This window comes from Arachis stenosperma, chromosome 9, assembly GCF_014773155.1.
Source record: "Arachis stenosperma cultivar V10309 chromosome 9, arast.V10309.gnm1.PFL2, whole genome shotgun sequence".
NCBI classification, from domain to species: Eukaryota; Viridiplantae; Streptophyta; class Magnoliopsida; order Fabales; family Fabaceae; genus Arachis; species Arachis stenosperma.
The window spans coordinates 132,575,278-132,647,366 of NC_080385.1; the positions used below are offsets into that span (position 1 = coordinate 132,575,278).

General features: G+C 35.9%; 2 protein-coding genes and 1 non-coding gene across 11 annotated transcripts; 1 reads left to right on the plus strand and 2 right to left on the minus strand.

The window, feature by feature from the left end:
* Positions 1-12,874: 12,874 nt before the first annotated feature.
* On the minus strand, positions 12,875-13,681 carry LOC130949936 (uncharacterized). The gene is made up of 2 exons (XM_057878529.1): positions 13,388-13,681; positions 12,875-13,300 (listed from the first exon to the last, which is right to left on the minus strand). The coding sequence occupies exons 1-2, from the start codon at positions 13,679-13,681 to the stop codon at positions 12,875-12,877; spliced, it is 720 nt and encodes a 239-aa protein (XP_057734512.1).
* A 3,810-nt stretch (positions 13,682-17,491) lies between these two features.
* On the minus strand, positions 17,492-22,075 carry LOC130951967 (protein NDL2-like). 9 transcript variants are annotated; one of them, XR_009074170.1, is made up of 10 exons: positions 21,724-22,075; positions 21,453-21,515; positions 19,925-20,024; positions 19,716-19,776; positions 19,524-19,610; positions 19,363-19,402; positions 19,226-19,282; positions 18,932-19,018; positions 18,395-18,487; positions 17,492-17,850 (listed from the first exon to the last, which is right to left on the minus strand). XR_009074170.1 is itself a non-coding variant. In XM_057880729.1 (9 exons), the coding sequence occupies exons 2-8, from the start codon at positions 21,510-21,512 to the stop codon at positions 18,971-18,973; spliced, it is 480 nt and encodes a 159-aa protein (XP_057736712.1). In that variant the 5' UTR covers positions 21,513-21,515; positions 21,724-22,075; the 3' UTR covers positions 17,492-17,850; positions 18,395-18,970. The 9 variants fall into 9 exon arrangements, 3 of the variants coding, with proteins under 3 accessions (XP_057736712.1, XP_057736713.1, XP_057736711.1); XR_009074165.1 differs by having other exon boundaries at positions 18,395-19,018; XR_009074169.1 differs by having other exon boundaries at positions 18,395-19,018; positions 19,925-20,013; positions 21,448-21,515.
* An 11,935-nt stretch (positions 22,076-34,010) lies between these two features.
* Positions 34,011-34,118, plus strand: LOC130953902 (small nucleolar RNA R71). Its single transcript, XR_009076063.1, has one exon. It is a non-coding gene; the product is annotated as a small nucleolar RNA R71 (small nucleolar RNA).
* Positions 34,119-72,089: the final 37,971 nt, after the last annotated feature.

The window sequence follows — 72,089 nt, forward strand, 5'->3', positions numbered from 1 at the left end:
AACCAGCAAGTGTACTGGGTCGTCCAAGTAATAAACCTTACGTGAGTAAGGGTCGATCCCACAGAGATTGTTGGTATGAAGCAAGCTATGGTCACCTTGTAAATCTCAGTCAGGCAGATAAAATTATGGAATTTAGAAAATCAAATAATAAAAAGAAAAGAAATAATAAAAGGGATACTTATGCAGCCTCATTGGTGGGAATTTCAGATAAGCGCATGGAGATGCTGTATGGCTCAAGGACGCCTGCTCTCCTATTGCTTCAACTCAATCCTTCTTACTCCTTTCCATGGCAAGCTTGTGTATAGGGGTTCACCATCAGCGGTGGCTACTTTCAATCCTCTCGGGAAAATGGTCCTCTGCGGCTGTCACTCGCATGGCTAATCGTCTGGAGGCATCACCCATGGTTGATGGTTACATCCCATCCTCGCAGTGAAAACTACGCTCACGCACTCTGTCACAGCACGGCTAATCACTGGTTGGTTCCTGCGCCTACTGGAATAGAATCCCTTGATTCTTTTGCGTTTGTCATCACGCCCAGCACTTGCAAGTCTTAAGCACGTCACAGTCATTCATTACCGGAATCCTACTCGGAATACCACAGACAAGGTGAGACTTTCCGGATTCCCAGGATCCTACTCGGAATACCACAGACAAGGTGAGACTTTCCGGATCCTCATAAATGCCGCCATCTATCTAGCTTATACCACAAAGATTCTGTTGGGGAATCTAAGAGATACACATTCAAGCTCTGTTGCATGTAGAACGGAAGTGGTTGTCAATCACGTGCGTTCATAAGTGGGAATGATAATGAGGGTTATTTAATCATCACATTCATCATATTCTTGGGTGCGAATGAATATCTTGGAATAAGAATAAGAGAGAATTGAATAAAAGAAAATAGAACTGCATTAATACTTGAGGTACAGCAGAGCTCCACACCCTTAATCTATGGTGTGCAGAAACTCCACCGTTGAAAATACATAAGCAAAAGGTTCAGGCATGGCCGAATGGCCAGCCCCCTAAAACGTGATCAATAGCCTCTTAGGATGAAGAATAAAACAAAACTGAGACCAAAGATGTCTAATACATTAGTAAATCATCCTATTTATAATAAACTAGCTCCTAGGGTTTACATGAGTAAGTAATTGATGCATAAATCCACTTTCGGGGCCCACTTGGTGTATGCTTGGGCTGAGCTTGATCAATCCACGAGTTGAGGCTTCTCTTGGAGTTGAACTCCGAGTTATGACGTGTTTTGGGCGTTCAACTCCGGATCATGACGTTTTTCTGGCGTTTAACTCCAGACAGCAGCATGTACTTGGCGTTCAACGCCAAGTTACGTCATCAATTTCCGAATAAAGTATGGACTATTATATATTGCTGGAAAGCCCTGGATGTGTAATTTCCAAAGCCGTTGAGAGCGCCCCAATTGGAGTTCTGTAGCTCCAGAAAATCCATTTCGAGTGCAGGGAGGTCAGATTCCAACAGCATCAGCAGTCCTTTTGTCAGCCTTTTTCAGAGTTTTGCTCAAATCCCTCAATTTCAGTCAGAATTTACCTGAAATCACAGAAAAACACACAAACTCATAGTAAAGTCCAGAAATGTGAATTTAACATAAAAACTAATGAAAACATCCCTAAAAGTAGCTTGAACTTGCTAAAAACTGCCTAAAAACAATGCCAAAAAGCGTATAAATTATCCGCTCATCAGGCATCTGACTAAAGATTCTTCAGTCTAACTAATACTTCCCTTTCCAATTCCTTCAAACCTCCCAACCACCAGCAGGAGTATATTATAGCAAACACAGTTATATCAGACAAAGAATATACAAATAGGAGCAGTTAAGACATTTAGACAATTAGCAAGTAATATGCAGTCAAATAGGCAATCTCAAACAATTCACATAGTATGCATATGATGAATGCATGTCCCTAGTGGTGGATGATATCATCTTGTCGGTTATAGAGCCAACCCGACAAGTCCTGGTCGCTAACCATTGGACTGTCCCTCTGTCGCGCATCCCCAACTCGAGTTATACTCGTATAAACTTGATCATAAACATGATCCATATCCATCACCCTCACTGGTGAATATTTCGGGGGCGAGCTCATCCGGGTCTTTCACAGTGCCCAGCCACACTTACGACATAGGGTCAACAGAGTCTCGAGCCTCCACCTGGAGCACGTGGTGGCTAGCCACTGCTACTACCCAGGGAAACTCGTATCTCTGATAGTGGAAGTGTAATTCACAATTATCAATAATTCAGCATCAACATGCATGAATGCTCATCCATGGATCAACATCCATATCAGCCATCCGGCTCACGATTCAGTCCAGAACTAGCCAATATTCATAGCATACACAGCTATTCCGGCTCACAGTTAAATCCATAACCAGCCAATATTCATAGCATACACAGCTATTCCGGCTCACGGCTAAATCCATAACCAGCCATTTCATTAACAATTACAGCCTTTCGGCCCATGGCATAACAAGCACTTCCACCACCATCCTCCGCATCTCACATAATCATCTTGATCCTCATTGATCATTCATTTTTCCCTGGCTTCACTCGCAAGTTACCTCATTCACTAGCCCCTTTCTAACAGCTAGGCATGTCATAATGATTTAAGACATAAATGGTGAGATCGGAGGCTTAGAAGTATGAGATTTGGCTTTTAAAACTCAAAAATCAACTTTGGGATGAAAACAGGGCCACGCGTACGCGCACTCCACGCGCACGCGTGGATGGCCTCAAAAACTCATCGACGCGCAAGCGTCATGCACGCTGACGCGTGGATTACAAATTTGCCAATCGACGTGCACGCGTCAACCACGCGTACGCGCGGGTGTTCTCGTGCCCCAGGCACAACACTGGCACAGTTCTGGCATAACTCTCTGGAAAATGGCTGGGCATTGGGTGCAGCACAATCGGCGCGCCCGCGCACATCACGCGCACGCGTGGATGGCGCTTTCTAGAAGATCGGCGCGTACGCGCCAGGTGCGCCCACGCGCAAGGGGTCATTCTGCTAAAAATTTTCTAAGTTAAAAGCTGCAGAATTTCACAAATTTGAACCCCAATCTTCCAACGGACATAACTTCCTCATTTTAAATCGTTTTTCACCCGTTCTTCGAACGGCATGGACATCCCGGATCCAATTTCATTTCTAAACAGATTTGGTACAAAACGGAGATCCGTAGTCCAAGTTATGTCCCGTCAAAGTATGCCCAAAAACCATATTTTTATACAAAACCACAATATGCCATTTTCAAAACAAGCCATTTCCAACTCTTTTCAAAACCAATCAAAACATGCCAATTTCATCCCTTTTCTTTGAAATCAATCAAATGTATCAAATTCAACATCAAGCCTCCTCAACTCACACATTGACACATTACCACAATTTACCAAAATCACTATCTCATCATTTTACCCCACTTCACCCAAGTGGCTCAAACTCAAACATATTGACATATCATATACTATTCCTCATGCCAATTTTCAACAACACCAATTCCAATTAATCATCATTATACATAATCAATATCATATTCACCATCAACATGGTTCAACCCACAATTCAACCATAACCAATCATCAAGCATATATCACAACATGCATACTTCTCATACATCATACCATTAAGGCATCAATAATCATTCTCAATCATTTAACAACATCAACCATTCAATGCCTATCTTAGGGCCTCTAGCCTAAGTATTTCCTACCACATTACATATTAGATACGGGAAACCGAAACCATACCTTAGCCGATTTTCCCAAGCTCCCCCGGAGCACTTCCAAACCACTTATCCACAAGCTCTCAAGGCCTCAACACCTCCAAGAACAGATTTTTCACCACCAAACCCTTTCCAAGCTTTTCAAAGTCACCAATCAAGCTCCAATATTCACATATACACAATCTAAGCCACAACCATCATACCCATACACAACATCTCAAAACCCAAACATCATAAAACAACAAAATACACTAGGATTGAGAATCTTACCACACCCAAGGTCCAAAGAGACAAGATTAACCTTCTCCTTCAAGAGAGTTGGGTCCTATAACATCAAAGAACCCAAAATCTCAACATTTCACCCATGAAACTCGAAAATAAGGGCTGGAATTTCGAACAGAAACTTGTGGCTTACCTCAAGATTGATTATATGGGTTTTATAGAGCTCTCCGCGGTGAACGCGTGGCCGCAAACGGAGCGGTAATCGGAGCTCTAGATCAAAAGTTATGGTAGTTTGAAGATCAAGTGAGAGAAAGAACTTGAGAGAGAGTGTTCTTCCTCCCCTCTCTTCAATTCAGTGTGTTTGAGTGTTGTGTGAGGAGAGAGAGTGCTGAAAACTAGGGTTTTGGTTTAGTTTAGTTGGGCCAAGGGCCCACTTTAGGTCCGGTTGGCCCGGTTTGGTCCAATCTTGGTCCGAATTCTATAAAATTGGTACCGAAATTCTCGTCTCAGTCTCCTTTATCACATTTAGCCATAAAAATCACATTTTAGGCTTTCTAGAATAAATTCTCATTTATGGGTTAATTAGCCGTTAATTAAACGGGTTTTACAGGTATGGTTTTGGTTTGAGCATTTTAAAATTTAGAGGACTTTGCAAATTTGGTAAAAACCCTATTTTTGACGAACTTCAATGAGTCATAACTTGGTATCCAAATCCCCAAATTTTGTGAAATTTATTTTGAATGAAAATTGGGTCTGTGTAGTTTATGTTGTTTGAAAAATGGATAAAAGATAATTTTTAACGGAAAAGTTATGCGCATTCGAAGTTTGGTATAAAAATCTGAATTCTGCAACAAAACAACTTTTTCTGAAAATTTGAAGGCATGCGTACGTGGATCAGGCGTGCGTACGCGAGAATGGGCCTCTGCTCAGTGCTCATGCGTACGTGACACTGACATGCGTATGCGAGAATGCCTAATTTACACTCATGCGTACGCAGGAACCCTTTTTTGATTTGAGTGCTCGCGTACGCAGAAATGGGCATGCATACGCATGACCCCCTGTTTTGTTGAAAATGTGATTTTTGAGTTTTAAAGTGTTCCTCTAGTTTTCTAAACATCTGTAACTACTGCTTAGGATTCCCTAGCTAGAATTTAGGCTTTAGAACAAGGGAGAGTATGATGAGTAGACTTAGTTGAATAGTTTTTTGCTATAAGATTAGAGACGGTGACTTAAGCTTGGAAAGTTTTGTGGTTAGAATAATTAGAGTAATTTGGCAGAGAGTTGCATTGATACTGAGTTGACAAGAATGAAAGATTAAGGTTGTTGAAATTGATAAGAATGAGAGGTGATCATTGACCTGGAAAGGACGGTGGTTAATCCCACTTACATTGAGATGTGGGGTCTGAGACAGACTTCTGCCCGCATCCTTTCTGGTCACAAAAGTGTGCTCGGGCACTATATCCTATAAGAGAGTGCTAGGGTACTATATCCAGGGCACAATTTATACTTGTGACAAAAAGGCAACATCCTGAGGGGATGTGTCGAGTTGGCAGTTGAACCGACAAGTGCTATCACGGCCAATAGGATATGGATTCTTATGTGTTTGTTTGCTTTGTTTACTTGTATTGTGCCAACTTGTACAACATGTTTACTTTCTAATTAGATTACTTGCGGTATATGCTATTTACTTGTGTTTTACTGGCTTGTATTATTTGTGTTTTTTTGCTGGGATTGAGGAGAGTCAGTAGGCGGTGGCGATGGGGTTGCATGGAAGTTCGGTTGGCGAAGGCTGTGGGATAGCAGTGTTCTATAGAATAGAAAATCCTTAAGTTAGATAACTCTTTATGGTTTAAGATTTTATTCTAAGTTGAATTTTTATATCGATTTGAAGTTCTAGGATTGCCTTTGACTTTTCGAAACCTTATATCTTATCTATTGGGCATTGTTACCATACTGAGAACCCCCGCTTCTCATACCATATGTTGTTGTTTTTCAAATGCAGGTCGCAACCCACCTTATTGAGTTGACGAATGGTGACAGAGCAGGGGATGGCTCAGCTTTATCTTTTGTTTTATTTTGTTATAGTCCCTCTCACTTTTGATTACTGTACTTTGATGCCTTAGAGGCTTAAAATTTGAGAGATAGGATATGAGCTGTTTTATTTTCAGAAACTCTGTTGTATCTTATTTATCTAGTCGGCCTAAACTTGGCGGACTGCGGCTAGTTATCTTGATCTTGATTGATATATATATATATATATATATATATATATATATATATATATATATATATATCACTATTTTTATCTTATACTAACTACTTTGTGTATCTCGGAGCTGTTTACATGGTTTATATATTATGTTTTGTTCTTTTTGTGTCAACGTGCATTTAGTTAATTTGTATGAACGCTTCGTGCTTTATATATTATGTTTTGTTCTTAATATTTCTTGATTATATACTATTGTATGGAGTTTTAGAACTGTAGTGACGCTTTGTCATCCTTTTCCTTACGGCTAGAGGTAAGACTTAGGGTGATTGGGTGTTACAATTGCTAACTAAGAAATTTATAAGTTTTATTGTATCCTGTGAGAGTATTGTCATCAACCATATAGCAATTAAGTGTGGGGACAAATGTCTCTCTAAAAAAAGCGATCTAATCGTGCCTTGAAACTACAACACAATTAATTTTTTGTCATCTTCTTAATCATAATTCCCAACAGAATATTACACATAAAAAGTTCAAAATAAATTTATCCATGTTACGGCGATTATTCTAATAATTACTAAAAATCATAGTGAAATTACGTACACTACAAGAAAAATGTTGAATATTTTTTCAGATTTACCGTTAGATTGAGCATCGGATGTCAGCGGCGGGTTTACCAGCAGATTCGGTAATAAATTCATCGGGTAAAAAGATTACCATCAGATTAGATTTTTCGAAGGTAAATCCGCCGGTAATATTTAGAGGGAAAAAAAATAAGAATTGGTGCGAGCATTACTGTCGGAATTATCTGTGAATTTATCCGCCGATAGAGCTCAATTAATAGAACGCTATGTTTTGGTCATATGCAATGCATTACATCGGATTTATTTCCTAGTAAATCTGACGGCAAACCTGATCTAAATTCAAAATGTGCGACCTTCTCCCCTCACTTTTGAGAACACCATTCTCTCTCCCCCATTCTCCCCTCACTTCTCTCTCCCTTACAACCACCTCTGGCAGCCCCTCCAGCCACCTTCTAACAACACTGCCCACCTCCATTCTCCTACAATGTCTGCGTCAAGTCGCCTATATCGTGTTTTGTTGTCTCAAACAGAGTTTCTCCCTCTGTCTCCACCACCGTTGGAAGAGCCACCACTGTCGCACCCTCTATAGCCGAAGTTGTGTCTCTCCTCTATCGTCCAGGTAGGTTTCCCTCATCCCTCTCCTTATTCCATCCTATTTTCATTTTTTTAAAGAAAACACTCTAGCCCCCTTTTTGCCCTAACCTTGTTCTGAACCACCGTTCAGGTTCACCTCTGCCTCTGGTTCCTCTGCCCGTGGTTGCTTCAATTGTGGCCTGCATCCCCTTCTATTTTTTTCCTGCTCGGCTCCTCTGCCCGTGCTTTTGCCAAAGACATGTTCCTCAGGGTGACGGGACCCGTGAGGATGCCCACTAAAGTTCTTCACATCACTACCAAAAATTCTCCTTGTGGTAAAGGTAAATTCTTCACTGTTCTTTCCACAATTTTTATTATCATCCAACTGTTTTGTAATTTGTTTTTTTTAAATTGAATCTCTCTCATATTTGGTTATTATTTATTATAGAATATTAAAGGATTTTGGATTGGAAAGGTTATCTACTTCAATGCTCGGGTATTTAGATAATAATTATACAAATGATGGTACTATTACCGTTGCTTGAGTATTTGATGCAAGTTATTTGTTAAAATTTTAAGTTTTAGTGGCCTTAATGTTAGTTTTATGGTGTGGTTAGTTCACACTATACGTGTGGTTTATTGTGTTGTTTTTTTATTACACTCTCTTTGACTGTTGCAGATTTCTACAAAACAACTTAAGAGGTCAAGTTCCATTAAACTTAATTGAAGAACCAGGGCTGAATCTTGGATAACTAAGAAAACCTATTTATTTTTTAACTTTTAGAATTGTCTCAGATGATTAATATTAATGATAGCTGACAATAGAAATTTTATTGATTATAAATTGGTGTTTGATTTGGCTATTGTATTGGCTTAATTTATGACAATGTATGGTTTATGTTGTGGACGATAAATTAGTTACTTATTAGTATCATAAATAGTTTGGTATGGTTGATTCTTTATGTAATGTAGCAGTATTAGTATAGCATAATCTCTAATGCACATCAGTATTGATCTTTCGATTTCTGATTTAACTTTGTTCAATTTTCGTAATTGAGGGTTTGGTGCATTTCAAATATGATTTTCTTGGTTAATTGAATTCTTTTTTTTTGTTTTAATAATAAACTTTGATATTTAAACTTGTTTGTGAACTTTTAACTAAAAATTATGACAAATTATTATAAGAATTTATAAAACTTTAAATTTTGTTAGTTCAGAAATTATTAAATTTAAATATTTAAAATTATATATTGAATTTTCAAACAAATTTTTTTAAAAAATAAAATTTAAGTTTACCGTCGAATTTATCGTTGGTTAAATCTGCCGGTAACTATTAATTTAATTAATAATAAATAATATATTATCGACGGATTTACTGGAAAAAAACCCTAACGGTAACAAGATCTAAAATTTCGCAATTAAAAGTTTATATTCGCTGCTAAATCTGCCAGCAATTAGCGGCAGGTGAAAAAATTCGCCGATAAATAATTACTAGCGAGGTTGATACCATCAGATTTATTCTGCCGCTAAATTTGATGGTATCTAACGACTTTCTTATAGTGTTATAGTTTCTAAATACATTATTGAGTAGTAATTGATCAAGTGCCACAGAAACGCTTTGTGATGGTTGAAAATTGTAGCTAAACCATTTAGTAGGATATCATAGGGAAACAGTTGGTCAAATGCCGTGAAAAAGTATTAATAACAGAGTATTAATAACAGAATTTAAATCACCGCTAAACTTAAAAAAAAAGCCATCCAAATTGTCATTTTTTTTGGTAATATACTAATATTCCAGGAACATGTTGTAACACCCTACCACACAGAGCCTTACGCTTAAGTCGTAAAGCAGAGGTAGCGAGGTATTACGACTTCTAAAAAAAAATAAAATACATACTTATGGTAGTAGAAAGAAGATAATAGACTAGAAGCCTTGAAAAATGGGTAAAACAAAATTGCAAAATGAAAAGCGCCACGCTCCGGAAGCGGAATAACTTGCGTGTGAGTCAAACTATAACTATCAAACGTAAGATAATAAAAGTATGAATAGAAAGCCAAAGGTACAAAATAACAAGCTCCTCACTCAGTCCGCGAAGTCAAGGCTGGCTGGAGAATATTTACACACACACACACACACACACACACACACACACACACACACACACACACACACACACACACACACACACACACACACACACACACATATATATATATATATATATATATATATATATATATACATATCCAAAACCCAAAATGTACATAAACAAAACCCTGCCTCTCCATAAACCTCTAGGAGGATCAAAAAGAATAAGTTATGCGGAGAGAAAGCTAAGTACATGTATATACATCACTACACACCAAAATAACCCAGTAACCACTTCGCTTTAGGTGTCCAGACGCCTAATGAGATACCTTTCGACCTGCATCTGAAAAATAACAATATAGTATGGAATGAGAACCGGAGGTTCTCAGTATGGGAAAGGTGCCCGCATAGTTAATATAAAAGGTCTCGGGAAAGCCAGAGGCATTCCTAGAACTTCGACACTCAGATTTCAGCTTAAGAATTCAACTAAACCAGAAATTAGGTAAGTTGTCTAAGGTATTCTAATTCTGAATCTAACTTTAACCTAATAATTCATGTTCTGTCTCCTCTAATCCTCCGAATCATTGGTGGAACAATCCTCTCTCCTCATACCTTCGCCAAGAAGGATTTCTCAGAAAACATACACATATAGTTCAAGCAAGAAAAGCACAAGTAGAGAAGCATTTACAACAAGTAGAACAAGTAGCGGATAAGCAGAATTAAACAGTTAAGCAAACCAAAATAATGCACACTCAAGCAAACAAACAAATGCATATGATGTATGCATGTCCTATGGCTGATGAGTCTCATCTGTCGGTTATACAGCCAACCCGACAAGTCCTGGTAGTTAACCATTGGACAGTCCCTCTGTGCGCGCATCCCCAAGCTCAATAATATTCCATGGAGTCAAACTCTAAGCTCAAATATAATATTCCATGGAGTCACACTCCAAGCTCAATAGTATATTATTCCATGGAGTTAAACTCCAAGCTCAATAATATTCAATATTCATATTTATATGCATGCCCATGGGGGAATCCGGGGAGTTAAAGTGCCCGGTCACATCTTGCGACAGAGGGTCAACAAATAGTCTCAAATACACAAGCCACATAATAATCTCTTTCCCTTTTAAAATATTACCTCAAATCAAACTCCAACTCTTAAAGAAATTTTGGCAATATCTCCTCAAAGACTCAAATTTCTGCCACCCTTCAAGGGTCCCAACTATCAAACCAAACACCTTTCAGTCACTAAAATCATTTCCAGTAACAAATTATTTCATAATCAAACAAATAGCAATATTAAATCTTTTTCCAAACCGACCAACTTCAACAGCAAATTATTGACAACAGCTAAACCTCACATGTTATACCATATACACAATCCATCAATTATTCACTCAGTTCATTCCTATCTTAAGGTCTTCTAGCCTAAGTTTTCACGTGACATTAAACATTAACTACGAGAAACCAAAACCATACCTTCGTACGGAATCAAAATATTCAAAGCTCTGGAGAAGCTTTCTAACCGAGCTATCGAAGAAGAAAACGTCCAGAATCGTCTGTGCCTCCTAAATCTTTCGTTGGCCAAACTCAAGGAGTAGAGGAGCTACGTCACTGTCAACTTCCACTAATAAAAAAAATGGTGCTAACGTATAGAAGAGGAGGTTACGAATACTCTTACCGGATTAGATTTTTTTATTGAAATTACGAATTTCAAGAAATCGAAGCCGGAAGTTCAGAAAAATTTACGTTTTCTCTCTTTCTCTCTTCGTTATGCTCTTCCCTCTCTCTTACGTTATTCACGTACATATATATATATATATATATATATATATATATATATATATATATATATATATATATATATGACCGCCTTGACTTTCTTTATTATTATGTATAAACCGCCTTGGATTTTCTATTATATATATGCCATATATATCTACGTAACCTAATGCATAATGATAATAATAATAATATATATGTAACCTAATGTAAAGTATAAACCACCTTTTATTTTCTATGCTTTATAATTAATAATAGTAATAATAATACTAGCAATAATAATGATGGTCATTTAATAATAATAATAAACGTAATAATAGTAATAATAATAGTAATGCAATGAATATAATATATATCAACTTATAATGCAATTTAATACTTATGGCAACTATATACAATGTTTATAATAATAATAATAAAAGTCACCAAATAATAATAATAATAATAATAATAATAATAATAATAATAATAATAATATGGATTTGATTAAATTTAAATTATTATAAAATTAGTTCAATTACTGATAATAAAAATAATTTTTTTAAAAATAAGAAATTCTAATTTTATAAAATAACTTATTTATATTTATATTTTTAAAACTGAGGGTCGCTATATTCTACCCACCTTATAAAAATTTTCGCCCTCTAAAATTGATATAAAATGGAAAAAATTCATACTAACGTAACTTTCTTTCTTGAACATGTCAAAGAAAAACAGAAAGATTTGACATGCTTTGTTTGTAAATCCAGAATATTCTTATGGCTTAAAAGTCTACGTGAAACGAAAGGTACAAGATAAACTCGATGCAGAAAGGTTATAAGGCAGGTTGGTATTAGAAAGATGGGTTTATCTCTTCTAATACTCGCTTCATCTAGCTCTCAAGTTCTGCTGATTCTAATAGTGTCATTATACGTAATACTATCGAATCTGGTTCAGCCTCTGACACTAAATCTATCACAACTTACTCTTTCTCTTGACACCTAACAGATTATCAATTATGGGTTCAATCTATGTCATGTCTCTTCCTCATAACTTACCATCTTTGGGTTTCAAGTAATTGTCCCGCACAGCTCTCAACATTTCCGGTCCCATATGTATAACTTAAGTTGTATACTCATAATAGTTCGACGCACTACTGCTGCGCCACTCTTATTATTATCCTCCAAGAATTTAGTCACTTTTCTAGGCTGACCACTATCGTTTTGTCTCACCATTCGGAGGTCTTTAGTCGATCGCTCAGTTGAAAATCACAAGGCTCACAACTCGGTAATGTACTACAATGAATGCTATGTGTTATTTACTATGCAAGGCAGTCGGAAATTTCGATTATCAGTTCGTGATTACCTCTAATCGGAGTATCTGCGCTTCCAGCACCATCCGCTGTCATAGTGAATACACGTCCCTGATGTTGTGCCTTTCCAGCTTCTTGATTCTTCTTCTTTTCTAGACAATTCCAAGACAAATGCCCAGCTTCACCACAGTAATAGCATACACCTAAACCAGCCCTGCACGGAGTATTCGGGTGGTACTTTCCACACCTCCTACAAGTTAAATCATTTGGTGGGGTCTGAGCTTGCTTTCCTTTGCCTCTTCCCTGGCTGTTATTATTGTTGAATCTCTGGAAGTTATTCTGACCCAAATGTGGTTGTGGGGTGTAACCGCCTCGCTTAAAATCTTATCCTCTAAGGGCGAAGTTCCTTCCCTGATCTCTCCTAACAAAATTTCGCTGATCACTCTTATCTGATGTCGCCTTTCTCAGACAATCCTCAGCAACTCTACTTTTATTTACCAGTTCCGAAAATACTCTGATCTCCATTGGTGCAACGAAGCTTAGAATATCACTTCGAAGACCTCCCTCATACTTAATACATTTCCACTCAGCAAAATCTTCAGGCGCACCTTGACAGATGCGAGAAAAGCGACATAACTCCTCAAACCTGCTAGTATACTCAGTAACAGTCAACTGTCCCTCCTTTAACTGCATCAGTTCAAGTTTCTTGGCATTTCTGGCTGAATTAGGAAAGTATTTCTTATAGAACTCTGTTCGGAAAAGCTCCCAAGGAATCACAATGCCATCTGGCTGCAAGATACGTCGTGTCCCCTGCCACCAATACTGAGCCTCACCCTACAACTGATAAGTTCCAAACTCAACCAATTGCTCCTCAGGAACCTGCTGAGTCTACAGTGCCCGTTCCATAGCCTGAATCCAATTGTCTGCATCAGTGGGATTTGAGGTTCCCTTGAAGGTCGGAGGGTGAACTTTCAGAAATGTAGCAAGTGTCATGGGACCGTCCTCATCATTATTGTTTCTGTAATTACCCTGGTTTATCTGATTACCCAATGCCTCGGCTGTCGCCTGCATAGCCACAGCCATATTTCCCAAGGAAGCCATGAAGTCTACTGGATAATTTCCTGCCGGGCCAGGAGTAACGGTGCCTATCCTACCTCTACCTCGCCCGCGACCGCGTCTGTGAGTCGACATCTGGTCCCTTCGCACACCAAACAAGTGATATTAAGTTGATCAGTCTCAATATCGCAAGTCTAATGCTTCAAGTTCCAAATGCATGCTCATGAACGTTTATGCCACATATATCAATCAGATCTCCTAATAGCACATACACACACCCAGAGTATGCCCAAAAGCATAATAAGTCCATCCCTCAGGCTCTACAGGAACGAACTGCTCTGATACCATAATGTAACACCCTACCAGACAGAGCCTTACGCTTAAGTCATAAAGCAGAGGTGGCGAGGTATTACGACTTCTAAAAAAAATAAAATACATACTTATGGTAGTAGAAAGAAGATAATAGACTAGGAGCCTTGAAAAATGGGTAAAACAAAATCGCAAAATGAAAAGAGCCACGCTCCGGAAGCGGAATAACTTGCGTGTGAGTCAAACTATAACTATCAAATGTAAGATAATAAAAGTATGAATAGAAAGCCAAAGGTACAAAATAACAAGCTCCTCACTCAGTCCGCGAAGTCAAGGCTGGCTAGAGAATATTTACATATATATATATATATATATATATATATATATATATACATATCCAAAACCCAAAATGTACATAAACAAAACCCTGCCTCTCCATAAACCTCTAGGAGAATCAAAAAGAATAAGTTATGCGGAGAGAAAGCTAAGTACGTGTATATACATCACTACACACCAAAATAACCCAGTAACACTTCGCTTTAGGTGTCCAGAAGCCTAATGAGATACCTTTCGACCTGCATCTGAAAAATAACAATATAGTATGGAATGAGAACCGGAGGTTCTCAGTATGGGAAAGGTTCCCGCGTAGTTAATATAAAAGGTCTCGGGAAAGCCAGAGGCATTCCTAGAACTTCGACACTCAGATTTCAGCTTAAGAATTCAACTAAACCAGAAATTAGGTAAGTTGACGAAGGTATTCTAATTCTGAATCTAACTTTAACCTAATAATTCATGTTCTGTCTCCTCTAATCCTCCGAATCATTGGTGGAACAATCCTCTCTCCTCACACCTTTGCCAAGAAGGATTTTTCAGAAAACATACACATATAGTTCAAGCAAGAAAAGCACAGGTAGAGAAGCATTTACAACAAGTAGAACAAGTAGCGGATAAGCAGAATTAAACAGTTAAGCAAACCAAAACAATGCACACTCAAGCAAACAAACAAATGCATATGATGTATGCCTGTCCTATGGCTGATAAGTCTCATTTGTTGTTTATACAGCCAACTCGACAAGTCCTGGTAGTTAACCATTGGACAGTCCCTCTGTGCGCGCATCCCCAAGCTCAATAATATTCCATGGAGTCAAACTCCAAGCTCAAATATAATATTCCATGGAGTCACACTCCAAGCTCAATAGTATAGTATTCCATGCAGTTAAACTCCAAGCTCAATAATATTCAATATTCATATTTATATGCATGCCCATGGGGGAATCCGGGGAGTTAAAGTGCCCGGTCACATCTTGCGACAGAGGGTCAACAAATAGTCTCAAATACACAAGCCACATAATAATCTCTTTCCCTTTTAAAATATTACCTCAAATCAAACTTCAATTCTTAAAGAAATTTTGGCAATATCTCCTCTAAGACTCAAATTTCTGCCATCCTTCAAGGGTCCCAACTATCAAACCAAACACCTCTCAGTCACTAAAATCATTTCCAGTAACAAATTATTTCATAATCAAACAAATACCAATATTAAATCTTTTTTCAAACCGACCAACTTCAACAGCAAATTATTGACAACAGCTAAACCTCACATTTTATACCATATACACAATCCATCAATTATTCACTTAGTTCATTCCTATCTTAAGGTCTTCTAGCCTAAGTTTTCACGTGACATTAAACATTAACTACGAGAAACCAAAACCATACCTTCGTACGGAATCAAAATATTCAAAGCTCTGGAGAAGCTTTCTGACCGAGCTATCGAAGAAGAAAACGTCCAGAATCGTCTGTGCCTCCTAAATCTTTCGTTGGCCAAACTCAAAGAGTAGATGAGCTACGTCACTGTCAACTTTCACTAATAAAAAAAATGGTGCTAATGTATAGCGGAGGAGGTTACGAATATTCTTATCGGATTAGATTTTTTTATTGGAGTTACGAATTTTAAAAAATCGAAGCCAGAAATTCGGAAGAATTTATGTTTTCTCTCTTTCTCTCTTCGTTATGCTCTTCCCTCTCTCTTACGTTATTCACGTATATATATATAAATATATGACGGCCTTGATTTTCTTTATTATTATGTATAAGCCGCCTTGGGTTTTCTATTATATATATATATATATATATATATATATATATATAACCTAATGCATAGTGATAATAATAATAATATATATGTAACCTAATGTAAAGTATAAATCACTTTTTATTTTCTATGCTTTATAAGTAATAATAATAATAATAATAATACTAGCAATAGTAATGATGGTCATTTAATAATAACAAACGTAATAATAGTAATAATAATAATAATGCAATGAATATAATATATATCAACTTATAATGCAATTTAATACTTACGGCAACTATATATAATAATAATAATAATAATAATAATAATAATAATAATAATATTGATTTGATTAAATTTAAATTATTATAAAATTAGTTCAATTACTGATAATAAAAATAATTTTTTTAAAAATAAAGAATTTTAATTTTATAAAATAACTTATTTATATTTATATTTTTAAAACTGAGGATCGCTACACATGTGACTAGGTATAGAAAGGATTAATATTATTAATTCTTTTACAATTTTATTAGAAAAATAACTTTTTATTTTTAACCAACAATATAATCATCAGTCAATAGAATAGTAAAAAGATAAAAATTAAGAAAAGAATTTGAACAAAATATTAAGTAATTGTCAGATGAAAATACTGATTCGTATTTTTTTTTTCAATTTAAAGTCAAGTATTATTTTAATTCATAATATTTGAATTAAATTTTAATTTTATTTTAAGTATTTTATTTTATTCTATTTTAGTCATCTGATCAAAATTAATTTTTAAATCTTTTTATCCTATTATTATTTTTTTCTCTTATTATTTTATTATGTTTATTTTTAAATCACTACAAATCACTAGAATAGTATGACCATTATAATTATAATATTTACTATTATCTAAAAGAAAATCATAATTGTGTGAAAATGATATCTTTTATCTAAGAACTAAAATACACTACAAGAAAAACACCCATTCAGTTACACTTGAAAAGTGTAGCCAAAAGTGAAAAAAAATGATGCCTTAGGCTACGGCTACGCTTTTTGGGCTACGGCTACGCTTTTTGGGGTGATTCCTATTCAGCCGTTGCCTATTCTCAATGGCTACGCTTTTCTGCACCAAGGGCTACGCTTTTGGCGTTTAGGAATAGGCTACGCTTTTCAAGTGATGCTGTCCAGGACCAAAGGCTACGCTTTTCAGCTTTCATTCTTCCAGAATAGGCTACGCTTTTTAACGCTACTGCATTACTTATAAAGCGTAGCCACATTGTATACCATGGCTACTTTTTATAAGCGTAGCCTTAGGTCCCTCTTTTTTTTTTATATATACTATAGCTACTGTATATAAGTGTAGCCTTAGGTCTTGGTTTTTTTTTTGTATACTATAACTACTGTATATAAGTGTAACCTTAGGTCTTGTTTTTTCTCTCTCTATATATATATATATATATATATATATATATATATATATATATATATATTATCTAATAATTATCAATACAACATAATAATATGATTACATGCATAATAATTCTGCATTTTTATTTAAATGAGTTGAATATTATAAAATAAAAATAAATATATAATTATACTAAATAATTTCTTTAAATAATATCAAAATAACCATAATATCACTTAAAATTTACTACTAATAATATCAAAGCTGACACTTCTGTTTCTGACTGTGAAAGTAGAGAACTTAAAATGAATATACAAATATACAAGCGAAACAAATTTGCAGCACGTGACAAGTATTTACAATTTCTTTTGAATTCCGGAGACAAGTCATCACAGTTTGAAGACCAGCATCACCAAATGTATCTGCACTACTACTTCCAAATGATATACTAGCAGCATTGCGCTCCTTCTTTGCCTTCCGAATATGCAAAGCTTCAAGATGGCTATGAAGTATTTTATTCTGAAGGAGGTTGATGACATCAATCAGACAAGTAATTTGAAAGAAACCAATGCAATAAAATATAAATAATAAAAACAGTTCACACTATGTGGGCTTGCCACAAGGAAGAAACAGTGTTACTACCTGCTATCAAATACAGTTTATGGACATTCTGTTTAAAATTGCATTACAATGTGACCCATTATTTCTTTTATATTTTGAGTTGAAGAAAAAGAGAAAATATAGAGTTAGGAAGAAGAGGTCATTCAATCACCGACAGTGGCACAGACTGCACATTGACAGTGATTAACTAGACTTGCTAACTGTAACTGATCTTAGGTTGCAAACTGCAACCAACACTCACCAAAGATACCAAATAAATTAACAGTCTTGTAAATAATGAATTCCTCATATACACATCAATGGACCACAATTTTTTAATGTGTTGGGTAGACAACAGTTTAATACTAGACAATAAGAGCAAGTTAGGACACAATAATTCAACAAGAACACTGAAGGATAACTGAATAAGGCATCAGTGAAACTAAACGGGTGAAAAGAAAACCTGCTCATTTATTTCATCATATTTCTTCTCAGCGTCATTTCTTGCCTTCTCAAGCAATTTCTTCTACTCTTCCCACTTAGCCTTCAGTTGACTCTACAAAACACAAATATGCAAACAGGGTGAATTATCGGTACATTTATCCAGAAAATCAAACAAGCCAAAATTTCAGTAAATGGGAAAGAATATATAAAGTAAGTAGACAAAGTGTAAACCACGTGGCTTATAGGGAAATCCCAGTGCAAGAAGAAATGAAAAATCCAACTGAACTAGCACTATCAAAGAATCACTAGACACACTGCAAGTTTCACACTGCTAGTATAGCATGAACAAAAACAGCATCCACTTCACCCTGTTATCATAGTTACACATTTACACAATCAAGCCCATAATATCCAAATAACCAATCACATGAAAAAGAAGTTAGCTCTTTTGGAGAAGAAACTCAAATCCAAGGAACAAAATTGAAACCAGTTAACTAATAATAATATAGGATGAAACTAAAGACCAAAAAGAAATAGAAAGCAAACAAAACTTAACTAAATATGAAGCAGAATTTTGTGCAGAAGATGAAGCCTACTAGTTCTTCTGGGAATTTGTGCAGCTTCCTCTGAATTCATGTTTCCTCTGATAAAATCAACAATGGAATCATCAATTTGGAATCAAAAGTGATCATAAGCACGAGTGACCAGAAGCACTAATAATATGCCTTATAATAAAAAATAATATGCATAATAAACTAAATTCACTAATGAAACCAGCAAGAGTGATCAGAAGCACTAATGAAACAGAAATAATAGAGTTGTTGTACAACAACAAAAAATATTCACTAACCCTTCGGCAAGCTTTAACTATATCTGACTCTGGGAATTGAGCACCACCTCGAATGTCCTATCACCATAAATAAAAGCAAATAACTCAGCCTCACTAAATGGAAGTAGAAAGAGGAAATTTGGATGCACAAAGTATACCTTGCTATAGTACCGCTTCAGCAACATTTCCTTTGCCACCCTGCACATGCCACAAAAATAGAGTAAATTTGACATGACCTGCATATGTTACCAAAATCATAAGAAAGAAGTAACATTTATTTTTACAAGACAACATAGTGTTTTAGGTATAGAAAAAGAACCTTGTTGCACAACCACTCAGTCCAAGATGGTTCTTTGCATAGAGGTGAAACAAGTATCAAACCAAGTACACGTTGTCTATACTTCATCTATTGTAAACATAAAAACATTAGAAAAATTGAACGATCCATCATTGAAACTCTAATGTAATTTAAAAAGGGGAGAGGCTGTATAGCACCAACATAATAACTTACAGCAAATAAGGTAAGAATGTAAGCCCCGGCAGCTACTCCCATGCACATTACTGCACTAAGACTGCACACAAAACGAATGTTGGGGGTGAGATTGCCTTCTCAAAATGAACAACTGCCAATATTCAAAGCCTAATGGAAATTGGTGTAAACTAATTTACTTTATGTCATTAAATGGAAATCAATTACAGATTAAGCTTGAACTTACTCACCCAAAAAAGTTGAGAACCTCGGCTATTTGATCTGCTAGGTCATCAACAGAAAGAATTGGATAATCTGGAACAATCTCAGGAGCTCCCAACTGCAACAACTCTTGAACAAAGTACAAGATGATAAGAAAGTAAGAACTTAAAATATTATCAATGAAGGAATTTATAACAGTGAGGAGATATATACATCAAGTAACACTGCAAAATAATCAAACACAGCTTAACATGATGAACACAAAATATTCAAACACAGCTTAACATGATGGAAGCAGAAAATGAATGCTTAATTTACAAAAAGTTGAAGAAACTGGGATCAAAGAACTCAGCAAATCAGAAATCTATGGGAATCTGCAGGCTGTGTTTATAGAAATGGATAGCACTCAAGATATAAGCATAAGCCTTCAAACCTTGTCCCAATTACTACATAAACAAAAACCAGATTACAATTTTTTAAAAACTATAAACAGATTAACTTCCAAAGTTGTTAATCACATGTCACCTTATCAATTACTACATAATTTTGATTTCAAGGCATGTTTTGTTTGATGAAACTAAATTTCCTTATCATGAATTATTCAAAGCAGATTCTCCATCTCCAACTTACAATCAATTTCCTCATATTGTTTTAACTTTTCCTAATTTTACTACTATATCATCTCATAATACAAGTCAAAATTCTACACCTACTGCTACCTCAACAAATGAGATAAGGGATATTAGAAGAGCAGAGAATTTCAAAAAATAGTGAAGCATCAACTCAAGTGAGAAGCATTACTAACAAAATGAGTATTTATAGCATGAAGACAGAAATATATTACAATTAAGAGAATAGATGAGACTTGGAATCATTGAAGATGTGAAATAATTGAGTACAAAGTTTATATGTTAGTATGAAACAATGATTACTTATACAACTATGAAGCTAAAAACGAACTTAACAAGCAAGATGCAAAATCAGAAAGCAAATTCTAATGAAGCAAGCGACATAAACTCAAAAAATTAGAAAGAGAATACCACAGCAAAATAACTTTAACTCCTATCATGTACTATTCATACAGTAAAATAAAAATGTTCACTCAAACAGAATTCAGAGTAGATTCATAAGATAATACGCATTCAGAAGCTAAAACCTATAACCCTAAAAATTAGAAACAATACGCATTCAGAAGCTAAAACCCCCAAATTAAAAATCATAAAATCAGAACCCTAAACCGCAAGACACCTTCTCATAAAACCAAAGTCAATTCATCACAAATTGAATAAAGAACAAAATTAGAATTCAACACTAATAATAACAAGCAATGATCAAATGCGATTCTGCACGGGAAAGCTTCTAACACAGACAGTACGGCAGAAATTGAACCAGACATAGAAAACCCCTAATTAAATATGAAATTGTGATATCGAATCCTAATTAAACTAACCCTAATTTCAGAGTATAGAACAAATTTTCTTCAAGTGGCAATTTTACTATGGTGGTACAGGGTGATCAGCAGAGCATATAAAAGTGCCGTTAAACATCTCACCTTACCTTATCATGTGAAAGAAGTTCAAATAAAGGACCAAAATAGCGCTCACAGAGATCTTCCATTACCTGCACAGTAAGATGGACTTCAAGTGTCAACTAATTAAACAGCCTTCCCTACAGAAATTGGACCTGAGTGGCTAACCTAACACTGGGGGCCTTCTTCAAAAGGAATATTGAGCCCAGCTGCATCAACTTGAGCCGTGTGTTTTGTTCTTGACAATGGGGATTAGGAACCCTAATTGCCTAAATCAGAAAAAAAAAACTAAAAGCCTACCTATTGTGATGAGGGAAAGCGAATCAAGCAGGGATGGATGGAGCAGAGGTGGCACAAGTAGCAAAGGAGACGCGGAGCACAAGAAAGCAGCGGCGAGCAAAGAAGCAGAAGAGCACAGCGAGACGGTGGTGCGACGTAGGAGAGCTGCGGCGTCGTTGCGTCGTAAGAGAGCCGCGTGGTGGTGTGGTGTAGCAGAGCCGTGTGAGGATGTGGTGTAGTAGAGCCGTGTGAGGATGTGGTGTAAGGAGAAGAGGAAGCTTTGGACGAGGTTGAGAAAGAGAGCAAAGAACTCTCTCAGCTCTTAGCTTTCTGCGAAAGGAGAAGGAGTGCGCGGGTGTTAAAATGGGAAAAAAAATTCCCAAGTGTTATAGCGTGCACATATTAGGAAACGCTAATAAAGCGCACCCAAAGCCTAAGGGTTTGACCACTTTTGAAAAGCGTCTTCTTTGATACGAAAAGTGAACTTATAGATATTCACCTACGGCTACGCTTTATAAGTGATTTCTATAATACCTAAGGCTACACTTTTTAAATGATGCCACAATTGTGTATCCTTTTCTCTTATAAAAAGGCAACACAGAGAAAAGCGTAGCCTATTCATAGAATAGGCTATGAATAGGCTACGCTTTTCAAATGTAGCTTAAAAAAAGTGTGGCTGAATGGGTATTTTTCTTGTAGTGATAAAAGAACATAAAACATTTGAAATAAAAATATAATATTTTAAATATTAAAGACAAAATGAAATTTAGTCTAAACATTCGAAATTAACACAATACTTTACTCAATATTATTAGGAGGCGACTACTTAGTTTCTCTCTTTTCCTTTATGAAACAGGGTGAAATTAAAAAATCACTTAACATTTAACCAGCAGTAGTGGAATGTGGTGCCTGCTTTATAGAATCGATGTCCACGTGCACGTGCATAGATTCCTTGTTAGCACTTATCACCATTTGTTATTTTGCCTAATGCAACTAGGAATTTAGGGTGCTACAGAAGAAGACCTAGAAGAATACTATTAATGAGTTGTTCCCAACAGTGTAAGGTACAAAGGGTGCTTATCTTTGTTTAATTGCGAAGTTGTAATCGTGGAAGCCAATTACTCCTCAGACACTTTCCTCATCATATCAATGTGTTTGTGGTGTGTATGACGTTGGAATGCTCCGAAATTATGTTGCTTCCACTAAGACACTAGTTCCCCCTCTCAATTAAATACATTCATTCATTCATTTATATATGGTACTGTGCAGGGTGTGCTTTTTGGTGCCTGCCAAAGTAATTAAGTATCAACTCTAATTGCTTATATTTACTTTATGAATTTTGCTGTCTTGTGTCCTAAAATTACATACTAGAATTATATATTAAAAATACAAAAAATTATAAGTTTTTAATATATTTATTTTGTATTTATTAAAAAAAATTAAAACGTTTTATTGTTGATAATCTTATTATGTATTTTTAAAACACATGTTAATTAAATCGTTACTTTATTATTAGTGGGTGGGTTATTGCTGGCGATTGACTCTTTTACATTTATTTAGGATGCCATACTTATGTGCCTTTTGTTAACTTTTTAAGAGTGAACCCTTAAAATTCCCAAAACAACAAGGTCAATGCCCTACTTTAAGCTAAGTGTCTTGTGATATATATATATATATATATATATATATATATAACTTATTTTATCTTTATTATGTGAAATAAATTTCAATTTTTTATTATTATTTTTTTCGACAGTCAATAATTAATTACAAGGGTTAAGTACGATTTAAGTCCCTAAGATATAGATCGAAAAATTTTTTGTCTCCAACTTTTTTTTGCATACAAAATCATCCTTAAGGTTTAAAATCAAAATTTAAAATTGTCCTTTTTACTTAAATTTTAAAAGTTTGGAGCAAATTACCTATAGCATAAAAATTATAAAAAAAAAAGAAGAATAAGAGAAAGAGAGTGTTTCTACTCCTGCAAAGGGGGAAGGAAAGAAGAAGAAATGGGAAGGAAAGAAGAAAAAGAAGCTGTCCACGATCCACCTCTGCCTCTGTTTCAGCCGCCACCTTCGTACGATTTTGGTCCCTAAAGTAAGGACGATTTTAAAACTAAGTTAAACCTTAGGGACAATTTTGTATGCAAAAGAAGGTTAGAGATGAAAAAATTTTCAACTTATACCTTAGAAACCAAAATCGTACTTAATCCTTAATCAAATTATTTTTTATTTTGTCTCTAATCCCATTTATATATAATTCTATCACCGAAACTACTCCACCTCACTGAAAGCCCTTCCTCACATGGATGACGGTGACCACCAAAAGTACCCACCTTATCGCTACACCACCACTAGCTTTACTATAGAAAATATGCCTCCACCACAAGTTTTCTCTTACACCAACACCAATCCCACCACTAAAAATACACATATTCCACCTCAACCCATAGCACCACCAATTCCCACATCGAAAATACTCCCACCCACTTCACACTACAATTATTTCCACTATTTCAATCTCTCACTCCAACCTCACAAAAGCCACTTCTATTACAATTGTTGATGCGTGCATGACTTATATGGATGGCTGGACCGTCAGTAAATGAGATGTATTAGCGCCAATATAATTTCAGACGGTTGTGATGACCATTCCATCGCTAAGGTTACCATAGACTTCGCCATCATTGGTAAGAGATTTACTAACAAATATTTCTTTTGTAGTTATAATTACAAGTGGTTAAGGTGCTGATAACGTATAACTCCACCGACAACCAAAGTGTCAGAACACATTAACGAATAAATAACTCTTATTTTTGAAATTCAAGTTACTAACGTCCATGACGTTGCCAACAAGTTTAATTTTTTTATCTTTTATTAACTTAATAATGTTACCAACATCATAGCCATCAGTAAGCTATCACTACAAGAAACACGTTGAATATCATCAGATTTAGCATCGGATGTCAGCGGCAGTTTCATAGGTGGATTTGACAACAAATTCGTCAGGTAAAAAGCTACTGTCGAATTCAATTTTTGATGATAAATTCACTGGTAATATTTGGAGAAAAAAAAGAAAAATCAGAATGCATTACCATCAGATTTATCTGCCAGTATATCCAACAGTAAATTTGCCATAAATTGGAACAATGCGCCCTCTCCCCTCATTTTGAAATACTCACTCTCTCTCTAAACCTCCTCTTTCTCTTCAGTATCACTCTTCAAAGTGCCAAAACACGGCCACTCCTATTCTCCCAACATCGAATTTCTTTTCCTTCTCCCAGCCTTTCACAGCGACGAAGTTCCTCCCTCTTTTTTAGCTGTTGACACTGCCACAGAGCACCTTGATTCGCATGCCGTGGTAGCACAACTCTTTTCGCTTGCTCCCTCATCCTAGAAGCGCTTCTCGTTGTGTCCTCCTCCACGACACCACGTACCAAAAATTGCGCTCATCTTCTACACAACAACAGTCACCGTTGGCCTCCACGCACATCAGCGGCAACCAGATGTCGTTGTCCTCCACGCACAATAATAGCACGCACCAGATGCGATTGTCCTCCACGCAGTAAGACCTCCCTTCATGCCGTTGTCCTAAAAAATGGAGCCTCCGTGTTAGGTTGGTTCTGGATTGTTGTTGATTATTGTTCTTCTATTTCTTCACTGATGGCTTCTGCTATTTTTTTGAAATTGTTTGTGATGATTTAGGATTTTTTTAAAAATTATGTTTTGATGATTTTGGTTTGAAATTTTATTTATGATTCTGATTTTTAATTTTGTTTTGATGATTTTGTATTTGAAATTATGTATTTATTATTTTGATTTTTAATTATGTTTTTAATTTCTTTGATAATTTTGCTATTTGATATCAGTTCAAGTGAGAACCCACTACAAGAAAAAAGGCCTGTCGCCATACTTTTTTCTTGTCACGCTTTAAAAGTGTGGCCAAAAGAGATCGACGGCACGCTTTTATAAGGGTGGTGATTGATTAAAGATTTGGCCACATTTTTTCTTGCGACGCTTCAAAAGCGTGGCTGAAAGGCATCAATGGCCACGCTTTTATGAAGGTGGCAATTGATTAGAGATTTGGCCATGATTTTTTGCCACGCTTCAAAAGCGTGCACATAGAGAGCAACACGCACGCTTTTAAAGCGTGCCAATAGAGTTACGTTGTGTTGACGTCTTTAAAGTCCTGTCACTACGTTTTTTTGTTGCCACGCTTCAAAATCGCAACCTAAAGGGATCAATCAGCACGCTTTTGAAGCGTGAATTTTTTGTTTTCGTTACTTTTTAAAAGCGTTCCCATTTTCTACACTATTATATATATATATATATATATATATATATATATATATATATGTTCATAAAACCTAATTCCCTAACCTTTGCCATCACTCCCTCTCCTTTCAAAATTGAAACCCAAATTTTAGATTCTCTCCCATCTCTCCTGTCACCGTCGTTCGCCACTCTCCTCCCTCGCACTGCCAAGCTCATTCCCCCTCCCACTCTCAGTCACAAACTCATAGTCCTCTACTCCTCTCTGTCGTCGCCGTCTAGCCGTCCAGCAATTGCTGTTTCCGTTGAAGCTTCATGTCATCCAACAACTGCATTTCTTAGTGTCAGCATTCTCCACGCCGTCGATCTAAACATGCTCGTCCTTCTTAACGACGTCATTCTCCGTCGTTCTCAGTCTCTCTACTTCCGTCGTTGCATTTTCTAATGGAGCATCAACCTTAGGTATGATTTGTTCATTTTTTGTTGTGATCCCTTATTTATTCTGAACTTTAAATTCTATTTTTAAATTTTTAAGCCTTATAGTTTCTTATTTTTTTTAATTTTATTTTTAAATTCTGTTTATTTATCATAATTTATTGTTATTATTCTGATTTATGTTATTTTTAATTATTCCAGCATTAGGGTTTTTGATTTTTTTAAAGTCTGTTTGTAAATTTAATATGCAGTATTATGAGAAGGATAACTGAATAGCAATGTGAAATAAGCAAGTAAATTCTACTCTACGGAATGACTTTGCACTTGGATACATTTGTCTACACTAATATTTGATGCTCTTTAACTTTCTTATATAGAAAAAAAATTTTTATGTCCTATTTAATTATTTTTATGTTTTTTGTTTTGGTTGACAAAATATTGTGATCTATGGTGGCATAGAGTCTACCTTCTTTTATGGCAGGAAATTGTGTTTGTTTGATCATTGTTGAATTTCTTACTTGTCTTGACCTTACTATTCAACTCGTATTTTTTCATGTAAAAAAGAGTAGAGAGGGAGCTTTTTTGCTTATTGCTTGTGTTAATATAACATCAAATGTTTGGTACAATTCAACAACCATACACCATCAGCTTGCTAGAATCGAATATACTAAAGGATAAATAAATTAGAAAAGGATGGTTCTAAAAAAGATAGATAATTGGTTTGATCTTGATAAGTGCAATGCCTGCCACATGGATCAGGTATACTCCTTCTCTCTCTTTCTCTCTCTCTCTCTCTCTCACACACACACATCTTCAATCCTCCGAAGCATTGTAACACCCTACCACACAGAGCCTTACACCTAGGATGTAAAACAGAGGTAGCGAGGCGCTACGACCTCTAAAAACAAAAATTTAATATATAATATAGTGAAAAAGGTTTATAACTAGGAGCCTTTGAAGAAAGGGACAAAATAAAAATTGTTAAGTCGAAGAACTTAACACTCCGTGTACGATAACGTAAGCAAGATAACAATTTAAATACTAAGAGTTCCAACTCACATGTAACCAAAACTCAGGACTCGGCTCGCGAAGATAAACCGGTACGAGCATATAGTTATACATACATAGATATATAGGAAGACCTAAAATAAAATCCAAAATACAAAGTTACAAAACCTGAATCTCCAAAATCACCTCTAAGAGGAATTAATACAGCATATATATAATAGGGGGAGATAATAAGCATCTAAGCAAATACAGATAACCAAAATAAACCCAAAAGATAAAGATCTTTGCAACAACAGAAGCTTCCAGCATGCTTCAGCGAGGTGCCGCCTGACCTGCATCTGAAAACCACAAAACCTGCATGGGTGAGAACTGGAGGTTCTTAGCATGGTAACAGTGCCCACATATCTAACATGTAATGTCCTGGGAAAGCCGAAGGCAATCCTAGAACTTCTAACAGATAATTAAAGCTTAAACAAAACTAAACCATGAGTTTAAAATATGCAACTAGCTAAGGGTCTTTAGAGCTATCTAAAACTCCCCTTTTCAACTCCTCTAAACTTTCCAACCACCAACGGAACCAAATGCAATAAACACAATTATTACAAACAGAGAAATCACAAATAGGATTTGGTGCGCGAAATTGTGATCACTACACAACTTTGCACAACTAACCAGCAAGTGCACTGGGTCGTCCAAGTAATAAACCTTACGCGAGTAAGGGTCGATCCCACGGAGATTGTTGGTATGAAGCAAGCTATGGTCACCTTGTAAATCTTAGTCAGGCAGACTCAAATGGGTATAGATGATGAATAAAACATAAAGATAAAGATAGAGATACTTATGTATTCCATTGGTGAGAGCTTCAGATAAGCGTATGAAGATGCTTTCCCTTCTGTCTCTCTGCTTTCTTACTGTCTTCATCCAATCCTTCTTACTCCTTTCCATGGCAAGCTTATGCAAGGGTTTCACTGTTGTCAGTGGCTACCTCCCATCCTCTCAGTGAAAACGTTCCTATGCTCTGTCACAGCATATGGCTAATCATCTGTCGGTTCTCGGTCAGGCCGGAATAGAATCCATTGATTCTTTTGCGTCTGTCACTAACGCCCCGCCTGCTAGGAGTTTGAAGCACGTCACAGTCATTCAATCATTGAATCCTACTCAGAATACCACAGACAAGGTTAGACCTTCCGGATTCTCTTGAATGCCGCCATCAGTTCTCGCCTATACCACGAAGATTCTGGTTAAAGAATCCAAGAGATAAACACTAGAGCCTTGTTGCTTGTAGAACAAAAGTGGTTGTCAGTCACTTTGTTCATAAGTGAGAATGATGATGAGTGTCACGGATCATCACATTCATCAAGTTGAAGAACAAGTGATATCTTGGACAAAGAACAAGCGGAATTGAATAGAAGAACAATAGTAATTGCATTAATACTCGAGGTACAGCAGAGCTCCACACCTTAATCTATGGTGTGTAGAAACTCCACCGTTGAAAATACATAAGAACAAGGTCTAGGCATGGCCGAATGGCCAGGCTCCCAAAGTGATTAAAAGATCTAAAGAACAAAAGATTCCAAAGATCAGAAGATGTTCAAATACAATAGTAAAAGGTCCTACTTATAGAAAACTAGTAGCCTAAGGTTTACAAAGATGAGTAAATGACATAAAAATCCACTTCCAGGCCCACTTGGTGTGTGCTTGGGCTGAGAAATGAAGCATTTTCGTGTAGAGACTCTTCTTGGAGTTAAACGCCATCTTTTATGCCAGTTTGGGCGTTTAACTCCCATTTAGGTGCCAGTTCCGGCGTTTAACGCTGGGATTTCTGAGGGTGACTTTGAACGCCGGTTTGGGCCATCAAATCTTGGGAAAAGTATGGACTATCATATATTGCTGGAAAGCCCAGGATGTCTACTTTCCAACGCCGTTGAGAGCGCGCCAATTGGGCTTCTGTAGCTCCAGAAAATCCACTTCGAGTGCAGGGAGGTCAGAATCCAACAGCATCTGCAGTCCTTTTCAGTCTCTGAATCAGATTTTTGCTCAGGTCCCTCAATTTCAGCCAGAAAATACCTGAAATCACAGAAAAACACACAAACTCATAGTAAAGTCCAGAAAAGTGAATTTTAACTAAAAACTAATAAAAATATACTAAATACTCAACTCAAACTACTAAAAACATACTAAAAACAATGCCAAAAAGCGTACAAATTATCCGCTCATCACAACACCAAACTTAAATTGTTGCTTGTCCTCAAGCAACTGAAGATCAAATAAGATAAAAAGAAGAGAATATGCAATGAACTCCAAAAACATCTATGAAGATCAGTATTAATTAGATGAGCGGGGCTTTTAGCTTTTTGCCTCTGAACAATTTTGGCATCTCACTCTATCCTTTGAAATTCAGAATGATTGGCTTCTTTAGGAACTCAGAATCCAGATAATGTCATTGATTCTCCTAGTTAAGTATGATGATTCTTGAACACAGCTACTTCATGAGTCTTGGCCGTGGCCCAAAGCACTCTGTCTTCCAGTATTACCACCGGATACATACATGCCACAGACACATAATTGGGTGAACCTTTTCAGATTGTGACTCAGCTTTGCTAGAGTCCCCAATTAGAGGTGTCCAGGGTTCTTAAGCACACTCTTATTGCCTTGGATCACAACTTTATTTCTTTCTTTTTTTTTTCTCTTTTCTTTTTCTTTTTTTTTTTTCGCTTGCTTCTCTTTTTTTTTTTTGTATTCACTGCTTTTTCTTGCTTCAAGAATCATTTTTATGATTTTTCAGATCCTCAGTAACATGTCTCCTTTTTCATCATTCTTTCAAGAGCCAACATTCATGAACCACAAATTCAAAAGACAAATGCACTGTTCAAGCATACATTCAGAGAACAAAAGTATTGCCACCACATCAAAATAATTAAACTGTTATAAAATTCAAAATTCATGCAATTCTTATCTTTTTCAATTAAGAACATTGTTTATTCAAGAAAGGTGATGGATTCATAGGACATTCATAACTTTAAGGCATAGACACTAATGATCATAAGACACAAACATAGATAAACATAAGCACTAAAATTCGAAAAACAAGAAAATAAAGAACAAGGAGATTAAAGAACAGGTCCACCTTAGTGATGGCGGCTTGTTCTTCCTCTTGAAGGTCTTATGGAGTGCTTGAGCTCCTCAATGTCTCTTCCTTGTCTTTGTTGCTCCTCTCTCATGATTCTTTGATCTTCTCTAATTTCATGGAGGAGGATGGAATGTTCTTGGTGCTCCACCCTTAGTTGTCCCATGTTGGAACTCAATTCTCCTAGGGAGGTGTTTAGTTGCTCCCAATAGTCTTGTGGAGGAAAGTGCATCCCTTGAGGCATCTCAGGGATCTCATGATGAGAGGGGTCTCTTGTTTGCTCCATCCTTTTCTTGGTGATGGGCTTGTCCTCATCAATAAGGACGTCTCCCTCTATGTCAACTCCAACTTATAGAGTTCTTGGGCTATAACCTCATGAACTTCCACTTCTTCTCCAATCATGATGCTATGGATCATGATGGCCCGGTCTAGAGTAACTTCGGACCGGTTGCTAGTGGGAATGATTGAGCGTTGGATAAACTCCAACCATCCTCTAGCCACGGGTTTGAGGTCATGCCTTCTCAATTGAACCAGCTTCCCTCTTGAATCTCTCTTCCATTGTGCGCCCTCTTCACATATGACTGTGAGGACTTTGTCCAACCTTTGATCAAAGTTGACCCTTCTAGTGTAAGGATGTTCATCTCCTTGCATCATGGGCAAGTTGAATGCTAACCTTACATTTTTCGGACTAAAATCCAAGTATTTCCCCCGAACCATAGTAAGCCAATTCTTTGGATCCGGGTTCACACTTTGATCATGGTTCTTGGTGATCCATGCATTGGCATAGAACTCTTGAACCATCAAGATTCCGACTTGTTGAATGGGGTTGGTAAGAATTTCCCAACCTCTTCTTCGGATCTCATGTCGGATCTCCGGATATTCACTCTTTTTGAGTGAAAAAGGGACCTCGGGGATCACCTTCTTCAAGACCACAACTTCATAGAAGTGGTCTTGATGCACTCTTGAGATGAATCTCTCCATCTCCCATGACTCGGAGGTGGAAGCTTTTGCCTTCCCTTTCCTCTTTCTAGAGGTTTCTCCGGCCTTGGATGCCATAAATGGTTATGGAAAAACAAAAAGCAATGCTTTTACCACACCAAACTTAAAAGGTTTGCTCGTCCTCGAGCAAAAGAAGAAAGAAGAGAGTAGAAGAAGAAGAAATGAGGAAGAAGGGAGTGGCTCAGTGTTCGGCCAAAGAGGGGGAGAAGTGGTGTTTAGGTTGTGTGAAAATGAAGGAGTGAAGAAGGGTTTATATAGGAGAGGTATTGAGGTGATTGGTGAATGGGTGAAGAAGAAGAGAGAGAGTGGTGGGGTTGGTGGGGATCCTGTGGGGTCCACAGATCCTGAGGTGTCAAGGAAAAGTCATCCCTGCACCAAATGGCATGCAAAATCACGTTTTGAGCCATTTCTGGCGTTAAACACCAGGCTGGTGCCCATTTCTGGCGTTTAACGCCAGGTTCTTGCCCTTTTCTGGCGTTTAACGCCAGTCTGGTGCCCCTTTCTGGCGTTAAACGCCCAGAATGGTGCCAGACTGGGCGTTAAACGCCCACCTGCTAGCCTTACTGGCGTTTAAACGCCAGTAAGTTCTTCCTCCAGGGTGTGCTGTTTTTCTTCCTGTTTTTCATTCTGTTTTTGCTTTTTCACTTGATTTTGTGACTTCTCATGATCATCAACCTACAAAAAACATAAAATAACAAAAAAATAGATAAAATATAACATTGGGTTGCCTCCCAACAAGCGCTTCTTTAATGTCAGTAGCTTGACAGAGGGCTCTCATGGAGCCTCACAAATGATCAGAGCAATGTTGGAACCTCCCAACACCAAACTTAGAGTTTGAATGTGGGGGTTCAACACCAAACTTAGAGTTTGGTTGTGGCCTCCCAACACCAAACTTAGAGTTTGACTGTGGGGGCTCTGTTTGACTCTGAATTGAGAGAAGCTCTTCATGCTTCCTCTCCATGGTGACAGAGGGATATCCTTGAGCCTTAAACACAAAGGATTCTTCATTCACTTGAATGATCAGTTCACCTCCATCAACATCAATCACAGCCTTAGCTGTGGCTAGGAAGGGTCTGCCAAGGATGATGGTTTCATCCATGCACTTTCCAGTCTCTAGGACTATGAAATCAGCAGGGATGTAATGGTCTTCAATCTTCACCAAAACATTCTCTACAAGTCCATGAGCTTGTTTTCTTGAATTGTCTGCCATCTCTAATGAGATTCTTGCAGCTTGCACCTCAAAGATCCCTAGCTTCTCTATTACAGAGAGAGGCATGAGGTTTACACTTGACCCTAAGTCACACAGAGCCTTCTTGAAGGTCATGGTGCCTATGGTACAAGGTATTGAAAACTTCCCAGGATCTTGTCTCTTTTGAGGTGATTTCTGCCTAGACAAGTCATCCAGTTCTTTGGTGAGCAAAGGAGGTTCATTCTCCCAAGTCTCATTTCCAAATAACTTGTCATTTAGCTTCATGATTGCTCCAAGGTATTTAGCAACTTGCTCTTCAGTGACATACTCATCCTCTTCAGAGGAGGAATACTCATCAGAGCTCATGAATGGCAGAAGTAAATCCAATGGAATCTCTATGGTCTCATTTTGAGCCTCAGATTCCCCTGGTTCCTCATTTGGAAACTTAGTGGAGGTCAGTGCATGCCCACTGAGGTCTTCCTCAGTGGCGTTCACTTTCTCTCCTTCCTCTCCAAATTCGGCCATGTTGATGGCCTTGCACTCTTCTTTTGGATTTTCTTCTGTGTTGCTTGGAAGAGTACTTGGAGGGAGTTCAGTAACTTTACTCAGCTGTCCCACTTGTGCCTCCAAATTTCTAATGGAGGACCTTGTTTCAGTCATGAAACTTTGAGTGGTTTTGATTAGATCTGAGACCATGGTTGCTAAGTCAGAGGGGTTCTGCTTAGAATTCTCTGTCTGTTGCTGAGAAGATGATGGAAAAGGCTTGCCATTGCTAAACCTGTTTCTTCCACCATTATTGTTGTTGAAACCTTGTTGAGGTTTCTCTTGATTCTTCCATGAGAAATTTGGGTGATTTCTCCATGAAGAATTATAGGTGTTTCCATAGGGTTCTCCTAGGTAATTCACCTCTTCCATTGAAGGGTTCTCAGGATCATAAGCTTCTTCTTCAGATGAAGCATCCTTAGTACTGCTTGGTGCATTTTGCATTCCAGACAGACTTTGAGAAATCAAATTGACTTGTTGAGTCAATATCTTGTTCTGAGCCAGAATGGCATTCAGAGTATCAGTCTCAAGAACTCCTTTCTTCTGATTAGTCCCATTGTTCACAGGATTCCTTTCAGAAGTACATGAATTGGTTATTTGCAACCATTTCAATTAGCTCTTGAGCTTCTGTAGGCGTCTTCTTCAGATGAAGAGATCCTCCAGTAGAGCTATCCAAAGACATCTTGGATAGTTCAGAGAGACCATCATAGAAAATACCTATGATGCTCCATTCAGAAAGCATGTCAGAAGGACATTTTCTGATCAATTGTTTGTATCTTTCCCAAGCTTCATAGAGGGATTCTCCATCCTTCTGTCTGAAGGTTTGGACTTCCACTCTAAGCTTACTCAATTTTTGAGGTGGAAAGAACTTTGCCAAGAAGGCATTGACTAGCTTTTCCCATGAGTCCAGGCTTTCTTTAGGTTGTGAGTCCAACCATATCCTAGCTCTGTCTCTTACAGCAAAAGGGAATAGCATAAGTCTGTAGACCTCAGGGTCAACCCCATTAGTCTTGACAGTGTCACAGATTTGCAAGAATTCAGCTAAGAACTGATGAGGATCTTCCAATGGAAGTCCATGGAACTTGCAATTCTGTTACATTAGAGAAACTAATTGAGGCTTAAGCTCAAAGTTGTTTGCTCCAATGGCAGGGATAGAGATGCTTCTCCCATAGAAGTCGGGAGTAGGTGCAGTAAAGTCACCCAGCACCTTCCTTGCATTGTTGGCATTGCTGTTGTTTTCGGCTGCCATGGGTTCTTCTTCTTTGAAGAATTCGGTTAGGTCCTCTACAGAGAGTTGTGCCTTAGCTTCCCTTAGCTTTCGCTTCAAGGTCCTTTCAGGTTCAGGGTCAGCTTCAACAAAAATGCCTTTGTCTTTGCTCCTGCTCATATGAAAGAGAAGAGAACAAGAAAATGTGGAATCCTCTATGTCACAGTATAGAGATTCCTTGAGGTGTCAGAGGAAAAGAAAATTAGAAGGAACAGATAGAAGAATTCGAACTTAGTCAAATAGAGTTCGAATTGTGCATTGAGAAGGAGGGGTACTCCATAAATAGAAGGATGTGAGAAGAGGGGAAGAGAATTTTCGAAAATTAAGTGAAAGATTTTGAAAACATTTTGAAAAACTTGAATTGATTTTCGAAAACCAAGAGTGGGAAAGAAATCAAGTAATTTTTGAAAAAGATTTTGAAATTAGAAATCAAAAAGATATGATTAAAAACTGTTTTTTAAAAAGATATGATTGAAAAGATATGATTAAAAAAAACAAATTAAAAAGGTTTGATTTTAAAAATTAATGACTTGCCTAACAAGAAAAGATATGATTCAAACATTAAACCTTTCTCAACAGAAAAGGCAACATACTTGAAATGTTCAATCAAATCATTAATTGTTAGCAAGTATCTTTGAAAAAGGAAAGAAATTGATTTTGAAAACATTTGATTGAAAAGATATGATTTGAAAAAGATTTGATTTTGAAAAACTTTGAAAACTTGAAAAAAAATTGATTTGAAAACAAAATCTTCCCTCTTGTGCCATCCTGGCGTTAAACGCCCAGAATGGTATCCATTATGGCGTTTAACGCCCAAAATGCTACCTTTTTGGGCGTTAAACGCCCAACCAGGTACCCTGGCTGGCGTTTAAATGCCAGTCTGTCCTTCTTCACTGGGTGTTCTGAACGCCCAGCTTTTTCTGTGTAATTCCTCTACAGTATGTTATGAGTCTTCAATTCTCCGTATTATTGACTTGAAAAGACACAAATGAAAAATATTTTTGGATTTTTAATAATAAGGAATAATCAAGATGCAACTAAAATCAAATAACAATGCATGCAAGACACCAAACTTAGCAGTTTGTATACTACTGACACTAATAAAATGTGAATGCATATGAGACACATAAACACTCAAGTCAAGAGAATTAAAAATCATGGTAATAAAATCATCAAGAACAACTTGAAGATTAAGGAAGACACATGCATGAATGCAAAAAGAGCAGAAACATGCAATTGACACCAAACTTAAAATGAGACACTAGACTTCAAACAAGAAACATAAAATTATTTTTGGTTTTTATGGTTTTGAAATTTTTTTTGTGCTTTTTCGAAAATTATATGAAAATAGAAAATGAAGGTTTCAGAATTCTTAGTTTGGATTCCAGGAATCATTGCAATGCTAGTCTAAGACTCCGGTCCAGGAATTAGACATGGCTTCACAGCCAGCCAAGCTTTCAAAGGAAGCTTCGGTCCAAAACACTAGACATGGCCAATGGCCAGCCAAGCCTTAGCAGATCATTGCTCCAATAGCAAGATTGATAGAAATCAACAAGCTTTTGTGATGATCAGTTGAAACCTCGGTCCAATAAGATTAGACATGGCTTCTCAGCCAGCCAGACTTCAACAAATCACCATGAAACACTAGAATTCATTCTTAAGAACTCTGAAGAAAAATACCTAATCTAAGCAACAAGATGAACCGTCAGTTGTCCATACTCGAAACAATCCCCGGCAACGGCGCCAAAAACTTGGTGCGCGAAATTGTGATCACTACACAACTTTGCACAACTAACCAGCAAGTGCACTGGGTCGTCCAAGTAATAAACCTTACGCGAGTAAGGGTCGATCCCACGGAGATTGTTGGTATGAAGCAAGCTATGGTCACCTTGTAAATCTTAGTCAGGCAGACTCAAATGGGTATAGATGATGAATAAAACATAAAGATAAAGATAGAGATACTTATGTATTCCATTGGTGAGAGCTTCAGATAAGCGTATGAAGATGCTTTCCCTTTCGTCTCTCTGCTTTCTTACTGTCTTCATCCAATCCTTCTTACTCCTTTCCATGGCAAGCTTATGCAAGGGTTTCACCGTTGTCAGTGGCTACCTCCCATCCTCTCAGTGAAAACGTTCCTATGCTCTGTCACAGCATATGGCTAATCATCTGTCGGTTCTTGGTCAGGCCGGAATAGAATCCATTGATTCTTTTGCGTCTGTCACTAACGCCCCGCCTGCTAGGAGTTTGAAGCACGTCACAGTCATTCAATCATTGAATCCTACTCAGAATACCACAGACAAGGTTAGACCTTCCGGATTCTCTTGAATGCCGCCATCAGTTCTCGCCTATACCACGAAAATTCTGGTTAAAGAATCCAAGAGATAAACACTAGAGCCTTGTTGCTTGTAGAACAGAAGTGGTTGTCAGTCACTTTGTTCATAAGTGAGAATGATGATGAGTGTCACGGATCATCACATTCATCAAGTTGAAGAACAAGTGATATCTTGGACAAAGAAGAAGCGGAATTGAATAGAAGAACAATAGTAATTGCATTAATACTCGAGGTACAGCAGAGCTCCACACCTTAATCTATGGTGTGTAGAAACTCCACCGTTGAAAATACATAAGAACAAGGTCTAGGCATGGCCGAATGGCCAGCCTCCCAAAGTGATCAAAAGATCTAAAGAACAAAAGATTCCAAAGATCAGAAGATGTTCAAATACAATAGTAAAAGGTCCTACTTATAGAAAACTAGTAGCCTAAGGTTTACAAAGATGAGTAAATGACATAAAAATCCACTTCCGGGCCCACTTGGTGTGTGCTTGGGCTGAGCAATGAAGCATTTTCGTGTAGAGACTCTTCTTGGAGTTAAACGCCAGCTTTTATGCCAGTTTAGGCGTTTAACTCCCATTTAGGTGCCAGTTCCGGGGTTTAATGCTGGGATTTCTGAGGGTGACTTTGAACGCCGGTTTGGGCCATAAAATCTTGGGCAAAGTATAGACTATCATATATTGCTGGAAAGCCCAGGATGTCTACTTTCCAACGCCGTTGAGAGCGCGCCAATTGGGCTTCGGTAGCTCCAGAAAATCCACTTCGAGTGCAGGGAGGTCAGAATCCAACAGCATCTACAGTCCTTTTCAGTCTCTGAATCAGATTTTTGCTCAGGTCCCTCAATTTCAGCCAGAAAATACCTGAAATAACAGAAAAACACACAAACTCATAGTAAAGTCCAGAAAAGTGAATTTTAACTAAAAACTAATAAAAATATACTAAAAACTCAACTCAAACTACTAAAAACATACTAAAAACAATGCCAAAAAGCGTACAAATTATCCGCTCATCAGGATTCAAATAGAGCAGATAATCAAGTAGCATTTAGTTATGCAATCACTTACGCAATCCAAACAAGACATATAGATGCATATGATGCATGCCTATCCTAGTGGCTGATGAGTTTCATCTGTCGGTTGCAGAACCAACCTGACATGTCCTGGTAGCTAACCATTGGATAGAACACCAAACACAGAGCAAGTGGGACAATGCCTCAACCCTTGCATCTTACCCGCATACCCGGAGCAGGGGACAACTTCACCCTGCCTCTTACCCAGGCAGTGTTACATTTTTGGCCCGGAGCAAGCGGCAACATAACACAGCCCTTGCATCTTTCTCGCAGCCTTTCCAGAGCAAGTGGATAACACCACTGTATATTACACGGAGTCACATACAGAAACACACTTTCATTATCATTACCATTCATTTATTCATCCATTCATTATCAATACTTACCCAGAGCAAGTAGGTAACACCACTGCATCTTACCCGGAGTTCTCGCCTCTTACCCGGAGCAAGTGGTTAACACCACTACATCTTACCCGGAGGCACATCACAATCAAATCCAAGTTTATTTTCCTTATTATTCCAATTCCTTCATAATCACTAACTCATTAATTCATTTTCCATAAATTCTCAACATCTCTACACTTCTTAATCATATATCTAGAGCGAGTGGTCATTTTTCATCACCTCTCACCCGACACCTCTATCTCATTGAATCATATGCATATACATACTCCAATCTAATAGATAATTCTCCTCACTCATTCCCCAATAACATTCTCATTAACAATCATTAATCATCAATAATACTAACAATTCTCAACAACTATAATAATTCTCAACATTCATCATCAACTTGTTAACAAACAAACACGGCATAATACACAACTAGCCATAATTTACTAATAAACATAGCCCTTCGGCTCATGGCATACACAGCACCCCGCTATCTTCTTCCATAACTCATATCCTCATCATTAATCATAACTAATCATAATATTCCTTTTCTTCGTTCATAAGTTACCCCATTCCCTAGCTTCCTCTCAATCACTAGGCATTTTACATTAATCTAAGATTTAAAGGATGAAAATGGGGGGTTTATAAGCATGAAAAAGCATCTCAGAAGGTTACAAGCTTGTTGGGAAGGTGAAAGACTTGAAAACCAAGTTTTTATAAGAAACAGGGTCGTGTGCGTACGCACAGCGTTGTGCATACGCACAGAAAGCAAATTTCCTTTGTCGAGTGCACGCATAGGTCATGCAAGTGCCATCAACAGAACGTCTTTCTCAACATGTGCGTACGCACAGATCTGTACACACGCACAGCTTGCAAAACCTTATTGGCTGTGTGCGCGCTCAGGGCGTGCTAGCGCTCCCAGCCGAAGCCCTTTCCCTGTGTGTGCGTATGCACAAGTGTGTGCATGTGCACAGGTCTAGAATTCCACAGGGTGTGCGTCCGTACAGGGCTATGCGCGCGTACACAAACCAGAAATCACAAATTCTGCAGAATCTGCAGAATTCATATTTCAGGCCCAAACTTCCAACGACCATATCTCCTTCCACAAAATTCAGATTTTCACCAAATTTGAACCATTTTAAAGCTTGTGAAATTATTCTTCTTTTGATATAAAAAGCATCAAATTTAAAAAATAATAGTTTGAGATATGATCCATTAAAGTTCGTCAAAATTTCATTTTTACCAAAACTCATAAAGTCACAAATATTAAAATATACACTCCCAAATTCATTCAAAAACCAACCAAACTTAGTCATTCAATATTAAACACTTTTAGCCACTCATTCAATCATCAACCTACCAATTCTTCCTCGTTTAACCAAATCTCAATTCAATAATTCCATACATAATCTACATTCCATACCTCAATTTCCAATCAAAATTCAAGTTCATCAATCACCATGAACATACACATCATTATCACACACCAATTCATGCTCATCAACAAGAGCCTCAATCTTACCAACTCTTAGGCACATTAACCTACATTACTCATAACCTTACATGTTCATTAACAATTATCAACATTTTCAACCAAACAATCATCATTCACACACATTCAACTTAATCCATATCAACATTCCAAAAATCCACTAATCACATACACTACGACCCAATTTATTTCAACCAATCAACCACATTAATAGTTCAACTCCTATCTTAGGGCCTCTAGCCTAAGTTTTCACACCACATTACATTTTAGATACAAGAAACCGAAACCCTACCTTGGCCGATTCCCGTTCCACCCGGAACACCTCTAATTTCAACCTTCAAGGTCCCCAAAGCTTCACCAACAGATTTCCAAACTTGGTGCTCCACTCCAAAGCTTTCCAAAACCACCAATCAAGCTCCAATACATATATACATAATGCCTAAGCCACAATATCACACCCAAACACAATAACTCAATACCCAAATGCTTTAATTTAGAATTTTCACTAGGGTTTGAGATCTCTTACCTTACCCAAGTATCAAAGGAGTGAGATTGAGCCTTTCCTTCAAGCTAATTAGACTCTATAATATCAAAGAGCTCAAAATCTCAATACTTTTGCCCAATAAATTCGAAATCAAGGGCTAGAAAACTGAAATCAATTCGTGGCTTACCTCTTGAATAAAGTTAAGGGTTTTGTAGAGCTTGACGTCGTGATCACGTGGCCGCAAACGATGCATCAATCGGAGCTCCGGATCAAAAGTTATGTGGATTCGAAGATCAAGCTAGGTTTATGGCTTTGGAAGAGTGTTCTTCCTTTCCTTGCTGCACTTGCAGCATGTTTGATGATTAAGAAAGGAGAGAGGGTGTTCTTTAAGTGTTTTATGCTGAGTTGGGTTGGGCCTTGGGCCCATTTTGGGTTTGGTTCAACCAGTTCCGTTCGTTTGGCCTAATCTTGGACCAAATTTTTTAAAATTGGTGTCAAAATTCTCGTTTTAATTTTCTCTATCATATTAGACCATAAAAATCTCATTTCTCATTTTTTAGAATATATTTTAATTTATGGATTAATTAGTCATTAATTAATCAGATTTTACAAGTATTCTATTTAACGTTTTCCTTTTTAATTTATCGTTTCTTTTGTTACCTAGTTTATTCAAGGAAATAAAACATGTTACTTTATTGCTGGTTTATTTATCATTTGGTTTTATGTCTTGCTTGCTAATGGGAATTATTTATGTTGTAATGAGTGCCAGACTAATCTGTTTCTACAGTGTGACAAATACAGGATGATGGTATGACCTCCAAAACTATAACTCTTGTATTATATAGATTATATATATTAGAAACGTCATTATGTATTTGCTTCCCATTACTGGCCTAAAGCATAGTAATATACTTTCATAGCAAAGAAGCTGTCCTATCTTGTTATAACATATTTGATATTCTGTCATCTCTCTAGGTGATGGAATACACTGGTGAACTTGTTAGGCCTCCCACAGCAAATGCTGACTGTAAAATTTCTTGCCCATCATAGGAATGGCAAATGCACATTTATTATTACTCTTATCTTATTATTCTTATTATTTTTATTATTGTTGCTATATTCTTGTATGAATAATTTCAGCTTGCTAAGTTTGAAACATACCTATTCCATGAATTTTATCTCATTGAGACTAAGCAATTCATGAGCTAACCCAAGCTCATTGATTAGGCATTTAGTGATTTAATCTCATTCTTTAATTAAAGTTAATCTGTTTGGTTCATTTTTGTCTATATTGAGGAGCCAATAGCTCCTTCCTCCAAAAAAGCCAATTTTATCCCCTGCACTAAAGATACATAATTGACTTTTGTAAAGGACAAAAATAGTGCTGAGATGTCAAAATACTGAGTTCAAATTCAACAGATTATTATTAGATTATTACTTAAATATTGTTGTAAATTTCATTTATTCTATAAATATTTTTTAGCTAAAATATTTTAAGAATATGATATATAAATGTTGTGTAAGTCAATAATACAACATAATTTGTATAGAACTCATTGTACTCCATTGGCACGCTTTTTAGGCGTAGCCATTTCTTCTTATAGTCATTAACAACCACGGTTATTAAGCATAGCCATATCTTTTTCTATTGCCACGCTTAAAAAGCGTAGCCATATCTTTCCCTATTGGCATGCTTTTGAAGCGTAGCCAAAATCAACCCAACGGGCACGTTTCTAAAAGCGCGGCTATATGTCCACTTTTCTGTATATTTTAAAAGTGTGCCTATATGTTCATTCATACATCCACGCTTTTAAGCGTGCCAATAGCTGAAAACGTGGCAAAAAAATAAAACATGACAATAGATCAACAAAAGCATGATGATAGAACAATTGGCACGCTTGCGGATGTGACCCTTTCAAAAGCGTGTCGATAGCTTAAAAAGGTAGCGAAAAGCTATTGTGAAGATTTTTTGCACTTGTCGGCACACTTTAAATGGCAAAAGGCTAATTTTTTTGTATTGACATTAGCAACACTGAAGGAACAATAGGACCTGGTGTTGCTCTTCCAAATGAATTTGCAAGTGTAAGATCTCGAACTGCATTGTTTTGATTTCTATTTTGGTGTTGTTTGAGTTGATTATTTTCTGAGTTAATTAGTTGATTGTTGTTAATTCTCTGAGTTAACCTTAACTTGTTTATTTTTCGAGTTAATTATTAACTTATTGTTTATTGTTAATTTCCTATATTCTGAGTTAATTATTTTCTGAGTTAGTTAATATTGTACTTTCTAACTTATTAATTTAGAAATGATTGAATTTAAATATTTAAAATTATATATTGAACTTTTAAACAATTATTTTAAAAAAAATTAAATTTAAATTTACCCACAAATTTACCGGTAAAAATTTTCTGACAGTAATTAGTGGCAGACGAAAAAATCTGCCGACAAACAATTACTGGTGAAGTTTATATCGTCATATTTATTCTGATTGTATCCGATAAATTTTTTGTAGTATATCTATGAATAAATATTTATACTTTAAAATTACAATTACCGAGAGCCATACCGTTAGTAAATTGAATTAATAAAAAATTAAAATTTTGTGTCGTTAAATTTACCGACAGCCTAACCATCAATAAAGGACATTTAATAAAACACAATGTTTTTTTTATGCATCGATAATTTTAATTTATTGACAACTTGGTTATCTATAAAAAAATGTAAAAAAATAAAATGTTAGTCTCCTTCTTCTTTCTCCTTATCTCAAAATACCTTTTCTCTTTATACTTTGTTTTTCTCTCAGTATCGTTGAGTTCTGGTGTTGATTTTCCTTCGGTGAAAGGTTCATTCCTCATTCCATGATCAACATTGTGTTCTTAGTGAGTATCCTTTCCATTGTACTTGTTTAGGTTTTCTATGTTTCTAAGTAGTGCTTTTGTTTTTGAGTTTTATATTATTTTTTCTAACAATGTTTTTTTATTAGAAGTTGCCGTTGTTGCTACTACTAATATAGTTGTGCGATTGTGGATTTAGAGTTAAATGAGTTTACTATATTTTTGCCGGTAGGTATATATTTTAAAATGAACTAATTTTCAAGTTATCAAATATTATTTAAATATTAAATTAATATAATTATGGTGTCACTAAAACATTTTTGATCTATTGCAACATATACTCAAGACAATGCTTAAAAAGAGTTGTTGAAAATAGTTAAAAGCAACACTTCATGTTTGTTGCAAGAAAATAAGACTATTGCAACCTTATTTTAACCAACACCTTATGAGTGTTTTCTTTAATCAATTAGGCAACATATTTAAAGCGTTGCTTTAGTAAATTAAATATGCAACGCTTATAGCCTCTATATATTACAATTAAAAAAAGTTGCTTTAAATTTTAAATAAGTTTCCCCGATCTAAGTGTTGCCTAAATGAATAATTAACTCTAAATCTAAGCCTTGTGAAATTTCCCTAATTAATGATAATGCTACGGGACTTACCATTCCTAATAATGATTCACCTTCCATTTTCCATTGTATTAATGTGTTCTCTAAACAGTTCTCGAGAACGGGAAACTAGAACTCCAATCTTCCAAAAAAAAAATTAGACCTGCTAGAACCAATCTTTCAAAAATTTACATGAAATTTCGAAAAACCCTACAAACTCTATGAAACCATGACTTTCCCTAACCCTATTTCACTTCACATAACGTGAAATCCTCGTTGGAGATCTGTTAGGGTTCAATGCTTCGTTCATCTCCGTGTACACGACCGGAAGATGGTTCTCGCCGGTTCTTCGGCCACCAGAAACCTACCGATGGCGAATCCTCTTCCCGACATCCTCCAAATCATTAATTCAATTGATTCCTCGTCAATTGAACCTGACATCAACGAATTCTAATCTAAAGGAAGCTCGTTTCAACACACAAGACACGGATTCTGAATCGAAAGCCATGGAAGCTCATGCGCCTCCACCCATAGTTCAAATGCTTCCTTACACGATGCAGTTCGCTCCGGCACACACGTGTGCCTCCGCGATCTCTACCGTGGTCATCGACTCTATCGCTGCTCCACCGTGTTCTTCTGCTCGCACCATTCTGAAACCTCTGCTCTACTCTGCCGTTCTGAAACCTCTGATATGCCCTAATCGATTGAAGAAGCTCACATAATCCTTTTCTTCTTTTCTTTGTTTTTCCAGTTTCGAATTCGAACATGTCGAAGGACAAACACTCTACCAATTTGTCGTGCACCTTCAAGTGGCTCTTAGGTTTTGATTTAAATTATTTTTTCTCTTTTCAGTAATCACAATTTAGCAATGTGATTTTAATTTAACTATTTCAGATTTTCGATAAAATAGTATTTCATTCATTCTTTCTTTTTTTCTGATGCTACCTTACATAACATGGCTTGCTGATCTTTTTTCTTAGTGTGTGAAATGTGGATATCATGATTTCAGCTACTCAATTCTTGTCAATAGGAATTCCATTTATTTTCAATACATGGATTGTAATGCATCTTACACAAGAGGATTATGCGGTAAATCAATTTCTATTGCTGTTTACATCTTCTGTGTGCAACTGAGTATATGTATGTTTTGATTGTATGCACCTTTAAACTTAGAAACCGAGTGCCTTTTTGTTGTGATGTAGACATGTGCTTGATAAAATTTTTTTGTGTGTTGGTTTGGTAGTAGCTGCTTATGCTGGTGTATAGTAGTGGTTGCAGTCATACATTCTCAGAACATGTCTCAGTTTTTGTGTAAGAACTATTTTCATAGATATATTTAACAAAAATGTATTGCCACCACTGCTGTACTATTTTCATACTTATCTTCCAACAAAAATGTTACTTTTCTTCACTCTAATTCTATCCTCTGGTAGTATTCGATTGTAAATGTATGCTCTGATCTATGTGTATTTGATATTCTGGATCTTAATTAATTTACTCCAGACGATGTTATAATTCATGTTGCCTTTTTGGTTACTTTGATGGATCTGTTACAGTTATGTCATGTTAGATATGCGTTTACAAATTAATTCTTATTTTATGGTTGAATTAGGATAAGATGTCTTATAGGAAGTTCGATCACCCAAGACACAGTTCTCTTGGCTTTCTTCCAAGGATGCCAGCTTGTCGTCATCATGGAAAAGGTTATCTAGGTTTTTGTATTTGGTTTTCTATGTTTTAATGTTTGCATTGTACGACCATATGCTCTGGTACCAAGGTTTTCTATTTATGATCCTTCATATAGTAATATACTAACTAACTAAATGTCAAGTTTCACCTTCCAGTGATTTGTGGATCACTCATGTGGACAACCCAACGGTGCAAGAACTCCATTTCCTGCTAATAATCCGCTACTAGGATCCTTGTTAAAGGCTGGAGGGTTTCCTCCTATTGGTGCACATGGAGTGGGCTACTTTACTGATTTGGTTTCATAGGCATTACATATTGTTATGTTTTGGTTTTTATTTTGGTGCTGGACTATTCTGTGGTTAATGTGTATAGCCTTTTCAACCTATTCCAGCATCTGTGCCAACACCCTTGGTTGGTTGGATGTCAAATTGTTGGTTTAGGTTGTTTGCCAATGCTTGTTTTCTCCATCAAATGCTATACATCAGCTTAAATTGGATTTACTATTAACTCCCTTTGTTCTTCGTGTTTATTGCATGCAGTTGTGTGAATCAGACATTGAAGTAGTAGAGGAAATTAACTTTTCAGTTTCTGAAGTGAAGAGCAAGTACAAGGTAAGATTTTCCCTTTTCAGTTTCTGAAGTGAAGAGCAAGTACAAGGTAAGATTTTCCCTTTCTCTTGTTTATTTTGGTGACCTAGTAATGGCTTTAGTGCCTAATGGTGAAAAAACTGAAAGTTTATCATGTTTATATTGTTATGGTCTTAATTCTTATCCTCTAAACTATTTCTATATTTCTCTATTTTTTTGGCTTTTCCTATATTCAATGAATGATTACCTGATACAGGATGCTACCCTCTTACCAAAATAGAAAGCATTTTAGACAATCATATATCCTGAACGGGTGAGATTACTGGGTACCTTTTTTATCAAATAGATACAGGTCAGAATTTGCAGCATTACATCTTTTGATTGATATAGATTTGCAGGTAGCCAGGTGAAAAAAATGAGGTACTCAATCATCCAAAATTTACGCAGCCTGTATATTTTCACCCATTTCACTTTATTCTATGTTATGGATTCTTGTAACTGCAGGATGATGGCCTAAATGACTAAAGTAAAATTGCTGCATTTGATTTTGATGGGTGTCTTGCAAAAACTGCTGTGAATAAGTATGCTTGAATCTGAAGTTTAAGATTTGCTATTATATTTATTGATGCTGTTGGATTTAATATCTTTTATAAATTACAACATGTTGATATGATGTATTAAGAAGCTTATTTATTTATTTATTTATTTATTTATTTATTTATTTACAGAGTGGGTGCAGATGTTTAGTCCCTCATGTATCCTTCAATTCCTGATAAACTACAAAGCTTATACAAGGATGGGTACAAGCTGGTGCGTCTATTTTATTTTTTAAAAAATGGTTGTAGAATTTTGTTTGATTTTTAGAACTCTTCTATGTTCATCCTCCTTTATTTCTATCTTGTGATGGTCATAATTTAACTAAAATGAATAGATAATAATGGCATTTCTGGTTCTCTATGCTGTTTATCGTCTCGCTATTGTTTATTATAGGTAATTTTCACCAATGAATCCAATCTTGAACGTTGGAAAAATAAGAGACAAGTAGCCGTGGACTCAAAAATTGGACGTCTCAATAATTTTATTCAGAAAGTGAAGGTTCCAATTCAGGTGACTTCTTTGAGACTCCACACATCTGTCTTCTACTATTATTAGCAATGTAAATATTGCTTTTCTTACTGGCCATAACAATCGTTTTCTGGTTCAATTGTTTTATGGTCGCTAAAGATCTGTTTATACATCTGGGAAATCATCATCTGCTGTTGGATTGACTGCAACAGTTGCTAAGGAACCAGAAACTGGAGAGTTTTGTATTGAGGTAAATGACATAACTACTATTTTATGCTTCTAGGTTTAGAAAGTAATTATGGTCTCAAATGAGGTCAACAGGGATTCTTCGGGAGATATTTTTAAGTTCACAACTATTTGAAACTTGTACTATTTGTTGTAATTTGTGTTTGAGTGGCATGTTTTAATTTGTTTGCTAATTTAAAACATGTTTTAATTTGCTTCTCCTCTCGTATAAAGATCCTAAAGTATGAGCTGGTAATTTGCTTTTATATCTATAGTATTTAATATCATAAAGAAATATTTATTATAATTTTTCAGTTTTAATACTATAATTTTTTGTTGTGTATTATTTGCAGATTTAGCATATGGGACAAGTCAAGTATGGATATAAAATATGCAAGTAAATTTATATTTTTTTGATAAATATTAATTACTATTTTGTTATGACAATTATTGTTAGATAAGAATTTTATTATTTTGTTGAGAATTATTGATGAATATGTATTTGAAATACTAATTAAACCTTTTAATATCTATTTTAATTAGAATTTTATTATTAGTTATTTTGTCTCTTTTATAAATTTTATTATTAGTTATTTTGTCTCTTTATTTATTAAATATTTTATTTTTGTGTATTTTTATTACAAAAGTAACTTTTATTTTTACCAAAGGGGCAACCCTTCTATTAGTTGCATATTTTGAATATTAGACAACACTTGTATGGTTGCATATCCAAAAGAAAAGGCAACACTTGTATAGGCTGCATATCCAAAAGAAAAGGCAATGCTTTAAAAGGTTGCATATTCATAACTAATAGGCAACACTTCAAAGTATTGCGAATTCAAACTTATAAGCAACACGTAAAAGGGTTGCATTTTATTGCAAATAAGCAACACTTTTTAGTAGTGGCCAAAATATAAGAGAAAAGACAACACTGAAAAAGTGTTGTCTCAAACATACCTTTGAAGTGTTGTTGTTTTTCAACTAAAGGCAACACTTACCAAGTGTTGTTCTCAAAAGCGTTGCTTTTGAAACAAAAAAGTGTTGTCTTGATCTATGGCAACGGCTGCATATGCAACGTCACCCAAAAATGTTGCCTTAGGTCCAAAAGTGTTGCCATAGATCAAAAGCAACATTTTATCAGTGATGAGCGGATAATTTATACGCTTTTTGGCATTGTTTTTAGGTAGTTTTTAGTAGGATCTAGCTACTTTTAGGGATATTTTCATTAGTTTTTATGCTAAATTCACATTTCTGGACTTTACTATGAGTTTTTGTGTTTTTCTGTGATTTTAGGTAATTTCTGGCTGAAATTGAGGGACCTGAGCAAAACTCTGATAAAAGGCTGACAAAGGACTGCTGATGCTGTTGGATTCTGACCTCTCTACACTCGAAATGGATTTTCTGGAGCTACAAAACTCCAAATAGTGCGCTCTCAACGGTGGTGGAAAGTAGACATCCAGAGCTTTCCAGCAATATATAATAGTCCATACTTTATTCGAGATTAGACGACGTAAATTGGCGCTTAACGCCAGTTCCATGCTGCATTCTGGAGTCAAACGCCAGAAACACGTCACGAACCAGAGTTGAACGCCAAAAACACGTTACAACTTGGCGTTCAACTCCAAAAGAAGCCTCTGCATGTGTAAAGCTCAAGCTCAGCCCAAGCACACACCAAGTGGGCCCCGGAAGTGGATTTCTGCATCAATTACTTACTTCTGTAAACCCTAGTAGCTAGTCTAGTATAAATAGGACTTTTTACTATTGTATTCAGTGTCTTTGATTGTATTTTTGATCTTTTGATCACGTTTGAGGGCTGGCCATTCGGCCATGCCTGGATCTTCATCACTTATGTATTTTTAATGGAGGAGTTTCTACACACCATAGATTAAAGGTGTGGAGCTCTGCTATACCTCAAGTTTCAATGCAATTACTACTATTTTCTATTCAATTCCGCTTGTTCTTATTCTAAGATATTCGTTGCACTTCAACATGATGAATGTGATGATCCGTGACACTCATCATCATTCTCACGTATGAACGCGTGATTGACAACCACTTCCGTTCTTCCTTAGACCGGGTGCATATCTCTTGGATTCTTTAATAAGAATCTTCGTGGTATAAGCTAGATTGATGGCGGTATTCATGAGAATCCAAAAAGTCTAAACCTTGTATGTGATATTCCGAGTAGGATTCAGGGATTGAATGACTGTAACGAGCTTCAAACTCGCGATTGTTGGGCGTGATGACAAACGCAAAAGAATCAAGAGATTCTATTCCAACATGATCGAGAACCGATAGATGATTAGCCGTGCCATGGCAGAGTATTTGGACCTTTTTCACTGAGAGGATGGGATGTAGCCATTGACAATGGTGATGCCCTACATACAGCTTGCAATGGAAAGGAATAAGAAGGATTGAAGGAAGGCAGTAGGAAAGCAGAGATCTAACAGGGACAAGCACCTCCACACACTTATCTGAAATTCCCACCATTGAATTACATGAGTAACTCTATCTTTATTTTCTGTTTTATTTATTATTCGAAAATTCCATAACATTTACTATCCGCCTAACTGAGATTTACAAGATGATCATAGCTTGCTTCATACCAACAATCTCCGTGGGATCGACCCTTACTCACGTAAGCTATTACTTGGACGACCCAGTGCACTTGCTGGTTAGTTGTGCAGAGTTGTGACTAAGTGTGATTCATGTTTGAGAGCGCTACCAAGTTTTTGGCGCCATTGTTGATGATCACAATTTCGTGTACCAATCAGCCTTTAGGCAACACTTTTTAAATGTTGCCTCAACCTGAAAATGTTGTAGTGTGTAACTTATTTATAAATAAAAAAATATTTTGTGATGGCTATGATAGTCTATGGTTTCTATAGTTATGGTGGCTATGATGGCTATACAAGTGTTCTTAAAATTAAATCACATTTTTTATATTTTGATAAACTTTTCTTTTATTTTTAAATTAGAAAACATTGCAAAATAGTAAAAAGGTATTTTGATTTTAGCAACACCTTTTAAGGTGCCGTAGTCACTATAACCACCATAGCTTGCACCTTAGGATATAAACTCGAATCAATAAGATAGAGTTGTCAACTACTACAGAGGTGTGTGTTACCGACGATGCATCATGCGGCCAAGTTAATAATTAGGGGACTTTATCATTACGATTAAATTGTTGTCGACATTTTTCAAGTATTAGTTTTACTGACAGCTACACCATCGGTGGCCATCAATAAAGTTTGGTGCCACCTTGATGCCAAGTGGCACATGTCTATATTATCGACGTTCGTACTGCCGCTATTTTGTTATAAGAAATAACTATTTTTGACATCTAGGCTGTTGGTAAAATAAAAAAATTATTTAATTTATTTTATTAATAAATTAATCTAACATCATCGTTTATCGACGCCTAGGCATCAGTAATAGAAACTAATTTTATTAATTTATTTTTAATTTTTTTATAACGTTAATAAATTACTAACAATTTGACCATTGATAAATTTGTCATTTGAAATTTTTCATTTTGGCGTGTGATCCAATATTACTGACGACCAAGCTACCGATAAACATGAAACCCGAACTTAAAACAGTGTGCCTCCCTCCTCTTTCCTCATCTCAGCAAATCTCTCTCTCTCTACAAAACACCCTCTCTCCCTCACTGATATTTCTTTCTATGATTTCTTCGTCGTTAGAGCTCTATTCAAAATTATGTCACTGTCATTGTGTTCTTGATTAATTTTTCTTTAATTTAATTAGTTTATTTTTTTTCGTTCTGTGTTATTTTTCTAATCATTTTGAGTGCTCTTAGTTTTTAACTCTATAAGTATGGTGCCTAACTTGATGGTAACTTGTAGGTTTTTGGCGATATTTGGAGATTGAGTTTGTTGTCGCGGCAGTGATTTTTCGTATTAATGCTTTTTGACGAACCCCGTAGATAATTTCCCCAATTAGGTTGATCTTTATTACAATTTATTATGTTTTAATTGCTGTTAAATTTTTTAAATTTTGTAGTTAAAAATTATAAATAATTTAATGCAAGTGAAAACAAGTTTTAACTTGAAAAAAAATAGTTTTGCCAATTATGCATGTTTAGGATAGAGACTTAATCCTTAGGATACATTTATAGTGTTGGAAAGGCAAAATGGTTATGTGTGAGGGCGTAGAGATCTTTCCGATTTGTTTGCTATGGAGCTTGTTTGTGTTTGTTCTATACTTCTTTGTGGGATATAAAGTGATTAAAATGAATAGAATTAATAAAGTAAATATTTTTTCATGTTGATTATTTATGTTGTGTTATACTTTGTTGAATTTATAAAATATACAAATGAGGTTGGTAATTGGAAAGTTGGGAGTGTCCTAATTATAGGAGAGATTCTACCAAGATATTTTATAAAATTTGAAACAGGTAATTAATAAAAATTTTATGAGTTAAGAGCTAATGGCTCAATATTGCTCCTAGAAGTATGATATAGTCTCTCCAAGTAGGGACTTAAAACATTCTTTTGTCAAGAGTTTAGGTGAATTCTTAAACACTTGCTTGTTGTTCGATGATCACCTAAGGTTGAGTAAACGTTATGTGCTAAGTTTAAGATGATTGAAGATGTTAGGTATAATTTGATGATGAGAAAATTTATGCTAAACTATTGTGTTTAGGTACAACACGGAGAAAAGAACTAAGAAGTTGGAAGTAGCTCTAGTGTAGGTGGATATATTCATGATTATAATGTACCAAGTGTGATTTTCTGGAAGGATAATGTTGTTAGGTATAAATCAATGGTGGTAGATGGCTTTCAACAACCTAATATTGTGGTAGCACATGAGGAAGAACATAATTCAGAAATGCATACATTTTATCGAATGCTAGAATCTGTGGATAAGCATTCATGGGAAGGATCTATTCATTCACAATTGTCAATTACAACTAGAATGTTAGGCACTAAGTCTGAAAATAACCACTAACAATACTCGTTTGATCAAGTGGATACGTTAGTCAGGGACGTTATGGGTGATCCGAATGATATTCTGTGGAACTAGTACGAAGCTAAGAAGATTATTTTGCAATTACGGTTAAAGGCCATTAAGATATATTGTTGCCTTAACGGTTATATGATATATTACAAGGATGATGAGGTACTAACCGAGTGCAAATTCTATAATTTTCCTAGATTTGACCTAAAGAAACGTACTAAGAAGGTCCCATACAAGAGAATGCATTTATTTGTCCCTAATCTCTAGGCTCCAAAGGTTGCATACGTCAATGAATTTTTCTCTTTACATAACTTTGCATTTCAATAACTAGCGAACTGACGATGCCATGACCCAGCTTTCACATGCGAAAGATTGGCTTCATTTTGATAAAAGAAAAACACCTAAGTTTTGTAGCTGAATCTAGAAATATAGGATTCGGCCTTTTTTCTGATGAGTTTGCCCCAAACATCCATTTTAGCATCCCTTATTTGTGTTATCCTGTCATTATTACCTCTTACAATCTTCTTCTTAAGATGTGCATGGAAGATCCATATCTCTTTCTAACATATGTTATTCCCGGTCCAGATAATCCAAAATCCAAAATAGATATATATCTTCAACTTCTCATTGATGAGTTGAACCAGTTGTGGTCTTCTAGAGTTTTAACTTATGATGTATCATCTAAAGTCAATTTCAAACTTAAAGCTGTCCTAATGTAGACAACGAATGATTTTCCTAATTATGGATGTTATCCGGTTGGATGACACGGGAAAAATTATCTTATCTCATTTGCATAAAAGACACTAAGGCTTTCTGACTTAAATACGGAGAAAAAAAAATCTTAGTTTGCATGTCACAAAAGATTTTTGCCTGATGATCATCTATATAGATGCAGTCAGACTGCATTTAGGAATAATACTAAGGAATATGAGGAGCCTCCGGTCAGATTGAGTGGTAAAGAGGTGTGGACAAGGATTATTGGTTATACCAAAATAGTTGACACATGCCATCAGTTACAGTTTACAAGATATGTAACAAATATAATTGGACTAAGAGGAGTATATTTTGGGACTTCTTTTATTAGAAGAATCTTTTCGTCTGTCATTGTCTTGATATGAAGCATATATAGAAGAACGTGTTCGACAAAGTCATCAACACAATGATAGAAAATGATAGAACAAAAAATAACACCAAAGCTAAACTGGACTTGGTAAATTTTGTAGAAAGCCAAAACTAAATTTTGTATCAATAGGAGATGGTAGATAGGCCAAACCAAAAAGGGTGTTATGTATTAAACTTGGAACAAAGACATAACACGTGTCAGTGGAATAGCTATGTATCAAACCTCAACAGATGTTCTCATATCAATCATGGAAGGATTCATGACATGAAAAACTATTATTGTCATGTTTTCATGGAATTCCTTCTCCAAATTGCCTTAAGAGAGTTTTCGGATTAAGTTTGAAAGCCATTAAGAGAATTAAGTCAATTTTTTAGAGATTTATGCTTTATGGAAAATTCTTGTGTAATAAAACAGAACATCCCAGTCATCCTCTGCAAGCTACAGAGAATCTTTGCTCATGTCTTGTTTAATGTTGTGGAACATCTCCTTATTCACTTGGAACATGAAGCACGTGTGTATGGCCTGGTATAATATTGATAAATGTATCCTTTTGAATGCTAAATTGGTGTTTATAAGAGGTCGGTCAAGATTAGAGCTAGGATAGAAGGGTTGATAAACCACAATTTTATGGTTTATTTTGTATTAAAATGAGTGAATTTTATCAAATTATCTTGTATTTATTTATTGAAATAGCATGATTTTGTGAATTTTTCTTAAATTGTATTTAAGATTAAAAATATGCTTTTTAGGCCTTTAAATTGCTAAATTTAATTCACTTTAATTTCATTCGATACCTTGATGTGTTTGTTGAAGTGATTTTAGGCTTAGAAGGCAAGGATGGCTTGAAGAATTGAAGAAAAAGCATGCAAAGTGGAGAATTTACGAAGAAATAAAGTTTTGGAGCATTTCAAGGTCATGCGTACACACGCCTCATGAGTACGCATGAATATCAAGTTGTGCGTACGCATGCCTCATGCGTACGCATGTTTTGGAATTTCATAAATTTGTGTGTACGCTTGCCTTATGCGTCTCTATGACTGAAGGTATGTGATTTCACTTAATGAACATGCGGGTCGCAATTTCAGGGCTTTCTTAGGCTCAATCCAACTTATTTTTGAAGCATTTCAAGCCAAACTCAAGGAGGAACAATGGGAGAACATTAGGATAGTCTTTACCATGTTTTAGGTTAGATTTCTAGAGAGAGAATCTATCTATTCTCTCTAGAATTTAGGATTTTAAGTTTTGATCTTGTTTTGATTTAGTTTTCCTTATTTTTTTATTATTCTAGCATCTTAGTTTTCTTAGTTTATCTTGTTAATTTCTCTATTTTGTTGCTTTTAGTTTTATGAACTCGTGTTAATTTTGATTTCTTTTAATGCAATTCATGTTTTCATGCTTTCTTGATGTTTGATTGAGTTATTGTTATTGTTATCTTGCATTTGTTAGTTTTAGATTTTATTATTATTGCAATTTTTCCATGTTTTACTTTTATGCCTCCTAAGTGTTTGTGAAAATGTCTCTCTTAATTTTAGGGTAGATTTTTACACTCTTAGCTTGGAATTGAATAATTAAGGTGACCTTGATGTCACTAATGTCTGAGTTGATTGATAATTTAGGGATTTTAATTAATCTCGTTTCCATTAACGAGTAAGACCTATGGATTGAGATTGATTAAACTCGGTTGACTTACCTCAGCATTAGAGTTTGACTAATTTGGTTTGCTCTTATAATTTTTATGTCATGGAGTCGTTGATGTCCAATATTGATTGGTGATTTAAAGTTGTTAGTTATTCTTGTTTCCATTAACGAGTAAGACCTATGGATTAAGACTGACTATGCCTATTTAACTTTCTCCCGATGTCGGAGATGACAAAATGGGATTAACTCTAGGTAATTGACATGTTTGTGGTCAATGACTTGGATAGGAAGCTTCGATTCTCAATCGTAGCCAAGAGTATCTTTTAGCATTTATATTTCCCTTAGTTGTTAGCTTTACTTTTTTGTCATTGATTTTCTTGTCTGTTTGTCTACAAACCCTCTTTTCTCATAGCCGATAATATGTACACCTCACTGCAATTTTTTTTGAGAGATGATCCGAGATCTAATACTTTTGGTTTTTATGGCTTTACATTCGTGACAAACAAATTAAACTTTGATAGGGTCAATTGTTGGTTTGGAACTATACTACTGACAAAGAAATTCTTTATTGAAAAATTCTAGACCGATGTTTGGCTTTATATCAAGGGTGGGAGGCATACATGTCGAACAAAACAACTTACTTTTGTTCTTACTACTTTGAGCTTGTTATCCAATCTAGTTGCACAAGACCTGGGATTAATATTAACTCCTGTGGCGATTGTTTGTTTGAACCTACCTTGTTTGTCTTTAACTAAGTTGGAACACTCGGGGGAAGTAGACGAATTATGTGGTTAAAATTTATGGAACTAAACTCAGTCCACCTATACATTTTCCTCAATTGTCCTGAAGTCGATAAAATTAGGAGGTTGTTTGAGGCATTTTATAGAATAGAAAACTTGTACAAATTCTCGCAATGGTTTCAATCCCATGTGGATGATCCAAAAAATGGTGTAACATGTCCTCACTAGTGTAATATGGTTTGGGATCCTAATAGGCAATGCCTTAGTTAGACTATGATGAAGGTCAATGAGATGAAATTTCACACAAAAGAACATGCTCGAGGAAGAGCAAAACATACAACATGGAGGTTTTTTTAATGGGCGAAGTTGGGCAAGGTGAATGTGACTGGTTTAAGCTGTTAAAGGAAATTTTAAAAATTGAGTATCTAGGTGTACTAATTAAATGGATTGTGATATTTAATTGTAAATGGTATGATCCTACACAACCTTGAGGCACTTGCACGCACAAAGTTTATAAGATAATCAAGGTTAATTTTTATAGGAGGTATGATAGATATGATTCATTCATCCTAGTACAAAATGCACGGCAAGTGTATTACATCCAATACCCAAAAAGTCTAGGTCTAATTGGAGAGTAGTGATCAAATACAGACCAATAGGAAAGGTTAGATTGTGGAAAATGACGATGTGCAAGAGGTGCAATTCCAAAATCTTTAATTGAACCCTATTAGATTGGTAACTAAAAATGAAATTCCAGACATTCTTTTTTCACCCTCAAGAAAGGTTGACATGGTCGACCTCCCGATATATCACCTTCAAAATTTGAATAAAAAGATTATCAGGATGACAAGGATGATGATACTGATTATAATTCTATCTCTCTGTCTTCTAATGAATCCGAATAAATACGTTTATCTTTTTAATCATATGTTTACGCTATCAATTTATTGTTATTTCATATCTTATTATAATAATGTTGGTCTAGCTTTATTTACTTTTACTTGCTTTAGGTGACATGGCAGGTGAAAAGGGTAGCGGATGAGGTGATGGCAGGCAGAATGGTGACATGTACTCTTTTATACGGGAGAAAATGGGATGATTAAACTGTTACCGACAGTAACAGTCTCCGATTTCGAATTTCATACACTCTCTCTTCATCTCCACCCTCTCTCTCTCATCACCACCACTGCCTCTGTTCCCTTTCCCCTCCCATTGCTACCGAGAGAACCGTCGTCGCCACCCCCTCTTTCTTCTCCTTCTTCCCATGCCTTTCTCTCTCTCTCCCCTTTGCTGTCACCACCACCGTCTGCCGCCACAACAACTTTGATGTCCACCACTGGAACATCCATGTCTTCCCTTATTTCTGTTGTCCTTCATTACAGGTTCAATGAATAACTCTTTTCCATTTCATTTACTTTTAGTTTAATGTAGTTTAGGTTTGAGCAGAATTTTAATTTTAATTTTGAATAGATTTCAAAGTTAATTCAGTTTAGTTTTCTAATTTTAGTGGATTTAGGTTGATTAAGTTAGGTTAGATTCAATACATTAGATTTTGAATAGTTAAAGTGTTTGGAATTGTCTAATTATGTTAATTACTGTGTTGATGACTGTTTTGTTGAGAAATTATTGCTAAGATTATTTGACAATTGCTTGATTTTAGTTTAACTTAGTTTATGTTTGAGTATAATTAGAATTTTAATTTTGAATAAGTTTCAAAGTTGGTTAATTTTAGTTTTTTAATGTTAGTGGATTTATGTTGATTAAATTATGTTCCATTCAATTCATTAGATTTTACATTATTGAAGTATTTGGAATTGTCTAATTGTGTTAATTGCTGTGTTGATGATTGTTTTGTTGAAACATTATTGTTGAGATTGTTTGTCAATTGTTTAGAGTAGAATTAGAATTTTAATTTTAAATCAATTTCAAAGTTAGTTCAATTTAGTTTCTAATCTTAGTGGATTAGGTTGAGTCAGTTAGGTTAGATTCAATACATTAGGTTTTAAATGCTTGAAGTGTTTGGAATTGTCTAATTTTGTTAATTACTGCGTTGATCGCTATTTTGCTGAGAAATTATTGTTGAGATTATTTGACAATTGTTTAATTTTAGTTTAATTTAGTTTAGGTTTATGTATAATTATAATTTTAATTTTGAATCAGTTTCAAAGTTAGTTCAGTTTAGTTTTCTAATCTTAGTGGATTTATGTTAAGTTATGCTTCATTTAATTCATTACATTTTGCATTGTTGAAGTGTTTAGAAATGTCTAATTGTGTTAATTGCTACGTTGATGATTGTTTTGCTGAGAAATTATTGCTGAGATTTCTTGACAATTGTTTAATTTTAGTTTAATTTAGTTTAGGTTTGAGTATAATTAGAATTTTAATTTTGAATCGGTTTCAAAGTTAGTTTGTTGAGAAAATATTGCTGAGATTATTTGATAATATGATATATGCAGATATGACGATAGGAAGACGTGCTGCTAATCAGACTACTGGTCGTGGTCATAGCCTTGGTCGAGGTAGAGGGAAGGTTTCTTTCGGTACCCCCAGGACATTTAGATCCTCTCCCTCTACTCCAACCACCTTGATCACGCCACACGTTGCGGGTTTAACAGACCAGCCGTTCACCATGGTCCCTAACCCCAACTACGTGTCTCCGTCTACGGTGGCAACGCTGACCCGAGCAGCTGGCATCCACGGCAACGCCAACTCGAGCGACGAATGCCGCGGCTCTGGAGTCCAGCCACAGATGTTATGCAATAGCTGATGTCCTTCCACCACCTCCCGTCAGACAGTTACGCATTTGGCCTAATGGCAGCATGGGGTAAGTAACGCGTTCAATGCACATGTATTTTCTGTTATTAATGAAAGAACCTGAAACCTAATTCATGGTTGGCTTATTTAGTTTGATGTGAATTGTTGGTTATTCTTTTCTAGTTTTCATGATTATGATTCCTGTTATTGCTGAAAGTTCCTGAAACCTGATTCCTGTTTAGTGGATTTATATTGATGTGTATTAATGGTTATTGTTTTCTTGTTTTCATTATTATAATTCATGTTATTGCTGAAAGTTCCTGAAACCTAATTCCTATTTGGTGGATGTAGGTTGATTTGGATTGCTGGTTATTGTTTTCTAGTTTTAATGATTATGATTTTCGATTCCTGTTTTCTAGATTTTATGATTAGGGTTGATTCTTATTTGTAGGTTGTTGTTATGTATTTGCCGAACCTGAACATGTATACTCAGGAGAGGACGAATGTCATCCAAATGATGTATGACTAGCCCTGGCCCAGCTACACAGAGATCCCCCGCTGAGACCAAGCAGTGCTGGTTTGAGACATAGGTGGTAATTTCTTTCATTGTTTCTATTTTAAATCTTTTTAGCTAGTTTATATCATCTATCTTGTTTACCTATATTTAAAGCTTCTTTGTTGCAGTTGTACTTCATTTGGGATGCTGAGCATGACCTAGCCATCCAGAAGATATTCGACAATAAAATGGGTCGGCGGCTCCAGCAGATACTGGATGATGTTCGTAATGGGCAGGACCAGCGGACAAGTTGGCTCTAATCGAGGGTAAAGAAGGGATGTTTGCGCATTGGGAGACTGATGCGGGGTTTAGGCATTGGCGTTTCTGATAAGTGAATATCTTATACCCTTTTTCACCTCATTTTCTAGTTGTTTTTGGTTATATTTTATCACGTTTTACTATGTTTTAGTGCAAAATTCATCTTTTTTATGTTACTTTGAGTTTTTGTGCTTTTCTTATGATTTTAGGTGAATTTTAGGTAAGTTTGGCAGAATCTTGATCAGTGACAAAAAAAGGATAGCAGATGCTTTCAATCCTGACATCTGTGCATTCCAAAGATCATATATTGAGCTACAAAGGTCCAATTGGCGTGATCTTAACGGCGTTGGAAAACTAACTTTTAGAGCTTTCCAGCAATATATAATAGTCTATACTTCTTTTCTAGAATCATGCCTAAAATTGGCATTGAACGTCCACATCTGGAGTTCAACGCCCAAGAGGGACTGACCTCCCAAGTTGAACGTCCAAAACTGGCGTTCAACGCCAGCCAGGGAGCAGATACCAACGTCGAACGCCCAGAATCCAAGTGGAACGCCAGGCATTAGCCCAAACACTCACCAAGTGGGTCCTAAAGTGGATTTTAGCACTCCTTAGCTTAGTTTATCTTATCCTTGTAACTTTTAAATTTAAATTAATATATTTTAGGTCTAGTATTTACTATAAATAAAGGACTCCCTTTCTCCTGAGGATTATGCCTCTCTAGAGGGGAGAAGACACCATCAGACAGATATTCTTTGTTTTCTATAAAGTTATGAGTAACTAAACCTCCTAGGTTAAGGTTAGGAGCTCTGCTTATTCCCATTGATTAATATGATTACTTTTCTTATTTAATATATGTTGATTCCGTTCTATGATGTATTGTCGTTCTTCATCTAAATGAATCTGGGGTGGAACGAAAGTATGACGCCTTTTCTGCATGAATTCTTGCGAGTCCTTGACCGGATAGTATTGAACTACAGCTTGAGAATACATCTCCTAGACCAACAAGTTATCTGGGCTAATTGGGACATGTGATATAAAATCCAGTTAGTTCTGGGTAATTGAGTTTTTTATGGCGTTAAGGTTAGAATACTGAGCTTCATTCTCCGATCCAAAAGATCTGACCTTGTCTGTGGCATTTTAAGTAGGATTAAGGGAGATTGAATTACGTGAGTTTCATCCTCGTTTGGATTAAATGACTACTGACCCTGGCGTTTCATATGGATTAGAGGAGATTAATTGACCACTGACCCTGGCGTTAATCACTTACAGCTTTGCCATAGAATGAATCATTCATTATTAATATAGTCGGTAAGAAGTATTCATCCGGAAGGATAAGCATCTCTAAAGCCTTAACCGATTTCTCATTATTGTTTCTACACCAATTTCATACTGCTCTCTTTATTTTTTTTATGCGCCTACAACAACAACTCCTTTTTTTATTTGCCTGACTAAGTTCTGCAAGATAACTATTGCTTGTTAAATCCAACAATCCTCGTGGGATCGACCCTCACTCACCTGAGGTATTACTTGGACGACATGGTGCAGTTGCCGGTGAAGTTGTGCGAGTTCAATTTCTAAATTTTAAGTTTTACTTATTTCTATATTTTCAAAAATTCTTCTTATTAATTTTCTATTAATTTCAAACTTTAAGTTTGGTATCTGTTAGTTTTTTCTCTTTCTTTCTTTGATTTTTGAAAATTGATCTTGTTTTCTTTTTTTTGTTCGAATTTTTTTATTATCTCTTGTTTAATTTTAAATTTTTAAGTTTGGTATCTTTTAGTGTTTCTCTTTTTATTTATTTCGAGAGGAAAAAAAACTTCTCTCTTGAATTTTCAAAAACTTTCTGCATCTTCAGCTTATTTTTGTTTGATTTCAAATTTTAAAAGTGTGGTGTTCTCTTTTTCTTTCTCTTTGGATTTAAAAAAAATTAAACCCTTCCCTTTGAATTTTCAAAAATTTATTTATCTTTTTCTTATCTTGGTTTAAAATTTGAAGTTTGGTGTTGATGAGCGGATAATTTATACGCTTTTTGGCATCGTTTTTAGATAGTTTTTAGTAGGATCTAGTTATTTTAGGGATGTTTTCATTAGTTTTTATGCTAAATTCACATTTCTGGACTTTACTATGAGTTTGTATATTTTTCTATGATTTCAGGTAATTTCTGGCTGAAATTGAGGGACCTGAGCAAAACTCTGATAGAAGGCTGACAAAGGACTGCTTATGCTGTTGGATTCTGATCTTTCTGCACTCGAAATGGATTTTCTGGAGCTACAAAACTCCAAATGGTGCGCACTCAACGGCGTTGGAAAGTAGACATCCATAGCTTTCCAGCAATATATAATAGTCCATACTTTATTCGAGATTAGACGACGCAAACTGGCGCTCAACGCCAGTTCCATGTTGCATTCTGGAGTCAAACGCCAGAAACACGTCACGAACCACAGTTGAATGCCAAAAATACGTTACAATGTGGCGTTCAACTCCAAGAGAAGCCTGTGCACGTGTAAAGCTCAAGCCCAGCTCAAGCACACACCAAGTGGGCCCCGGAAGTGGATTTCTGCATCAATTACTTACTTCTGTAAACCCTAGTAGCTAGTCTAGTATAAATAGGATATTTTACTATTGTATTAGACATCTTTGGATTATTTTTGGATTACCTTATGATCCTTTAATCACGTTTATGGGGAGCTGGCCATTCGGCCATGCCTGGACCATCACTTATGTATTTTCAACGGTGGAGTTTCTGCACACCATAGATTAAGGGTGTGGAGCTTTGCTGTACCTCGAGTTTCAATGCAATTACTACTATTTTCTATTCAATTCAGTTTATTCCTTTTCTAAGATATTCGTTGCACTTCACCATGATGAATGTGATGATCTGTGACACTCATCATCATTCTCACCTATGAACGCGTGATTGACAACCACTTCCGTTCTACCTTAGACCGAACGCATATCTCTTGGATTCCTTAATCAGAATCTTCGTGGTATAAGCTAGAATTGATGGCGGCATTCATGAGAATCCGAAAAGTCTAAACCTTGTCTGTGGTATTCCGAGTAGGATTCAGGGATTGAATGACTGTGACGAGCTTCAAACTCGCGATTGTTGGGCGTGATGACAAACGCAAAAGAATCAATAGATTCTATTCCGACATGATCGAGAACCGATAGATGATTAGCCGTGCCGTGACAGAGCATTTGGACCTTTTTCATTGAGAGAATGGGATGTAGCCATTGACAACGGTGATGCCCTACATACAGCTTGCCATGGAAAGGAGTAAGAAGGATTGAAATTATGAATGCAGTATGTTGCAGAGATCCAAAAGGAACACAGTATCTCCATACACTTATCTAAAATTCTTACCAATGATTTACATATGTATTTCTATCTTTATTTTCTGTTTATTTATTATTATTATTCGAAAACTCCATAACCATTTATTATTCGCCTAACTGAGATCTACAAGATGACCATAGCTTGCTTCATACCAACAATCTCTGTGGGATCGACCCTTACTCACGTAAGGTTTATTACTTGGACGACCCAGTGTACTTGTTGGTTAGTTGTGCGGAGTTGTGAAGAAAGTGCTGAGTTAGTAGATGCGCATACCATGTCGAATGTCATTATTAGAGATCACAATTTTGTGCACCAGGTGTCCTCTTAGTGATTTTTTTTGATTTACTTAGTTTTCTTTTTCTATCTTGTTTATCTTTTTTTATTTTTGGTTTTCATCTTATCTTTTAATTTTCTTTAAATTTTCAAATTTTTGTTATCTTAACTTATCTTTATTTTAAAATTCAAATTTTAAAATTTTAGTATTTTGTTAGTCTTCCTTTCTTTCAAATTTGAATTTCAAAATCTTTATTTGACTTTCTCTTTCTAATTTTTAAAATTTTTCAAAATCAAATCTCCTATCTTAATTTTCAAATCTTATCTTATCTTGTTTCTTTCCCTTGACGTTCTCTTTCTAATTTTGGAATTTCAAAATCTTTATTTAATTTGACTTTTTCTTTTTAAATTTTGAAAATCTTTGAAATCAAATATTCCATCTTTATTTTCAATTCTTTGCTTTATCTTGTTTTATTTTTAAGTTTGGTCTCTCTTTAATTTTTCTTTTTTTCTTTTAAAATCCTTTCTTTTAAATTTTTAAAAATTTTTAGATTAATTATTGTATCTTTATCTTATCTTGATTTAATTTTAAATTTTAAATTTGGTGTTCCTTTTTATCTTGTTTGTTTTCTTGAATTTTCGGTTTTTCTCTTGTTTATCTTTCTTGATTTCTTATCTTTATCGTATTTATCTTTTTCTTGATTTTCAAATTTAGTTATCTTATCCTATTTTCATTTACATTTAAATTTTAGGTTTGGTGTTTCTTTAATGTTTTCTTTTTCATTTTGAATTTCGAATTTTTTTCAAAAAAAAAACTCTTTCTTTCTAATTTTTTTTAATTATTTCAAAATTTTTAGTTATTAGTATTCAATTTTTTTATTTATTTTCGAATTCCTAAAAATAATAAAATTAAAAAATATATATTTCAATTGTTACTATTTTAATTCTTATTTCTTTTTAGGATATCTCACCGGGAGTTTTCTATACCTTGACATAGAGACTCCTATGTTTCTTTGTCTCTTGTTTGTACAGGAACACTAAAATTACTATAGATCTGAATGGAGGTGCACAATCCAAAAGAACTTTGGGATCCTATATAGTTCCCACTATTGACTTCTGTGAAAAGAACATTAGTGTACCCCCCATTAGAGTAGACAACTTTGAGATAAACCCACAATTAGTCATTTTAGTGCAATAAAACTGCCAATTTCATGGACTCCCACAGGAAGATCCCATCAGGTTCATATCTAATTTCCTGCAGATTTGTTATACTTTAAAGAACAATAGAGTGGATCCTGACGTCTACAGGCTGATGCTCTTTTTGTTCACTGTGAGAGATCAAGCAAAGGACTGGTTGGAAGCTCAACCTAGAGAGAGCTTAAACACATGGGGTAAAGTTGCGAATAAGTTTCTGACTAAGTACTTTCCACCAAGGAGGTTAACCGAGTTGAGGCTAGATATTTAGAACTTTAAGCAAGGGGAGAGCGAATCTCTCTATGATGCTTGGGGGGGTACAAACTAATGCTCAGAAGATGCCCCATCGAGATGTTCACACATTGGGTTAAGATAGACATCTTCTATGAAGGTCTCTCTGATATGGCCAAGATGTCATTGGATCATTCTGCAGGTGGTTCTATGCACATGTAAGAAACTTAGTTCACGAATAAGATAATCCGTCAGTTGTACAAATTCGAACAATCCCTGGCAACGGCGCCAAAAACTTGGTGCACGAATCCCCACACTTCGTACAACTAAACCAGCAAGTGCACTGGGTCGTCCAAGTAATACCTGAGCGAGTCAAGGTCGATCCGACGAAGATTGTGGTTTGAAGCAAGCTATGATTATCTTGCAGGTCTTAGTCAGGCGGATAGAAGAATTGGTGGATTGAGGTTTAATTGCATTAAAGGAGTAAAGAGAAGTGTATAAAATACTTTGTGAATTGGAATGTAAATAGGGATAAGGAATTAGTTAAGGTTTAGAGATGCTTTGTCCTTCTGGATTAACTCTGGTATTACTGTCTTCTTCAATTGTGAATGATTTCTTCTATAGCAGGCTATATGTGATTGACGCTGGTTCAAGCAGCCACTAATACTCCTCTAGATCTGAACCCTAGGATTAGTGCGGATCCATTCTGATTGAGCGTGAAGCTCCTACAGTTCATTCTCCTTAGTGATCCTACTTAAAATGACACAGACAAGGTCGAATCTTCTGAATCAGAGGATGTTGCGCCTTGGGTTCTAGCCACTATCACAGAGACCCTAATCTCCCCGTAAATTGGCTGAACTGATGTCTCGAGAAGTCCCCAATGAAGTCGTGAATTAGCCGTCTGAGAGATGTATAATCAAGCTAGTGGTTCATCATTGTTCGATGAAAGACGCACTTTGAACCCATATAGAATATGATAACCTTATGCCAGTTCAACGCATTCATATTGATGAAGAACGAAGATACATCTCAGAATAGAGAATCAAACACAGATTAAAGAGAAACAATAATACTTTTATTAATCTATAAAATTCAACAGTGCTCATCCCCTCAACCTAGGAGGTCTAGAAACTTATACTGATAGAAAATACAATATGTAAAACGAAATATGGCTGATCCCCCTTAATGAGAGATGTAAAAGTTCTTTAAATACTAAGCTAATGATTAAGGATTACATAAGAAAGGGTAAAACAGTCTTTTAGTGCTGAAATCCACTTCTGGGGCCCACTTGGTAAGTGTTTGGGCTGAGCTTTGATGAGATCCACGTGCTATGAGGCCTCTAGGGTGTTGAACACTGGCTAGGAGGTCCTCTTTGGGCGTTTGGACACTGGTCTCTTATCCTTGGGCACTGGACACCTGAAATGGGGCAGGAGGCTGGCGTTGGACGCCAGTTTTGGGCCTTCTAATCTGAAGCAAAGTATAAACTATTAAACATTGCTGGAAAGCTCTGGAAGTCAGCTTTCCATTGTCATTGAGAACGCTACATTTGGACTTTTGTAGCTCCAGAAAAGCTCTTCCAATTGCAAGGAGGTCAGATCCGGACAACATCTGCAGTGCTTTCTCTGTCTCTGAATCAGACTTTTGCTCCAGCTCCTTGATTTTAGCCAAGAAATACCTGAAATTGCATAAAAACACACAAACTCGTAGTAGAATAAAAAAATGTGAATTTAACACTAAAACCAATGAAAATATAATAAAAATAAAACAAAACATGCTAAAAACTATATGAAAATGATGCCAAAAATCGTATAAAATATCCGCTCATCACCATACCTCAGCAACTTCAGAGACCCCTCACCCTTTTCAGTTACACAGTGCCTACCCCCAAGAGAAGAGTGTAAGGCCATCACAGTGGAAACTGAATCTGTGCCAAAGGAGGAAGTGCAAGTTGCTATAGTATCAGAGCAAACTGAAACACCAGAAGAGGCTGAGAGCATTAAAGTACACCTTCAGAATCCCCAAAAGGAGACCAAGGACGAGTACCACTCACAGTTCTTGGAAGTATTTAAGAAGTCGCAAATCAATACTCCTTTTGCTGAGGTTTTGGAGCAAAGACCTCTCTCTACTGCACTCATAAAAGGCTAATCCATGAAAAAGAGAAGGTCTGCAAGAAGGAATCCAACCTGTAAGACCCTGAACTTTCGAAAAATATTACTATGAGTTAATTTCAACTTATATATTCTTTAAAAATTTTATTTTTTAGAAATTATTTTATTAAAAGTAATTAAATCAAGTTTTGATAATTAAATTGGAAATTTTACTTAATCTTATAATTATTGAATAATTTAACATATTTAAATTATACAAGTTAACAGTTGTAAAAGAATAAGAATTTTATACGATTTAGTTAAATAATTGAGATTTTGAAATTTAATACTCTGATTTTTATAAACAAAAAATAAATTATATTTCTAATTTTAAAATTAGAATATTTGATTAAAAGCTTATTAGTAAATTGATAATTAAGTAGTATTTTTAAAGTAATTTTAAAAGAGCAAATTAGATTTCAATTTTTTATAATATACTATAATTTTATTAAAATTGACCAAACCCCAATTTACCCGAAATTCCTAATTTCACTTTTGTCCCAAATTAAACCCTAATTCCTAAATTAATCCCCAAAAAGCCCTAACCCCTTCTAACCTAGCCATCGCCAATGTTTCCCTTCTTTGACCAATACACAGCAGCAGTTTTCCTTTTTTCCTAATTCAACCTAAGACATAGCAGTAGTAAAAGGAAAAGAGGGAAAAGGGATAGCGGAGAGAAAGAGAGAACCGAGGGGGAAGAAGAGAAGAGGAAGGTTGCGCCGGCGCCACTGGGTCCCGCCATCGCCGCTTCGTTGTTGTCATCTTCGCGAGCCGCCACTGCCGGCCTGGAGCCCGCCGCTCGTGTCTCACTGCGTCGCCATCTCGCCGCGGGACATGGTGCTAATGCTGCCATCGCGTCGTTTGGAGAGGAAGAGTCGCGCCTGAGAGAGGGAGAACCAAGAGGAGCGTTGCGCAGGAGGGAGGTGACGCCTTGTTGTCACGATGCTTCCATGGCCACCGACGCGCCGCCGCAATTCATGGTTACTGCCGAAGCCTTCGTCACCATAGACACAGTCAACGCTGATTAGGGTAGAGGACAGTGGAAAGCATGAGAGATGCATGGAAGACAGAGGAGCAGAAACGCGACAAGGGGGAGAAGGGGGAGGTCTGCTTTCATACCGTCCTGCTCCGCCACCGCTGGTGCCATCGAATAGATTGAAACCGTTGTTGTTACGCCCTGCTCTGTTGATTGAGCCGATGTTGGAGTTGTTGTTTCGGTTCCAATTCCTCCGTTCTTGAAACTGTAAGGTTTAACCCTTGCTTTGCTTCCATCTTGTTCCTTTGTCTTTCTCCTATTCTAACTAAGGAAACAAATATCTCTGATTAGTATTGTTGCTTTATTTTTCCTATTTGCTGCTAGAGCCATCATAGGGGATAGTGTTGATGCCATCAGAAAACTGCTGAAGCTGCTGCTAGTTCTGATTTTACTATCTTGGTACTGGTCTAATCTTCCCTTTAGGTTTGGTCAATTTGTATGCTCTATTTTATCACCGCTATGGTTTCCATGTTCTGATTTTAATTCTTGTCCTTAGTTTATCTTGAATCCCCAGGGTTTGTAATTGATTTTAATTCCTATCCAATTTGAATATTCTATTTTGCTGCAACCATGGCCACTGCTGTGAAGACTAACATTATCGCTATTCGGGTTGCTACCACTGTCGTTCTAGTTGCGTGAGAGTCGCAGCTGCTGCCATAAATTAAAAGGAGAGGGCATTATCACAATAAATTTGTGCGAACTCGGTTAATCGAGGTAGGGGTTTTTCTTGAAACTTAATTTTATTTTATAAAGTTGTTATAAATAGATATCTATGTGAAAAATATATTTCTGTGATTATGCTTGTCATATGGATGTGGCTGTTTGCTGTACTGAATTATTGGTTGTTTCAATGGTGTGTGGTTATTGACAAAAGAGTGGCTTGTAAAGTTATTTGATTTAATGTTATTAAATGTGGTTCTTTTTTGGTCCTGGAGTTAGTTTGTTACTGCAAAAGAGTTGGTTTTTGAAATGATTCGAGATATGAAAATAAAGGATTTTTGGAACTGGTTTGGTTTTGAAGAAAATATTTATAATTGGAATTGATTTAATTTTGAAAATAATTTGATATTAGAACTGGATGAAGTTTGGAAAATGATTGAGACTTCGAAATGGCTGAGAAAGATTTAAGAAATGTTTGGATGGGACCCGAAAAGGGTGGCAGTGTCCGAGTTTTAGAGGACATGCTGCCGAAATTTTATAAAAATGGAAGTTCCACTTTAAGTATTATCTGAAAAGATTTGGTTTTAATATTACATGTCTTAAGGTTAATTTATTTATCAAATAAAGAATTATGTTTTGAATTGAGATTGTCAATGAATGGAATGGAGAAAAGGAAGATAAAGATTTTCTTTGAAATATGATTTTTGAATGGATTTGAAAATGAGATATGGATTGAGAATGTTACATGAAGGTTGATTCCATGGCTTGATAAATGATTATATACTGATTATGAGAATGAAATGGCTTATGAATGATGATATCTGAGATACGAGATTCCCTGGATTAAGTGTCGTGGCTTGCCACCACGTGTACCAGGTTGAAAACTCGATACTCTGTTGACCCTACGATGTAAGTGTGACCGGGCACTATATAAATTTCCGGGAATGTTACCCCCATTGAGCAATATTGATTATTTGAGAAAAAGCTAGGCATAGACTCTTGGGGATGCACGTCGGGGGACAGTCTAAGTACAATTCAGACTTGTCGGGTTGGCTGGATAACCGACAGATGAACTTCATCAGCCATAAGACAGGCATGCATCATATGCATTTATATGCTTTGCTTGGGTTTGAACTTGTTTTGGTTTGCCTAATTGCTAAACTGTTCTTAATTGCCACTTGAACTATTTGCTGTAACTGCTACCTACTTGTGTTTTCCTTATCTATCTTGCTTGTGTTTGTCCTGGCGTGCTACATTGGAGAATGAACTTTGGTGCTGAATTTATGATTGTGTTGTCTGATTGCGTTGTTGGTTTCTGATTGAAATTTTCTTATAAGAAAAGAAAGGTTTTAGATTTCTGAAAGATTAAACGTTGTTTCTTTGAAAAGGTTTTGAACGATTACCTATTGGTTTTTAAAAGATTCATAAGGCAATGATAATCACTAAGCTTGAAAATAGATTTCTTATTAGATATCTTCATATGACAACTTTGAAACTCTGAGGTGAGACCGTGTGGTTAGGTTCTCACCCCCTACAGCTTTACCTTTTCAGGAACCAGATGAAGAGGCATTAAAAAGAGTTATACTGAGTTTGGTTTATATGCTGCTGTGTTAATTAGATTAATTTCTTCCCTCGTCTTTGTTATTACAAATTTGTAAGAGGGATAGGAATTGTATGTTCTATATGTATATTATATTATGAGATATTATGTAAGGAGTCTTGTATATGAATCTATGCCTGCTTGCATTTTTCTTAAGATAAAGTGTTTATTTCTGGTTTAAAAAAAATCAGCGATACAGTGTCAAGTCACAATCTCCTATTTTAGTATTTTAGTATGTAAAGTAATCGTAACACTTCTTGCTATCAGAGTGGCGCAGCCGGAAGCGTGACTTCTGATAGTGAGGGTGTTACATTATGGTATCAGAGCAATCTTTCCTGTAGAGCCTGAGGAATGGACCGATAGATTATGCTTCAATTGCATATTCTGAGAGTCTGTCATGTAGTAGGTCTTGTTTGAATAATGAGAATAGAGCTTTAAGTACATGACGGTCTATTGATTAATGCCGTTAGTCTTGCATTGCATAATTCCTGGTATTAAGTTTGGCCGGCTTAACACTAGTGAATTATATATATGTAAGTATTAATGGGTTGTCAAAGATGATATGCAAGTCATAGATAACGCGAGTCGTGAGTTTTGGGAACGTTAGAAACTGAGTTGTGTTCTAGAGATTAATTCCGTTTCGATGTATAATCTTTATTCATGCTTGACATTATCTTTTTCTTTATCAATTATATTGGAATCCCTAGTTCTTGATTTCTTTCTTGGAATGTGATTTGGATATTTTTCTATCATATCTTGTCATTCATATATATCCTTACTTGATTATGTTCCTAATTGTTTCTTGAATCTTTAAGGAACATTCAATCTTGATACTGTTCATAAATTTAGTATTTGTTGATTTTATTTCCAACTAGTTTTGGTGCAATGCATAATCCTTGGGTCCTAAATCATCTGAAATCTTAAGAGATGTGATTCATAGTAAACTGATTACGCGATTTGGTTCTCCTGTTTCGTGTTCTGTAACTATTGTGTGTCCTGCTCGGACTACAATCTTTGGTTTTGTGTTTCTTTGTAAAAATGATAAAAGCTGACCTTGTTTTGATAAAATGTATCAATTCTAGTAGTTTTCTTCTATAACTCTTATCTTGAAATCTCTTTTAAAAATAGTTCCATTTTGGTTCTTTTTCTGTTTAATTTTGATTGTAACCATTATTTAAACTCTGAATACAACAACCTTTGATTTTATAAGTACTTTTCCTACAAAAATGAATAATTTCTTTATATAGTTACAACATGCTTCTATCTAAAAGTACTACTTAGTCTTTATTTATTTTTACAAGAATACCTTACCTTAGATTTTCTCATTTTAACCTAATTTGATTCTTTTATAACATTATTCGAATTTTTATACATATATATATTTACTTGATTATGTATCTACAAACTCTTTATGTAATACCCGGTCTAACCGAAATTAATTAAATAATGAGTTAAGTAGGAGCGAATATGGTTGGAAGATTTGGCAATTGGAATTTGATGATTTCAATATGATATTTGGATTCAGTGAATTTTTCCGAGTCGGAAGACATAGTTTTCTGCGTAAAAGTGCGCAGTGGAATTTTGACCGGCAGTACCAGCTGAGACCTGTCTGGTACTGCAGCTGAGAAAGTTGATTATGAGTAAATAAGATTAAGAAATGAGGAATTATAATTAGGGGAGGTAGAAATATTTGAAGTGCGATTTAGAGCGCTAATGTTAAAGGTTTTGGTCCAAAATTGGGCCAACGGACAAAAATAAGTGAATTGGGCCTAAGTGGGCCCAAGACCCAACATATATAAACATTAGTTATGAGCATTTTCAGCTCATTTTTACCCTAAAAGAGAGGGTGGGGCGCTGAAATAGAGAAGAGAGGAGAGAAGAGAGAAAACCTAACTCTCTTTGATCTTCAAATCACCATAACTTGAGCTACGGAGCTCCGATCGACGAGCCGTTTGCGGCCACGCGTCGCTCTTCTCATCCTCTACATTTCTATCTAAGTTTTGTGGTGAGTATTCCATTCATCTCTGCCCAGTTTTCGAATTTCCCCACTGTTACACGTTTTTGAGAAGTTGGTGTTGAAATCTTGTGATTTTGGGTGTTTAGGGATACTCCAACATGGATTCTAAGTGAGTTCTATCCCTACTTCATATGGGCTGAGGTAAGAAGTGCTCAAACCCTTGTGATTTATCATTTTTATGAGCCCTAGGTTGATGTATGTATGTCATATTGGCTATGTTAGTGC

Coding starts and splice junctions, on each gene's coding strand:
- LOC130951967 (XM_057880729.1), bottom strand. CDS start 21,512: ATGGAAGATCTCTGTGAGCGCTATTTTGGTCCTTTATTTGAACTTCTT. Junction 19,441..19,523: donor CTGAGTGGTTGTGCAACAAG/GTTCTTTTTCTA, acceptor TAACATATGCAG/GTCATGTCAAATTTACTCTA. Junction 19,019..19,225: donor TAGTTAAAGCTTGCCGAAGG/GTTAGTGAATAT, acceptor TGATTTTATCAG/AGGAAACATGAATTCAGAGG.
- LOC130949936 (XM_057878529.1), bottom strand. CDS start 13,681: ATGTCGACTCACAGACGCGGTCGCGGGCGAGGTAGAGGTAGGATAGGC. Junction 13,301..13,387: donor GGATTCAGGCTATGGAACGG/GCACTGTAGACT, acceptor TATTGGTGGCAG/GGGACACGACGTATCTTGCA.